The 72,089-nt window shown below is 36.8% G+C and overlaps 3 protein-coding genes across 7 annotated transcripts; all 3 read right to left on the bottom strand.

The window, feature by feature from the left end:
- Positions 1-695: 695 nt before the first annotated feature.
- Positions 696-1,182, bottom strand: LOC145029494 (uncharacterized). The gene is made up of 2 exons (XM_078978010.1): positions 853-1,182; positions 696-725 (listed from the first exon to the last, which is right to left on the bottom strand). Exons 1-2 carry the CDS (start codon positions 1,180-1,182, stop codon positions 696-698), a joined length of 360 nt encoding a protein of 119 aa, XP_078834136.1.
- A 4,206-nt stretch (positions 1,183-5,388) lies between these two features.
- On the bottom strand, positions 5,389-21,182 carry LOC145030637 (uncharacterized). Of its 5 annotated transcripts, XM_078979018.1 has the most exons (8): positions 21,073-21,182; positions 19,878-19,949; positions 14,398-17,057; positions 12,257-12,925; positions 7,402-8,079; positions 6,517-6,754; positions 5,844-6,239; positions 5,389-5,769 (listed from the first exon to the last, which is right to left on the bottom strand). In XM_078979018.1, the coding sequence occupies exons 3-5, from the start codon at positions 15,433-15,435 to the stop codon at positions 7,948-7,950; spliced, it is 1,839 nt and encodes a 612-aa protein (XP_078835144.1). In that variant the 5' UTR covers positions 15,436-17,057; positions 19,878-19,949; positions 21,073-21,182; the 3' UTR covers positions 5,389-5,769; positions 5,844-6,239; positions 6,517-6,754; positions 7,402-7,947. The 5 variants fall into 5 exon arrangements, with proteins under 5 accessions (XP_078835144.1, XP_078835143.1, XP_078835142.1 ...); XM_078979017.1 differs by having other exon boundaries at positions 5,844-6,694; XM_078979016.1 differs by having other exon boundaries at positions 5,844-6,754.
- Positions 15,995-16,621, bottom strand: LOC145029496 (putative disease resistance protein At4g14610). Its single transcript, XM_078978011.1, has one exon. The coding sequence runs from the start codon at positions 16,619-16,621 to the stop codon at positions 15,995-15,997; it is 627 nt and encodes a 208-aa protein (XP_078834137.1).
- Positions 21,183-72,089: the final 50,907 nt, after the last annotated feature.

Below are 72,089 nucleotides of genomic sequence, written 5' to 3' on the forward strand. Positions count from 1 at the left end.
TTAATAATCTCATTAAAATTCTCAACCCTACCAATTAAGTTTCTAGTATTTTTCCATACTTGAGTCCAACATTTACTAACATAATCTAGGTTAAGTCACTCTTATCCCATTAACACTGTGATAAACCTACATAATGATACCAATGAATCTGAAACATTAAAATCAACATCTTCAACCAACATACTTAGATCAGTCATCAGTGAGTAGCTTCCTATTTGATTCATATGTTAACATCTTCAGAGAAATCATGTTCTTCTTTTGCATCTTCTTCATATATATGATGAACAATTATATTCTTGAATACTACCTGACAGATAGTCAATTGGTTTAGATGGTCATCACCATTCAACCTAACAGATAATGGGGGTATTAGAACTTTCACATCATCATGGAGAATACATCAAGGAATAGTGAATTAAAAGGCCATTAATAGGCAATTAGGAAACATGAAAATATAATTTACCTTTAATATTTACTTCACATTATGGGGTGTTTGGCTTAGTTTTTTAGAGGCCAAAAGTCATTTTCCAAAAAGTTACAAAAAGTCAGGTTTTCCTGACTTTTCCAAAAAGTTGATTTTTCTTCTATCCAAAATCCAAAAGTTGCTTTTAAAAGTCTTTTGGCAAACATCTTTTGGCTTTGATCTTTTACTAAAAAGTTCTTTTGGTTTATGAAAAGCTAAGCCAAACACCCCCTTAATCAGCATTTTGGTCTTTTTTGAATTCCTGCATAAAGTACATAAATATAAAGTTAAAAATATAGGTTGTGGCGTATGACAATAACAAAAAAAACTTACATGAAAATTTCCAAATGTTGTTTAAGAATTATTGAAGAAAGAAAGATCTAGTTTACCTCTTGTTTGATATTTATGAAGGATTTGATGTCTTCACCTGCATAAAATGTGCCAAAATTTGTTTCTATATCTTTTAGCTTCGGAGTAGCTGAATTTCCCTTGGTGAAAGTCCTTATTGCTAGGCATTCCACAATTCTTAAAGTATCCAATAATGGGAATGAAAAATCCTCCTTTGCCAAGCTAAACCCTTTAAGACATGGAAGGTATTTTAATATCAAGGACTTTAGACGAGGTAACACAAGTATCTCCTTATTCATCTTGCCATCAGATTCTTTCTCTTTGTCTTCTTCTACAAAAACATCTGCATCCTTAACAATCGCCTCCTCCATATGGTTGCACCAACTAATATCTAGCTCTTGGAGTTGCAATAGACTACCAACCATGGAACTATTAAATACATGTTCTAACCTAAAGCAATAACTAATTTGAACTCTTGTTAGGTTTGGAAACTCAAATGCTGTCCACCTGTTGCTCTTCCATATATACCTCAGACAATCCAATTCGTGCAACTCCACTTGTGTCAGGTTTGGAAGTTTGACAAGAGTAGTGGTTTGACGATTCATCAAAACCACTACTACTATTTATATTTGTCCCTGCGTCCAATTCTTCAAATACCTCCTCTACCCGATACAATAAGCTTACATTAATCTTTTCCAGCTTTTTCAGTTGTAGCAACTCACTAGATGGGATAATCATTCTATAACCATATCTATGTGTCACATTTAATTCGAGCAAATTATGAAAAGACCATGGTATCCCTTCTGAAGTAGCAGGGTATGAACTCAAGAATGGGGTCTGCAACTCCAGTAAAGAAAACGTAAAGGCATCTGTTAAACAAAAAGCCCATGAAATGTGATATGTTAGAGAAAAACGAAAAAAAGGGTTATTGGAAATCTGGATTACAAACAGGAATCGTGTAAACACTTTCCTTGTTTAATATTTCGACCCTATATGCCTTGGGTATCACGAAATCCAAACTTAGGATAATTCCTGATGCAACAATTCTGATTATAGGCACAAAATCAGAGTCAATTGAAGAAGATGAATTAAGAAGCGTTTCCCAGTTTTCTGTGTTTCAATGAAGTCGTTTTCCCGGAATTTATCCACTCAACGGATAAAGAGATCAGTTGACATCTTTCAAGAATAACATATTAGTCCTTGAGTTTGAATCTTTCAATATTGACAGATTAGTCCTTGTACTATAGATTAAGGTTCAGTACTAACAATGTTTAGTAAATACAAGTGTGCACTCCTACACCTCCTAACTTATATTATAACTAAAACATTGTTCTTGAAACACTAGTTAAATCCATTACACTAAAATATATTTGGTGATAAAATCACCAACAATACTCCCCTATTTTAGTGTAATCCTTGAATTAACAAACTTAAAACAAAAAGAAACGAAACTAATGCATAGATGAAAATATCGATACGATTGAATTTTCATGTTAGTATATTACACATTTCAAACATTCAAGAAATCAAGGTATCTTAAAGATTGAACCCATCAACTCGTTTGAATATCTGAAGATAATATACACATTAGTTTAACGATCATCTAAAACAAAATAACTTGACACTAACTATAAAGTTGTGTGTCCCAATCCATTCTTGATCGTATAAAAGCCAAGTCCCAAGATCTTTGAAGTACGGCTATACTTCACGATCATATAGGTGATTCTTTCATTAATGTACCTGTATACATTTTATCAAAAGAATCATTAAGAAATCAAATTCATCCTGGTCTCTATAGGTTCAAACACACGTACCTTGGGATGTTTTAATGTGTGTTTCAATTCATATAAATAACCTTTCCTCATTGAATTCAACCTCTAACATTGTATTAGAGGGGAATTGGGTGTCTTATTCATAAGAATTTATTAGGACTTTAAGACCATCCCTATAACAGACTTGTGCACTAAGTCTCGCGCCAAACTCTTAGTGAGATGGTCCGCCAAATTTTGTTGTGATTTTACAAACTCAATCGAAATCACACCATCCATGATTAGATTTCTAATCACCCCATGTCTAACATCAATGTGTCTCGATTTACCATTATAAACCTGACTATAAGCTTTACTCAAAGTAGAAACACTATCACATCGGATAGATAATGGCGAAATCGGTTTCCTCCACAATGGAATCTCATAAATCAAATTCTTTAACCATTATGCTTCCTTTCTTGCAGCAGCCAATGCAATAAACTCAGATTCCATTGTTAAAATTGTTATACAAGATTGCTTTTTAGATGCCCATGATACAGCACCTCCACCAAGTAAGAATACCCAACCAGTTGTAGAAGAGTGATCTTCTCTATTGGATATCCAACTTGCATCAGAATATCCTTCCAAGACCGAAGGAAATCCTGAATAACACAAACAATAATCCTTGGTTCCTTTCAAATACTTGAAAACACGATGAACCGCTTGCCAATGTTGAGTACTAGGATTATGAGTAAATCTACTCAATCTTCCCACTGCGAAAGCTATATCTGGATGAGTGCTAGTCATAACATACATCAAAGAACCAATAGCTTGCGAGTACTCAAGTTGAGAAACTGCTCTGCCTCTATTAGGCATCAACTTCATGCTTGAATCCATAGGGGTACTAACAGGTGTACAATCACTATAATTGAACCGTTTGAGAATTTTCTCAATGTAATGTGACTGTGTAATAGCAAGTCCCTTTTTCACCCGTTTTATCCTTATTCCAAGGATTACATCCGCCTCCCCCATATCCTTCATGGAAAACTTTGAAGATAACAAATTCTTAGTTGCATTAACTTGATTTTGATCAGTGCCAAAAATCAGCATATCATCTACATACAAGCAAATGATCACACCAGATCCAGATGAATCAAAACGGCTGTACACACAGTTGTCATATTGGTTTAAAGAAAAACCATTAGACAAAATAACTTCGTCAAACTTCAAATGCCATTGTTTTGGAGCTTGTTTAAGTCCATACAATGATTTCACAAGTCTACACACTTTTTGCTCATTTCCAGGCAAAACAAAACCTTCTGGTTGCTTCATATAAACTTCCTCATGAAGATCACCATTCAAAAAAGCTGTTTTAACATCCATTTGATGAATTACTAGATTGTGAATAGCTGCCAAAGCTAGCAACAATCTAATGGTAGAAATTCGTGCTATCGGTGCATACGTATCAAAATAATCGTTATCGGCCTTTTGTCTAAAACCTTGTATGACCAGACGAGCCTTGAATTTATCAATGGTTCCATCTACCTTTATTTTCTTCTTGAAAATCCATTTACATCCCAAAGGTTTAGAACCAGGAGGTAAATCAGATAACACCCAAACATTGTTCTCCATAATGGATGACATTTCTTCATCAACCGCTTCTTTCCAAAATGCAACATCTCGAGACTCCATAGCTTCCTTAAAAGTCTTTGGATCGGTCTCAAGATGAGAGGAATATGAGTACTGGTTCTCCACTTTATCCCTCGATCCTTCAACCAGAAATAGTTGAAAATCCTCGCCAAAATTTTACTCGACCTCGTTTGCTTTTACGAAGTTGTTGTGTTTCTGGAATTGAAACAACTTCCTTAACATCTTATTTAGGCACCTCACTTGTGCTTGGAATCAGATCCTTTGGTCTTTGAACTGAAGAATATCGCAGCTCATCAAAGATCGCATCTCGCGATTCTATGATGGTATGAACATAATATGCCTCATTAGGTTCTATAACATAAAACCTATAAGCTTTGGAATGTTCTGCATATCCAATAAATATGCAGTCAATTCCTCTTTCACCCAAAATTTTCTTTTTAGGTTCGGGTAATTTCACAACTGCTCGACATCCCCAAATTCGAAAATAACTCAAATTTGGTGCTTTCTTGTGCCAAAGTTCATAAGGAGTAACTTTGTTCCGTTTATTAGGAACCCAGTTTAGCACATAATTAGCTGTGAGGATAGCTTCACCCCAAAAGCCTTCACCTAAACCCGAAAAAGAAAGCATCGAATTTACCATTTCTTTTAAAACTTGATTTTTCGTTCAGCAATACCATTTTGTTGTGGATTGTAAGGATATGTGGTTTCATGAATGATTCCAACCGATTGAACGTATTAAGAATCCATGTACTCTCCTCCCATATCCGTCCTAAGACATTTTATCGAAAAACCCAACTGTAATTCGACTTCGGTTTTATATACTTTAAACTTTTCCAAAGCCTCATTTTTAGAATGTAACAAGTACACACAACAAAACCGACTTGAATCATCAATAAAATTAACAATGTACTCTTTATTTCCCAAGGAAGGTGTAACATGGAAATCACATAGATCACTATGAATTAATTCCAACACTTCTGTTTTTCTATTAACATTTGAAAACGGTTGTTTCGTGATTTTAGTTAACATACAAGTTTTGTATTTTTCAGAATTAATATCAAAAGCTGGAATCAATCCGGATTTTAACATTTCAATCATTCTCTTAACATGAACATGTCCTAATCTATTATGCCATAACATAGTATTATCAAGATTAGATGCAGAAGTCATACAAGTAGATTTGACATGTGATGCATAACTTATAATATTTAACTTAAAAACATGATCACAATAATAACCAAATCCCACAAATATTCCACACTTAGACAACACATACTTGTTTGACTCGATAACTTGTTTATAACCCATACAATTCAACAAACCACTAGACACAAGGTTCTTTCGAACCTTTGGTACATACAATACATCAAACAAACTAATTGTTTTTCCAGAAGTAAACAAAATACTAACACCAGTTCCTAAAATTGGCTTTGATCCTTCATCCGCCATGTGTAAGACATAACGTTTATTTACTAGGTTCAACTTCGTGAACCACCGTTCATCATTACACACGTGATGTGTAGAACATGTATCAAGCCACCATGAATCTGTATCAACCCCCTGTACAAAAGAAGCTTCTGGAGTTAGTAGCATAACATTAAATACCGAACTTACAAGATCAATAGTAATTTGACCTTTGGTTGCAGATTGATCATGAGATCCACTGCCACCACCAGCATCTTTTCCACTACCACTTGCACCTTTGTTTCCAAGTTTCACCCGACAGTCACGTTTCATATGCCCTTTCAGATGGCATCTCCAACACACAAGTTCCTTGGAATCCTTGTGTTTTTTGTTGGAATTTTTGTTGTCACCCTCATACTTACGTTTTTTACCCTTGCCCTTGTGATTAGAATTGTCTTCTTTATCACAATCAACCATATGAACTTGGGGCTGTCCAAATTCAGATTTACCCTTTCCAGTTCCTTTATCATTCTCTTGATCACGAAGTCCTTCTTCGATTTTCAAATGACTCCCAAGTTGAATCAAACTTATCTCTTCCTTTCTATTTTTCAGATGGTGCTTGAAATCTTTCCATGAGGGTGGAATTTTATCAATCACACTTGAAACAGCAAAGGATTCATCCATGGACATGTTGTGTTTTTTTGAATTGACCATAAATTCGTAGGATTTCATTATATTGTTCCATTATAGATCGAGAATTAACCATTTTATAATTGTTGAAATCAGAAATAATGAACTTTTTACTTGAAGCATCTTCTACAATATAATTTGCTTCAAGTGTGTTCCATAATTCACTTGCAGTTTCAATATTTTGATGAGTGTCAAAAAGGGAATCACACATACCATTAAGAATGTGATCGAGGCAGATGTAGTTATCATTCTCCCATTTGATTCTCCTTCTGATCTGTTCCAGACTTGCATCTTCAACCTTTTCTGGTTTTGGAGTAGAAAGAACATACACAACCTTCAAAGTGGTCAACCAGAAGTGCATCTTCTTTTGCCAACGTCTGAAATCTTGGCACTGAAATTTCTCCAATTCACCAAACGAAGTATTCATGTCTTTCAGTGAATTGCCAACCATCTTTTCCAGAAAACAAAAATATCAAACAAGATTGCTAGAGAAAAACGAAAAAAAAGGGTTATTGGAAATCTGGATTACAAACAGGAATCGTGTAAACACTTTCCTTGTTTGATATTTCGAACCTATATGCCTTGGGTATCACGAAATCCAAACTTAGGATAATTCCTGTTGCAGCAATTCTGGTTATAGGCACAAAATCAGAATCAATTGAAGAAGATGAATTAAGAAGTGTTTCCCGGTTTTTTGTGTTTCAATGAAGTCGTTTTCCCGGAATTTATCCGTTGAGTGGATAAATTCCGGGAAAACGACTTCATTGAAACACAGAAAACTGGGAAACGATTCTTAATTCATCTTCTTCAATTGATTCTGATTTTCTGCCTATAATCAGAATTGTTGCATCAGGAATTATCCTAAGTTTGGATTTCATGATACCCAAGGCATATAGGGTCGAAATATCAAACAAGGAAAGTGTTTACACGATTCCTGTTTGTAATCCAGATTTCCAATAACCCTTTTTTTCGTTTTTCTCTAACATGATATGTTGATGATTTAATGAAATTAGAGAGGTCATAGTTACTAATGATTATGATACCTAACTCCAACTAAAAGTTATCCAATTAATGGGTTTGGTAAGTATTTATATATACCTGATGATGTGCAGTGGTTGGCACATGCAAGTTAAGGCCACATTCTCCAAGACTATGTTTACCTAAGGTTGTGTGTATATACTTGAGCTTGGGATATGTGGACCAACCAGGTGTGAAAACCATCATTTGGGGGGCAATACTTGATTGTAACATCATCCAATAATGGCCATTGGAACTCATTCATCCCCAAGAAGAAACCCACAAGTTTTGGTAGATCAACTAGTGTAATGGACTTTAGACGAAGGAAGACCACAACCTCCTTCAATGATGATGATGATGCATCTTCTTCCTTCTTTACAATCACTTGCATTCTGTAGCAGCAATTTATGGTTAACTCTTTGAGCTGTGTCAGGCTTTCAAGTGCATTGAATGTGAATATATGTTCCAAATGGTCACAATATTCAATTTTCAATATCTTCAGATTGGGAAGCATAATAACATTATTTAGTCTTGGAATTCCACCACTTCCTTCCTCACAACAACTGTTGCTGTTATTGATCCCATGAGTTTCAAATAATTCCTTCATCCCAACACACTTATATAAATTCAGCTCTTGAAGCTGTGTACTTGTCCTGCTGCATACCATGGAATCACACTTGACAATGCATGACACCTTGAGATACTTATCTTTCTAGAATATTCACATAAGCTCCAAGGAACACCACCTGCTTCAGAAAACTGCAACAGATAGAAAATTAATGTAAAATTAAACTATATACTTAACATCTTATTTGTTTCTTACATATATACATACATACATACATACACACACTCCTCTGCTATAAAAAAATTAATTCACAATCTAGTTTTTTATACTAACAGTCTAACACTACAAAATAAGGGCGATAGGGGTGACGTCTTTAACTGTGACATGAGCGTCGACACCAATTTGGACATGCTTGATGTCGCCACTAAAGACTTCAATACTCCCAAAAAAATGACCCATGAGAATTTTCCACCACATCTATTCGTGTCGCCACTAAACCCACTTAATATGTCTACACAATTACCTATGCCACCATAATTGCCTCTGAATAGAAAAAATTGGTTTGCTTCTCCTCTTTTCTGCCTGTACGCCCTAAAAATCCTAAAAGTTGGTTGCTTTTAATTTCCGGGGACATGCACTTTAGTTCATAAGCACTGGCAGAGGGTAAGTTTCTGACTCTTCAAAATTTAATGACTAACATTTAATCGTGGGAGTTGTAACCATCACAATGATCAGAATGTGATAATGACTAACCTTTGTGTTTTCAGGCTTGGTTCTATTCTTGTCACTGTTGGTGGCAAAATTGTCATAAGAAGTTGATTTTAGTACATATATTCAGCACTCGGTATGCGTAAGTTACTTGCGTATGGAACTGATTGTGTAAGTTATTTTAGTTTAAACACATCTACACTACAGGAGTATAGGGATTTGAGGGTTTAGTCAACTGGTCATCCATGTTGACTGTATATATCCAAAGAGAAATCCACTTGTATCTACAATGCAGGTATGGGATTAACCCAAAAATTACAGTTTTATGCTGGAGATAATTGATAGTTTGATGTAATGATTATTAATCTTTGTGGTTTGTAATGGTAATTTATTTACTCTGTTATCGATTTTTTCATAATTTAGAAATCAGGTTCATGGTATGAGAACCAGTTCTGGGATTTAAAGAAACGGTTTGTGGACCTGGCCCAATATTTGGGGAACCAATCTTGGGCAATTTGGTAGGTTGCCTAAGGCTGGAGGGTGTGGTGCCACCGAAACCGCACTCTCTCCCCCGCCACATAAGCGTCATGTCATTTTTACCACTCAAGTGTGGTTTCTTGCCACACCAAGGGAGTGGTGCCACACATTCTTTTTTTTTTTTTTTTTTTTTTGTGTTTTTTAACTATTTTAATTTAATAAAACTTCTATTTTAATAAAAAAATAGAATTTTTCATTACTTGAAAATTAAAACAAAAAATTACGTTGCATTACCAAAAAAAACACAAAAACCACACACATGACATTTAAATAATCCTAGAAACTTAAAAAACACAAATAAAATAACTAAAGCAAACTACATAAAGTCGTTCTCCGAGAACTCGTCTTCGGGGTCATCCGGTGGATCCAAATTAAGGTTAATGTTTTGAACCCCGTAAATGTGTTCCACCAAGTCATTGCGAAGATTGTGAAATGTTTCAGTGCAACGTATCTCTGCTCTCCTGTTTATATACTCTTCGCTAACAATTTCTATTGGTTGTGTCTCTGGTATGGTTTCTTCCTCGTCAAACGCACATATCGCTCTTCCTTCGTCTTCAATAATCATGTTATGCAATATAAGACATGTATACATGATTTCTTGAAGTTTTTCCTCGCCTAAATAAGTTGCTGGTTTTGTCAATATGAACCACCGTTTCTTCAGTGCTCCAAAAGCACGCTCAACATCCTTCCTAGCTCTTTCTTGAGCTCTCTTGAATTTCTTTCGTCTAGAACCATGTGGAGATGTAAACGATTTAACAAACACAACATACTCATAATAGATTCCATCGACCAGATAATAACCATACTTATATGGCGTTCCACGCACTTGAAAAGAAAAATCTGGTGCGGATCCATCGTATATGTTGTTAAATATTGGTGAACGATTAAGAATGTTGATGTCGTTAATCGAACCAGGAGAACCAAAAAAGCATGTCAAATTCACATATCTTGTGATGCAACTGCCTCAAGTATGACCGTTGGGTGACCATGATCACCTCGGGTAAATTGCCCATGATATGATGTAGGGCAATTTTCCCATGCCCAATGGAGACAATCTAAGCTTCCTAGCATTCCAGGAAACCCATGCACACTAGCATGATGAGCTTGCAATTGCAGGATGTCATTACGTGTAGGCTTACGTAAATATTTTGGACCATAAAACTGAATCACAGTTTTGCAGAAAAAATGAAGACTGTCTCGTGTTATCTTAGCAGACATCCTAAAACTTTCGTCTAACGCATCAGGCGGAATGCCATATGCTAACTGACGAAGTGCGGCCGTGCATTTTTGTAAGGGAGTGAAACCGGGTGTACCTCTAGCATCGTAGTATTGTTGGAAAAAACTGCACTCCCTCGTTACATCTTCAACTATACGTTCGAATAAACCTTTGAGCATTCTGAAGCGCCTACGAAAATAATACCATTGATAAGTGGCATTCTCTACAAAATAGTCTTGCACCAAACGTTGGTTGGCTTCTTCACGATTTCTGCAAATATATCTTCGTGTTCTCCGTTGAGAACTTGCAGCGGCGTTGTTACATACAACATTGTATGTTTGTTCTACAATTTGAACACACGTAATAGCGGTATCAAAAATAGTATGAAATTCTTTAGAAGATGAAGAAGATGACATTTTTTAGAGAGTGTTGATTTTTTTAAAAAAAAATTTTGAGAGAGACAAGAGATTGTGTTGTGAAAAAAAAATGATGTTAGATATGTATATATAAGAAAGAAAAAGAAAATATATATATATATATATATATATATATATATATATATATATATATATATATATATATATATATATATATATATATATATGGAAAGGATCAAATGAGAACACCTAAAAGGTTGAGAACGCGAGAACAAGTATATTCATTTGTGATTCCATGTATTCATTTATGGAGAAATGAAGTATTTTTTACGCGCAATCAACAGGAATATGCTTTTTCTCTTCAATTAAAATTAAAGGCGTAAAAATTTATCATTTCTCCATAAATGAATACATGGAATCACAAATAAATATACTTTGTTCTCGCGTTCTCAACCTTTTTGGTGTTCTCATTTGATCCTACTCCTATATATATATATATATATATATATATATATATATATATATATATATATATATATATATATATATATATATATATATATATATTAAATACCCAACAACCGACGATCCTCCCTTTTTCCCCTCAACCAATCAGAAAGCGCGGCACTTAAGGACCGCAGTGCGGTCACCAGACCGCGGTCTGGAGGTGGTGTTCATGGTCTACGTGGCACAAAGTGCGGTCTGGGACCGCACCCACACCCTTCAGCCTAATTAACTTTGCTCCATCCTCACCTTTTTTTTTTTTGAAAAATATACTTGATTGTTTAAAGGTTAAATATGTTACGTCTCATAGCATTTATGCTTTAGAATGCTATAGGTAACTAATATTTTTGTACATTGTGTATAACAAGTATTTGTGCATTAAGACATAATATAGTTGGTTGGAATCATAGCTATAATTAGAAATACAACAAAGGATTCACAAAGAATTGCAAACCTAAGACGGTTGGATGGGTGCGTGTTTTCTAATTAGAAAAAAAATCCTATCAGTAAATGATACTCCCTTCGTCCCAAAATTATTGTCCACAGACAAAAAACATAGATATTAAGGAAACATTAATTACCACAAACTTTATACAATAAAATGGCGGTTTTGTCATTACTTTGCATTTAATGTTCCATTAAATGTTTTGTTGGTTAAGAAATAATGAGGGGTATTTTGATAAAAAAAAATGTCATTTATTTTTAGAAATGGACTATTATTTTGGAACAAACCAAAAAGGAAAGATGTACTATAATTTTAGGACGGAAGGAGTATAATTTATGATAAATAACAACAATGAATGGAAACTTTTTTTCCTTTGAGTCCGATTATTGAGTTTGGGTAGTAGTGAGAGAATGATTTTGTATGTACAACACACCTCAACATGTATATATGGTTGTGATCATCCAAAATGGGTATTTAGAGTACATACTCTTGTATATGATTTTGTGATTTTTGTAATGTATTGCAAAGATAAAATGGATATCACCAAATAAATGAAATAAATAATTATGTGTAAATAATACCTTAAATTGATCATGAAAAGTTGTAGTTGTGATTGTATTGTTGAGAGATATTTCATTGTTCCCATTATTGGCGTCACCACCTCCGATGCACTTTAGCCTTTTCAGGCGAGCTACCGTTAGAGAATCAAGATGAGGGAACAAAGTGATGCTTGTGTGGGTAGATGTAGATGTGAATATAGTCCTTTCTTCATCTTCATCATTTCTATTTGAAACAACTTCTTCAATGTCATCACAATCTCTTATCATGACTTCCTTTAGATTAAAAAGAAGTTTTGCCATGAGAGGTGAAAACAAGTACTTAACACTTTCGCAGCAATCCATGCATATGGTGGCTAGGTTGTGGAATGTGGATTCTATTTGTTGTTCTTGAAGAATGAAAAATCTATTCCAGTTACACTTCCATACGTGGCTCATCCTCTTCATATGACGTATATCCAAATCCTCAAGATACGGAAATAGTCGTTGATTATCCTTAGTTGTTATCACTTCTCTACTTCTTGGACTCTCTATCTCAAATACAACCTCCACTCCTTCATATCTTGACAATTCAAGTGTATAGAGGTTATGAAAAGAGTGTATGAGAAAGGATGGGAATACAACATCAGAGATGCTATCATTGATTCTTGACATGTCTTCCTTCGACAGTATTTGAGTTTGCACACATATCTCCTGACAAGTTGAAATTAATAACTTGAGTACTAAATTGTGTTAATGAATTATAATTCACATCCATTTACAATTATATACTATAAATTTGGATTTAAAAAAGAATATTTTTATTTTAGGTAATTTTCAACGAAAATATGTATATGATGGAAATCATCAACAAATTAAAAATAGTTGGATTTTTCACATTCAAAGGAGTATTCTCATTTATAAATTATTAAAAGATGCAAGCAAAATTTGAAGATAAAAGAAAATATAAATTAATTAAGATGTGAAAACTTTTTTGTTTTTGAAAGAGAGATGTGAAATTTTTTATACTAAGAGATGAATTTTATTATAGTAATTTAGTTAATGAACAATGATAGTTAAGTAAAGTATTATGGTCTAGTGACCATAATAATAGATAGCAAATTATTTGTTTGATTTGTTTCATCTAGGTCGTCGTTTTATTTTGTATACAACCTAAGAGTATCTATAATGCATAGTTTAATAGAAATGAGGTGGAATTACTTTATGATATCCAATGTATTAAACTTAACCATAAGAATGTAACATTTGAGTTCAATCAACGAAGAGTTCAATGATCATTAAATTTTTCGATGAAAAAAATAAAAACTTTTAATCTTTAATAAATGTCATAAACTAGGTTTTGTAAATAGAATTTTTTTTATATGTTTCATTGAATTTTATAGAGTTCAATATATTATAGAAAAAAATAATAATGTACTATGAAAAATAGAATGTTATGTGTTAATTTAATAAATTTTATATAATTGAATGCATTATAATTAAATGCATTATGCATACCCTAAGTACATGTGCTTTCATGTACACCACCCTTTTTGATCGGTTAAGAAGCTCACATAATATCCACTTGTATATCTAATTATTTAAAAAACATGAATGGAGGGGTCGATGTCACGCTTACAAATAACATTATTAATACTAAAAAAAGTATTTCCTTTATTGTCATACATGCCAACAAATCATTTACAAATATAAAAAATCTATGAACTTATATCTTAGGATCAGTTTTTCAACTTTAATTTTTGAACAAATCTTCTATCAAAAAAAATATCTAAAACATATAAATTCATTATTTTCAACCTCTTTTTATATTAATATTAAAAAAAACTATGAAAAATATGCATCATATGTACATTTCACTTGAAAAAAAGACATTTTTGATTTTTTTTTTTCAACAAATCGCTTTATATAGCAACGCCAATGTTTTTCCAAATGATGTGCATATGATGCATATGAATGTATGATACATATTTTTTTTGAATATCAGTATGGAAAGAGGTTAAAAATGATATATATATATATATATATATATATATATATATATATATATATATATATATATATATATATATATATATATATATATATATATATATATATATATATATATTGTGAAACTTTTAGTTGAAAATATGTTGATCAATTCTATTATTATAAAACATATTTACCTCTTCGGTCAACAAACTAGATTTGAAACGAGGAATGCGTGCAAGTTTCAACTCCATTAGTAGTGGTAGATCAATTATGTTAACGTTACGACACAAACCCAACAGCTTCGGTAGCCCACAAAAAGATAGAGACTTCAACTTTGGGAGTGTAATTGTCACTTCTCCACGACCCTCGATATGTATTACTTCTTCCATATTAGTGCAGTCATAAACTTGAAGAAGCTCAAGCTTTGACAAAGTGTTTGCAATACTAATTGTGAAAAGGTATCTCAATTCTGTACATTTGGAAACAACAAGGACTCTTAAATTGTACAACGAATAGGATTTAGAAAGATTTGAGGACTTCACCTCAAGATAATCTGAAAAATCATAAATATCTCCCACACTTAAAGAAAGCACCTCTGTTTTTTCAAACAACTTATTTACTCTAGATTCCAGTAGTTCAGTTTTGCTGGTGACCAATTGCAATGTGTTTTCATATGCATGCATGCTTTTACTGTAATCTTCATTTAAATAACATCCCACTGAGATCTTGAATCGTTTAAGATTATCAAACAAGATATTCTTCGGTTGAGCATTGTTTTCAAAGAACTCGAATTCTAACGTAGAAAGGGTTTTTGAACGCTCTGCCATCTCATCACAATTATCACTTGTGAAGATTATTGCCTTTCTATGTTTATCAGCCACTCTCATATAAAGCTCTTCAAGTTTAGCCAAATATTTTAGGACACCATTATCTATACAAAGACCACGACACTCTGACAAATCCAGAAGCCTTAGCTTCTTTAATTTTCCGATCATGGAAGGTAACAATTCAATGCCAGAATTAGCAAAGCTGAATACTTCCAGATTCAACAGATTTCCAATATAAGAGAAATCAAACGAGCATTGATGAAGATTAAGGACTCGGAGGTTGGTGGTGCATTGAGGTGATGAGGAAAGCAGTGGATACTCCATGTGATCATATGATATGACTTGAAGTTTTTCCATTCCTGTATAAAAGTCTATAGGAAACCTTAGCGATTTATCTCCATGCATAAGTTTTAAATGGAGAGGTTTGGAAACTTGAGGTCTTTAGGAAACTCAGACATACCCTTGCATGTTAATGAGATTGTTTTGCAAGAGCCTCCCATATCATTTTCAGACCAACCATGCATATTACCATGGATGACAATTGAAACATGCTCAACTTTAGAAAACATATCCAAAACAAAAGCACGCACCAGATCGTGCATCTTGACGCGTACACCATCATCACAAATTAACAAGTTTATGTGCACCAACCGCTCAATGCAAGTATTTAGCCTGTTTCTTGCATCTTGTATAGTATACACTCTATCAAATAACTTCAAGCCCCATCCATACCTCTCACCAACTCCTCGGTAGGAATATCGAAGTCATCTGGATACAAACCACACATAAAAAAAAAACAGATTTAGTCTCCTCGTCTTGGAGATTTTTGTAGTTGGTTTTGAAAACTTCAACCGCAACATTAGAAATGTTATTATGCTCTAAACGCGAAAGTGCATCGTCCCATGCATGTTTAGCTTTACTTCTAAGAGTACATGTCATGGTTTTGATGGCAATGGGTAAACCGTTACATTTTTCTGACGATATCTTTTCCTATCTTATGGAGCTCGGGATCAGAAGTCTCTACAAATTGGTGGAACAAACTTTGTGCTTCTGCTCCAGTTAGAAGCCCGATGTTATGAATCGAATTATCGTCAACCCCCATCATAGTGCAAACATTTGTGTCTCGTGATGTCAGTAAGACCTTGAAATCAACACCTTGATTTGGAAAAAGACTTAAACCAATATCTTCAAGATCAACGAATTGCCAGACATCATCGAGTATTACAAAGAACTTATTCTTACCACCATCTGACTTGGCCTTGAACTCTTGACGAAGCTTCTCAGCTCTTGCTGACTTAGTTTTCTGATTGAGCTCTACACTGAGGTAATCGGCTATAGCTTCCTGAATGGCAATAGGGTCCGTCCTTTCCCCTATAACTGCCTCAACAATGAATATAAAGATTTTCCTTTCCTGCACAACCATTTTGAGCCTTTTCGTCATGGTGGTCTTCCCTACTCCACCCATCCCACATAAGGCTATCATGTGGGTTTTGTGGTTTGGTTCAAGTGCTTTGAGTACTTTGGTAAAAGTCACCTCTCTTGATAGGAAGTCCTTATGTTCGGTTGATGGTGTAGAGGTGGATGCCGTCATGGAATTAACTCTTCCTAGAGGTTCAAGATTATCATTTCATGTAACCTGGGAGTGTTGTCTTGTGACACTGTCAATCTCCTCAATTATCTCGAAGGCCATCTGTCCAATTGTATGCCTAATCTTTAGACTGCAACAATTGTACACATTTCTATGGATGCATTTTACTTTCTCCTCGATCTTTTCTACTTCTTCCAACCAACCCTTGACTTGCAATGAAGTCTCACGACGAAATCTTGTGTTTGTGTTCAAGTGGTCTTCCTCGGCACGTCTTGTAGCGTTCAACTCCCTCATTTTGGTATCCATATCCTTCACATATTTTTCATAGGAAATGAGGTATCCTAAGTGTTTTTTCACGGGAACCATGAGAGTCTCAACAACTGGTTTAAGAATGACACTTATAACATCCATTGTTATAAATTATTTCTTGTGGTAACACCTGGATAGTAACCAACAATTCATTAGACAAAATTCAACGGAAATTATTAATGGATGGAATAATATTTACATGCATTCTAGATATATTGCATCGACTAAATTGGTATTAGCTATGGCTATATATTGCATCGATTAAACTGGTATAAGCTTTGGCTCATAGACTGATGACGCAAATCGTAAAAATTGTTAATTTCATATTCCAAATGAACTTTAAAGATAAAGTTTTAAAATATTTAAAGATGATCTGTAGTAATAGAAATCAAGAAAATAGTTTTTTATTCGGTAGTTGTAGAGAGCTAATAATATGATCATATTTTAAAGAATAATGATGATGATATATAGCGGTTACGTACATATCGTACATTCTAGGGAGCAGCGTGACCGTTCGTGATTTTCAAAAAGGGTGATACTATTAATACCCCTTTATTTTTTTGCCTAACCCCTTTAATAATTAATTTTTTGGTAAATTGACTTTTATGTAACTTTTTGTTTTGCAGCTTTTTCCTTTTTACAATTTTTTATTCAACTTTTTTCCTGTGTATTGATAATATTTATGTTTTGAAGACTGTGTTTTGTTTCTAAAAACACTAAATAATCAGATTTTGAACAATTTACAAAATATAGTTATATTGAACTATGATCACCATTAATTCATTTAAACAACCAATAAACAACCGATAGTTTATATAAACATTAAAAAACCATTCAAGCACTATATGAACAATAATCATAAAAAATGTTCAACAGTGGAACCAGATTTAACCAACGACTGTCAACTAACCGGTGGTGGCCAAACCAAGCCGGAGACAAAACGAGAGAAATAGAGATCATAAAAAGACCATCGGAACCACCAATTACCATCATAAAACACCTTTTACCATTGCAAATCATCGTTAACCACCGTTGACAATCATCGCCAGAAAGATAGAAAGAGAGAAAGAGAAAACGCGGGAAACTCTGTATTGGCCTCGTTTTGAATTATACAATCAACTTTACAATCAACTTAGGCCTCGTAGTTCTGTAGCACCTTGGATACATATCGATTAAGTGGGAATGTATTTGAACTTTTTTATTATCCGTTGGGTTGAAATATTATTTTATTATTGCCATGTGTTAAATATAATTCTTTTATATAAAATAATTTTATTAGATGCATGTAAATAATATATAACAAACGCTTTTTGTTTTATAAATTTAAAATATAAAAATATTTTATTGATTTAAGTTGTTATTGACAAAGAATTGGTATTATTTTTCATAAACCAGAAAATAATATAGTGATATTTAATTTTCATTAACATTCAATATTATCTTATATAAGTTATCTAAAACTATAATAAAATAAATTCACTGGATATTAAAAACTTAATAAGTAAAATCTGTCAAGTGAAACTTCATTGGAAATTAAAGGGGCGTAATTGAAAATACTATTAATCTTATAGCTTTTAATCGAAAATGGATATTATTTAATATTAAAATAAACAATAACGAGTAAAAATAATTAATCAATCAATATCTCACGCTTATTTGTGTATTTAAAATTACCCTTAAGAAAAACTATTTATTAGTATTAAAAGTCAAATAATCACTTAATCATTATAGTGAAAAAAAAATTATTACATAATCATTTTAATCGATTAAAGAAAAAGTTCACATAATGATTAAGGGGTATTACTAGAAGTTAAAAAGGGTATGATTAGCCTATGTCTTTCAAAAAAACTGATTTTGGTTAAAAAACAATCCCAAATACCTAACCGATTTAGAGGTAGCATGGTAAAAGGTACCGTTACTCGTTACTAATACCAAGGGGCAAAATGTTCAAGTTGATTGTTAAGGGCAAATATGTCTAATAAATGGAGAATTAAAATAGTAGAAGCGTTAAAATAAATGAAAATAGGAACTTTATTATGAGGGGAAAAACGATACAGTGACATGAACACCAAGTCCCGATTTTAGGCGAAGTCAAATCCCGAATACCCTCTGGTATTGTAGAAAATTGGTCCAGTTCAGTAGCTGTCCCGAATACCTACTACGTGGTATATAATTATATTCATTTGATTCAGTAAATTGTAACGCATGCACGATCATGTGTAAAAAGTTCCGTCTAGATGAATTTATGAATAGGTATATTTATAAAATATACTTAATCTCATATTGACAAGTGTCATACAATTAGAACTCCTCATTAATGTTATATATCACTTATCATGCCACTTGTCAACCTATTAATTATCTATTTCAAATTTCAAATTTTAAATTTCCACTCTAATTACATTAAATTAAAATTGATTATGCATTTCAAATTTCAAATTTCAAATTTTCCCATTCTAATTATATTAAATTAATAATTGATTCTTCATTTTAAATTTCAAATTTTAATTTTCTCACTCTAATTATATTATATTAATAACATTAGATTGAAAAATAAAATAAAATTAATACATATTATAAGATGATATAACTTCACGTATTTATTTAAATCAATTATTATAATTTTATATAACTAAAAAAATATTTCTTAAGTAATAATTTATTTAAAATATTAATTAATCATTTTGATTTGTTAATATGAAAATTTAATTAATTTTATAACTGTGGTTCTCACGGGTTATAAACTAGTATATATATATATATATATATATATATATATATATATATATATATATATATATATATATATATATTTTGTAATCATTTTATCACAAATCCTTGATCTGCAAATTGCAACTACATCTAAGCTTTTGTTGAGAGAGAGAGAGAGAGAGAGCCATTTGAATCGGTTCGAACATAAGCATGTGAATCATAAAATAAAGGAGAATACCTCTGTGTAGGCTTCTCTTTTCTTCTTCTTTGTATGCAGAAGAAACGATTTTTCTGATGATAACGTTAGGAACTGCAAAAGATAAAAGAATGACATATATCTCTATATTAATAAAAGAGTAGTTCTTTTGTCATGTGTCATCATATTAGACATTTTAATTAATGTGTTGCCACTTCTCAATCTATTGGTTTTCCATTTTAAATTTATTAGACCTCCTCATTAATGTGATTCTATTTTAAATTTTAAATTTTAAATTATTGTTTTCATTAACTCACAAATAAAAAAATATTTAATATATATTAAAAATTAATTTTATATATTTATTTGAATCAATGATTATAATTTCACATAACTAATAAAAAATATCTCTTAAATTAATAATTTATTTAAATTAACTTATTAATAATTTTGAGATTTTACTATAAAAGTTTGATTAATTTTATAACCGTGGTTCCCACGGGTTATAAACTAGTAAAAGGATATATTTAATCTCATATTGACAAGTGTCATACAATTAGAACTCCTCATTAATGTTATATATCACTTATCATGCCACTTGTCAACCTATTAATTATCTATTTCAAATTTCAAATTTTAAATTTCCACTCTAATTACATTAAATTAAAATTGATTATGCATTTCAAATTTCAAATTTTAAATTTTCCCATTCTAATTATATTAAATTAATAATTGATTCTTCATTTTAAATTTCAAATTTTAATTTTCTCACTCTAATTATATTATATTACTAACATTAGATTGAAAAATAAAATAAAATTAATACATATTATAAGATGATATAACTTCACGTATTTATTTAAATCAATTATTATAATTTTATATAACTAAAAAAATATTTCTTAAGTAATAATTTATTTAAAATATTAATTAATAATTTTGATTTGTTAATATGAAAATTTAATTAATTTTAAAACTGTGGTTCTCACGCGTTATATATATATATATATATATATATATATATATATATATATATATATATATATATATATTTGTAATCATTTTATCACAAATCCTTTGATGTGCAAATTGCAACTACATCTAAGCTTTTGTTGAGAGAGAGAGAGAGAGAGAGAGAGAGAGAGAGAGAGAGAGAGAGAGAGAGAGAGAGAGAGAGAGAGAGCCATTTGAATCGGTTCGAACATAAGCATGTGAATCATAAAATAAAGGAGAATACCTCTGTGTATGCTTCTCTTTTCTTCTTCTTTGTATGCAGAAGAAACGATTTTTCTGATGATAATGTTAGGAACCGCAAAAGATAAAAAAATGAGATATAGCTAATTATATAAGACTCTTTTGTGAGGGCAAGGTGTATGATTATAATTTGGAGATGTCCACACATTCCGCACCAAATTGTAATATGTCTACACGTGGTGTGTTTTTCTTATCCAATATCTTTTAAGATGCACTACAATAATTCTTTTAAATATTATACTTATAGCATAATTGGCTTTACAAGAAAGAGAACACATTGATACCAATGTTGTCAAGATCGGGATTCTAAATAGGATCTTTTTTGGGTTTGTAAGATCGGGATCGGGATCCTAAGATCCCACAAAATAAAACATAATTTTAATTTATAAATTTTAAACAAGAAAAGCATTTCAAATATTAAATTTTTCGTTCAAAAGTTATAAAATTTTCATAAGTCACAATACAAAATGAAAACGTTAAATTGGCAAAGGGTAAAAGACAAAAAATAATTAAAAAAAATAAATCAAAGGAAGGTAGGATCGGATCGGATCTCGATCCTACGATCCTACCTCAAATACGATCCGTTGACGATCCGGATTGTTTATCATATCTAGGATCATAGGATCGTACGATCCTATGATCAGGATCGCGATTTTAACAACCATGGTACACACTGGCCTTTTGTATATGAACGAATGTGGAGCATGAGTTCGTTTTAAAGTTTTTACCCGTTTTGGATGCAAAATGCATTTAATTTAATAAAAAGTTTCTATAGAAGTTTCTCACTATAAAAACTGTAAAAAAACCCATAATAATATGTATCTTAATTGTAAAATGATAACTTAATTTAGCCATTCAGAAAATTCATCTCCGAATTCAAGAAAATATTTTATTCGGATTACTTAATTTTGATAATTGACGTATTTGCTTTTAAATACTATCCCGTCGCATATGGAGATTAAAATGTCAGTTGGGACTATAGGGAAGTTTCAAAAGAGGAATATTTGTGTTTGCTCTCATGTTTGTTGTTAGCCGAGTATAACCAGTGTTATCTATTACCTCGAACAACTATTCAAAACATGACATTTTTGTTGTTAGCTAAGGTTGGAGGGAGAAATTTGGAGGGAGTCCATTTCTCCAACCATTCAATCCATTCAATTTATTTGTCACATGAGTTTCACATCAACTTTTTCTCTTTTATTTTCTTCCATTCTTCTCAATTTTCACATGAAAACCCTACTTTTTGTACCTCACTAAATCCACTCAACTAAAAACATACATAACAACATATGGTACAAGTCGATAAGCATTAAGAGAGAGGGCTGAAGAACCCACAGGAGACGTCTTATGGCGGTACCCACCGAGGCACTGATCCATTACCCTGGCGGTATCGTGTATACACCAGAACCCGAGCATGATTCCATGCACGCTAAGTATAACTTGGGTTTTCTATTTCCTCCCAAAAACATTTAGCATTGCAAAACATTTGTGAAATCTAACTTCTAAAATCATTCATTATTTATTTCCAAGTAACAGATATTTCCAGACCACTAGTTATCTCCAAAAATTAATGATTTTGCAAACTATTTTGCGGAGCCTAAAGTTTAGCTAAGTTGTCATAATTATTGGAATTGTCAGCATGCACTATCACAATTAAAGTGATTTTATAAAGTTGTGATAAATTGTAAACGAATCTTGTGCCCCAACAACAAAATTTAGTGACATAAATGAGATGATGTGAAAAAGTTCAAATATTGATATAGACTTCTCTTTGTCTTGGAGATAATAAGGTGACGATGGGAGGCGGAGCGTGGGGGTTCGTGTTTGGTTAATAGTTATCAATGTTCTAAATAACGTAAGGCATGACTTGGCGGCAATGTCAAGCCTCAAGCTTTTCCGAGTCTTGTTGGGTCATGGTGTTTGTAAGACGTGACTTAAGGTGTCAATTTTCTATATAATTAATATTTTTATATGTGTTTTCAAATATTATTCATTTTTATACACATATATGAGTTAAGGCGGCGTTTTGGCAAAACTTGGTGGCAGGTGCAAGCCTTGAAGTCGTGGCGTGCCATGGCGGAGCTTTTTAGAACCTTGATAGTTATCCTACTCAATAATTGTCTTGTAGTGAAAACACTTTTGGTCCCTGTGGTATATCAATTTCACTGCAAGGTCCAAAAAAAATCTTTTTGCATTTTCCGTCCCTATTTACTGTTTCTTAAAATTTTAGTCCCTGTTTTACAAGTCATTCGAAGATGGGTTATAATGACCGCTCAAAGTTATCAAGAAATGTATGTATGGATTGGATACATACGGTTATTTGCAGTTTTACTTGCATTTTATGTTTGAAGGATTTGCATATCATTTATTGTTGTTGAATACGAACTTCATCATTAATGGCTATTGGTAGACTCAATTGTTAAACATCTACACTAAAAGAAACATATGAAAATTAATCATTTAAATTCCCAATATACTCTTTGTAAAACTACTATGTTTTTACCAAGTGTTAGATATGGTGGTTTGTTGTTAAATCAGATAAATACACATAAACTTTTATTTGAATTCTACACAACGAATTTTCGGTAATCTTTGTCAAATCTGTTATATCACAATACCAAATAATAAAAAAAGACCTATGGCGAAGCTCGGGTTTTTTTTATTAGTTGTTATTATATGCGTTTATTTTAGAATCTTAACGTTTAGTTTACTAAAGTATATATAGCTTTATAAATCTACCTTTTAACTTTAATTATTTATGATTAATGTTTATAAACGCGAAAGTACATGATTTTTTTTCATTTGTTGAAGACCTTCTCACATAATAAATGATTTTTTTTGTTGGATTCATTGGTATAATCATAGGATCATTTCAACATAAACTTGATAAAACTTAAATATAATAAAGAACACTTACTTGGAGATTTTTTTTGAACCAGTAAATAAAAATATATAATCTACTCCTAAAGTAACACCTAATTCAACATATGTCTACCACGATACTTGAACCCTCGTCCTCAAACAAAGAGAGCACCACCTGATACTGCTAGGCTAGAAGCACTTTGGTTATTTGGAGAAGATTATATCCCTTTGATCTTGAAGATAATGATCCACGATTCTTTCTCACTTCCGGTAAAGGTGTCTTATTGATCAATCTGATGAATGCAAGGTTGTAGAACTCGCTACTCGGTACATGCTCAGCCAACTGAGTAGCGAGTACTCAGGAGTACTCGGGGAGTATTCGCTTTCGTAATTCATGTAGAAATATTTTTAGAAAAATTATATATATCAAAATCATAAGTTAAAATCATGATTTGATTGAAATATATAACAAAATTAGATACATGTGAGCACATAAAAACTGAAATACATACAATTGTTTCACTTCGTGAATAATTACTGAAAATTTAAGATATATATGTAGTAATAATCACATATGTGTGTTAAATAATAAATCATGAAGTGTATTATACGTATTAATCTTGAAATTCTTGATTTTTTTTCTCTTTTTATGACAATTTTGACCCTTTGACCGAGTTTGACCGAGTTGGCCGAGTTTGACCAAGTAGGAAGTAAGACCGAGTAATACTGAGTAGGCCCGAGTTAGAGAGATGTTGACCGATTTTTTACCAAGTTTGACCGATTTTTTTACTGAGTTTGACTTAATCCGAGTTTTTTTGCCAAGTTCACATTACTCGCCTCGGTAGAGGGCCGATTCCGAGTAATCGGCCGAATAGGCCGAGTTTTGCAACAATGGATGAACGGATAACACATATATGATTGTGGTGTTTTCATAGAGAGAAAGAATGTATGCCAGAGGAGATGAATCCATTGATATTCTCCTCATAAGTTTCTCTCATAATTGTTGGTTTAATTTATCATCAATTACACATTATGGGTAAATTATAGTTACATAGATTAAGTCCCTTGATTTATAGAAAAATGTCATATCCATTATACTACATATATTTAAGTCTAGATGAAATGAAGCAATTGATATTTCTTTATGTTGTTTGCCTTCCTGTCAAGATCTAAGGTATAGTATGGCATATATTTCTACAATCCTTCTACCTACGGTAAGTGCTTTTATCTTTGTCTCGTTTTTAATTTCATTTTCTATTATTTTCTGCTATAATCTCCACCACCATGCACATTCATCTACCACGACACCCATTGACCAACAACTAGTTTATGCGGTTACAAATGTTTATAATCAATTCAACTTCAAGTTAACGGTAAATGTATCCAAATATAAGCTATGCTGATAATTTTTCAAGATATTTACAAGGGTGCTTGAAACATCCCAAAAATTTTGTTTAAGTTATTATAGAAATCCATAACCAACCAATATAAAATAGAAAATCATGTGTCATGTATCTCAAAACATCATATCAAATCAACTGAAACAAAACATGTGATAAAAACATCAGAGTGAAACTCCCAGGCTAAGAACTGTGGTGTGTGCCTTGCGATCATCCCGAGCTCTTCCTTTTTTCTACCGGAAGTACTTGAAACCAAAATTGAAACTGTAAGCACGAAGCTTAGTGAGCTCCCCCAATCTACCACATACCATACAAATACATATGCATATACTGGGCCCCACCCACTGCACCGGACCCTGCCCGACATCGAATCGAAGTCTGGAATATCTTGGGCCCCACCCACTACATCGGGCCCCGCCCGGCGTCGGACCGAAGTCCGGAATAAACTGAACATAGCATAAACGTATAACATAATCACATATATTGCATCGGGCTTGCCCGATATACTACACATAACACAAACATGCATGAATCACAAAGAAATCAAGCACACATAGCTACTTCTCAGGACTGTCCCGACATCGGACCAAAGTTCGAAAACATATAAACTGCATCAAGCTAACCCCGATATACTACACTGCTAAAATGGGCCGGCATTGGTGCCTTAGACCCATTCCTACTAAAGGGAAACTCACCTCGTATGACTGACTGCTGATACTCAAGTGAGGAACTCCATGTTTGCTGCTCCAGCGACTTCCTGGCTATCAATTCATAACAACACTTAATCAAAATCTGGTACTCCTTCTTAGGGTAGAATGACCATTTTACCCCTATTCAAAGTCAAAGTCCTGCTCAGAGTCAAATTTCCAGGGTGACTCTACTCGCCGAGTCAGCCTATTGACTCGAAGAGTTCTTGAACTCGCAAACCCTACTACTTGCGACTTGACTCGCCGAGTCACCCATGACTCGTCGAGTCCCTCAACCTCCGAGTCCTAGTCCTGTCGAACTCACCGTGTTACCTCCTCTACTCACTGATTCAACTCACTACCAGGAGAAACAGGATTCACAACCTGACTTGCCGAGTCCATGAATGACTTGGCGAGTCCTCCTTGTGACATATCCATTCAGATGATTATAATCCATTCCAATGCCTCCAACTCATGGATATGGACTCCTAAGGATGGTATTACATGTAAAGTTGCTAACTTTACGTGCATGCATGGTGTCATGAAGCTAAAACGCCAAAACTTAGCTAATAATGAAGGCTAATTGCATAGAATGGGATCATGACTGAATAAATGTGGCCATCTTGAGCTTCTGCAACTCATGGGTGCCTAGATCTGAGATATGAACCTCTTAGAAAGAACGTTACAATACCAAGGACCAAGGTTTTTGAGCCAAAACCTTCATAATATGGGGACAAATAGATCTAAGAGAAAGAAGATCAAGTTAGAAGCTTGATTACCAAAAAATATGGCAAATGAGGTGTAGATTCTAGATATAGTCCTTCTCCTTTGAGTCTTCTACCTTCTACTTCTTCCTCTAGCTTCAAGTTGCACCAAGTAATACCCAAAATGTTAAAGAAAGCTCAATACCACTTATGGATGATTAGGGTTTTGGGGTTTATGCTCTGGAGGTGATGGAGGCTGATATGGTGGTGCATAAAGTTGCTTAAATAGGGTGTAAACCCTAAAGATTAGGGTTTCATCCAGCATGGCCTACTCGCCGAGTCGGGGATTTGATTCGTCCAGTTGCCTCATTAAAATTTGCACGTTAACTGGCATCTACTCGATGAGTTAGGGCTACCGAATCGTCGAGTAGCCTTCATAAAAGGAAAATATAGTAGCTTAGAGTACATACCAGGAACGAGGCGTTACAGTGCTAAAGTCCTTGGTCACATAAATAGCAAATCCCAAACCGCTAGTGAAAAAGATGAAGCTTGGGAGTGCATTGATTCATTAATCAAATCTTGGTTTTACTCTACAAGTGATTCGAATCTCTTTCTAATTATCTCCAATGATATTTTCAATGCCTATGTAATATGGGAAAATCTACATGAGTTTTTTTTTTCTCTACAATAAGTTTTCTATAATGCTTCAACTATAAGATTAGTTTCGAAATACAAAGAAAGATGTTCTATCAATTACTGAATATTGCCATAATATCAAAAATCTTGCCCATGCTCTAACCGATGTTGACATGGAAACTACATAGGTGGAACTTGTAATGAAAATTCTCTAGAAATTACCACTATCCTATCATAGCATAGTGGATGTTATTACTAATATAAAGTCATTCTCGTATTTTTTGCAAGCTAAGAAGATGTATTCTTCTACACGAGTCTCGTGAAGAAAGTGTCGAGTCATTGCTTGATGCTCAAAACAACACTATTGTAGCTGTATATTCAGTTTCCACTCAACCAGGAAAATCAAAAAACAAATGGACTAAAACTAGAAATAATAATCAGGGTACTTCCAAGGGGGGAGGGTAATTATAGCATGACTAGTACCACTAACCATTTTGCAGGTCCACACCCCAATTAATAGTCACAGTTCGCAGGGATTATTGGAGTAAACCTGGGCCAAAACAACCTCATTTTTTATTGCAACAACAACTGAGGCCATTTAGATTTACTTCGCATGTTGGACTGTTTTATTAGCATCTTTCTACATAATACAACCCATCAACGCTCAACACACTTCCCAGAGCGTATGGCCCAACAACTTCTATTCTGACCCAATTCAATTTCCAGCTCGCTACCACCTTGTTGCCAACGAATCAAGTCCAAATGCATTTCAGATAACACTCTCCTTCGCAAAACATGTTGTATCCGACCAATTTTTTCATAGAATCATTCAAGATTCTTTTTTTGGAAATCGAACTTCAATTCCACAACTATAACACCTGCGTTAACGTTACGATGTCATATATAGGGTCGATAATTGTAACCAATTTTGAAGTAATGAAGATGAATTATTTGAGTATTTTGTGATTTTTGTGATTTATACTTACTTATAACGATGTAATAAAATAATCATAAAAATATGCGTCAAAAATAAAATAATAGATAGACCCAATATCTATGAAGAAAGTTGAATGGTCGTGACAAGGATTTCGAGGATATAAGGAACACTGAAATCCGACCTATAACGAAGAAGTTATAACCTGTAGAAGTTTTGCGACAAAACCGGCACGACGCTGTGTATCATAAAAATTGAGTTTGCGATAAAATACTTTTTAGCCTTAGCGATCTAAACGAAAGTCCTAGTATACATTAAACCAAGAGCATGCATATAGAGAACGTCCAAATTTGACTTCGTGTGAGGAAGTTATGATTTTTCTTGTAACATACCAAGATCCGATATATCTCATTAACCCTTGTTCTTTTGGTGATTGTCAAGTCTAATCCTTAATTGAGAAATTTGTGACAATTGAGTATGCAGGGCGTACGCATGTGTACTTTCAGCGTACTCATGTGTGTGATAGGAACGAGGAGGCCACCTAGTACGTTGGGTGTACTAGGCTCAGAGTGCAAAATCCTAATTGAGGGGTGTCCCTATTTAAGGAACATGATGGCCTTATTTCTGGCTATCATTTCCAGTCCTTAAACCTCTCCAAAACCCTAATTCTCGTTCCTTTGACTTGAGTGTCCGTTTGTGAGCTCCTAAGTGTTCTTGTCGTATCCTTGGAATGAAGAAGAAGCATTGAAGAGAATTGAGATGGAGTCCAAGCCTTGGATCAGAGCTTTTCTATGGATGGAGCTTCATTTGAAGGTATAAAGCTCAAAGTTTTTCCTTCCTTTTTGATTTGTGCATATTATGGTCCATTTTAGGGTTTTTGGTCCCAAAGCCTGAAGCTTTATGAGTTGTTGAACTCCAGAGCCATATATTCGTATCTTTTAGTGTTTCTAGTGGAATGGATTCATAAAAATGAGATCTTGGGCGTCAAAACCATCCCGTGCATGAGCTATGAGCATCTTTGGGAGTAAGGAGTGAGTGTATTTGGGTTTGGGACTTTATCAGCCATGCAAAAGGCTTAAAGTCACGAACTTTATGGAGTATGAGCATTTAGGGCGTCCAGATCTGAGAGTATAGCTAAGATCTTAATGGGTTAAGACCAAGAGCATGAGAATGAGCAAGTCTAGATGTACGCTGGGCGTAAGTCTAGTACGCCCCGCGTACTGATCAAATGTCCCTGATCTGGATTCGTGTGTACGCTGAGCGTACCACGGGAGGTACGCCCTGTGTAATCACATTGTGGGCATTTTGGGCTAAATATCTTATCGAACCTTAAGTGTTGGGCCTGGGTTTTTGGTCTTGTTGTGCTGGAGATTTTGATTAGAGAAATATTGTATATGATTTGGGCCTTTGTGTTGGGTTTTCCATTTGGACTTAAGTTGTAACATCCGAAAAATCATAACAAAAAATTTCATTTTTAATATACCAGTTATAGAAATATTTGTACGAAAACATAGAAGTGTCAACCACGATAAAAACCCTTGTACCAAATAACAACCATATCGTAAGAAAATAATGTCAGAGTACAATCCCAAGGAACATAAATGCGGAAATCCTGGTGTGATGCGCTGTAGTCAAGCCGGCTCCTTTCCCCTTGAAGAGGAAGTACCTGAAACCAAAACTAAAAACCGTAGGCACGAAGCTTAGTGAGTCCCCCCATCATACCATATATCATACCAATACATAATGTCAGGAATACTGGGATGCCCGACCTACCCCTGCCAGGCATATATGGGTGCCCGACCTACCCTGCTGAGCATACCAGGGTGCTCAACATACCCCCTTGTCAGACATACTGGGGTGTCCGACCTACCCCTTCTGGTTTATCTCAGCCAGTTCCGGGGACTATTTCACCCCTAATACTACTAGCACATATAACATAGCATCCTAACACATAAGCATATTCGATAATGACCAAACTAGAAAATTATCACAAAGACAATCATCTCATAGAGCATCTCCTAACAGTGGGCTGACATTGTTGCCTTATACCCACTTCTACTGGGAGGCAACTCACCACGATGTCGTGCAGCAACTAAACTTTCCTCGGTGCCGGGATCGGCTCTCCTTAAACTCCTACACATAGCAGTCTCCTTCAGTTATTCATTCATATTCATAACCCCTTATAAGGGTCCATTCATGTCAAAGTCACAGTCAAGGTCAACGCTCTGGTCAAAGTCAATATCCTGGTTGGCCCAACACGCCGATTTGATTCATCAACTCGTCGAGTTCCCATTCTTACATGCTGAGACATTTTACTCGCAACTCGCCGAGTCCGTCCTTGAACTCATTGAGTCCAATGATCTTCGAGTCCAAAATCCAAATCCAACTCACTGAGTCATCTTCTAAACTCAACGGGTTTACTTGGAGCCAGAAAGGTTGGGGGCCACGACCCGACTCGCCGACTTGTATGAACAACTCGTCAAGTTCCCTATATACCAAATCCATACAGTCGATTATACAAGAGCTCACTGCATCCAGAACCTAGATCTAGCCTTTTAGGGTCAATATTACATGTAAAGTTACAAACTTTACGTGCATGTAAGGTGTTGTGAGCCAGAAAAACCATTTCCAATGCTAACATGGAGTCTAGACCGAAAGGAAGGGCTAAAGCATGATAGATTCGTGAACTTTATGGCTATAAGGGAAAAAAGGGGTCTGGATCTTAAGTTACAACTTCAGATCACCCTCCATACTAAAAAGGTTCACAAAATGGCTACAAAAGGTCCTAAACTCAAACACAGAGAGATCTATCAATAGGAAGGTCAAGGAAGCAACTTTATACCTTAATTGGGCTGGGATTGTAGCTTGAACCTTGGATCTACTGTTTCCTTAGACCTTCTAGATCCTTCTTCCTCTTCCTCTAGATTCAAAATCACACAAACACTCTCACGAAAGACTCACACACTCAACAAAGATCAAGGAACACGAGTTATGGCGTTTTGGACTAAGGGAGGCAATGAGGGCTGTATTGGAGGCGAGTTAGTGCGTTTAAATAGGGTGTGAACCCTAAAATTTAGGGTTTCCTCCAGGCGGGTCTACTCATCGAGTCGGGCTCTCGACTCGTCGAGTAGGTGAATTAAGTCCCGCGTCCAAACTCACATCTACTCGACCAGTTGGGCCTCCAACTCGTCGAGTCCTAAAGAATAGTGCAAAAAATTTAAGTTAAAATACATACTAGGAACTCGACGTTACGTAAGTTTAAGAGTTGGGCGTTGGGAGAGCCCATTTAGTGTTGGGCCTTGGTGGGCCCAATGCGTTGAGATTAGTTATGGACCGAGTAGTAGACTATCTGTAGGTTCCCATTTTATCGATTGGATCAGTGCGGAAGATATTACCAAGAAGATAATTGTTTATGAACATGATGAACAAGATATGTGAGAAAAAACTGTAGTAGATAGACTGAGAGAAACAAATATTACAATACCATCACCTGCACTTTATATACTAGTGGTGGGAATATGCTTTTCGTACAAGGGAATATTCTACCCTAATAAACACTCAACATTGTAGAGCATTTTCATGCTCCAACAATCTCCCTCTAAGTGCTCGAAAATGGTGAGGTTAAAGTAGTCTTAAAAGGCAGAACATCCGATAGGCAGGTTAGGTAGGTTTGGTGCTGAAGTGTCTAAGAAAAGCCGATGCAGTCGTGATCTCGGAATCTAACAATGGAATCTCTAGCATCAAAGAACAAACAGAGAAACCCCCATCTTTGAATAAAAGTATGAAATACCAATCTTCAAATGTAATCAGTCCCAAAAACTAATCATGTTCACAGTCTCCCCCTCGACTGTAGAACCGAAGAGCATAATGTCGAATCACACAACTTCTTCGAAATCGAATGATAATGCACCAAATAATCTCTAAAGAATAACCTACTAAAAATGTGAAGCATCCAAAAGTGAAGTCCAAATAATAAATAATATGAATCCGAAGACATGGTCTAGCGATGCCAAAAATTTGATCGGAAGATCAAAAATAAGTGCCACACCGCATGGCTAAACTAATCACCGTCTTCAAAATATCACAAATCCAAACTCGAGCAATCATAAGATCTGAACCGGATACTAACACAAATGAGACATCCCAAAATGTAGAGTCTAAAAAATAAATAATTGTAATCCGAAGAAAATCTAGTAATGCCAAAAATTCGATCTGTGAAGACCAAAAATTAGTGCCACATCACACTACTAAATGAATCTTCATCTTCAAATGTCTCTAACGTCAAAACTCCAATAATAAACTAGAAAGGATGCTCATGATTCTCCCCCTATTTTTGATCGACAATGCAATAAAGATCAAAAATAATCATGAAACCGAGTAAGTGAATATGTCGGATATGATAGAGCATCGCACGCTCCCCCTTGATGTGAGCATCTACCCGTTAAAACAAGGATATTAATTTTGGTCATAGGTAGACTTGGTGATATATTGCCGAACTGAATAATGCTGAACCAAAGTAATTTCGATAACTGAAATACAAACCCGAACTCCCAAATGATGGTTCGAGACCATATATAAATAGTCTGAAGGGAGTAAAAATGCGAGTAGCTCGGTAGAAGTGAGACAAAATAGTAATAATTTATGAATCAACTGTGTCTTCACTTATAATCAGCAAGAAGGATGAAGCCTTGAACCATGAGGCTAAAATTAGTGTTAGGTCCCGAATTCTAAGATCCAAATCAGTGATCAAATGATATTACAATCAATCAGAGTGTAGATGGAGTAGAAGAAGAATTATGCCAGGCATGCACACATTTATATCACATAAACGTCAAATACACCTTGGAAAACACACACTTGCGTCACCCTAAGACTGACACAAACACCTACTATTTATAGCCCTCCTAGCAGTACACGAGTATACAACCGTACACAGGGTGTGTGTACGACCGTACACACATGTCTGGCCTTACACAACCACACAAAGGTTACAACCACCATAACAAACCCCAAGACCCTACCAAGACCTATACAAGATGGATGCCTAGCCCAAACCACTATATTATGACCTGTCAATCACCCCTTGGTTTGAGGATATCATAGACTTGGCCTTCAATCTTTTGGTTTCTCGAACAGCCTTAGGTTAGATTTTCCCATAGATCCATCTAAAGTCTTTCATTTATAATCGTGGCAACCATTCCTGTGAATTCTTTTGCAGCAACCTCCATGACCTCCCTCCTACATACAATTTGATGACGGGCCAAAGTGTGAATGTCTCTCTCTCTAAATCTCAGAAGATCCTTAGTGCTAACGAGCCTAAGAACTCCTTCTCTATTTTTGAATTTTATGGTTGCAATTGTTGTTTCATCATCAAAGGCCCAAAATTCCATCTCATTAAAATATCCATCATGAAAATGTTGTGGGATTGGAATCTCCTTCAATTGGTTAGTAGTTGGCCACAACATTATCTTCATCAGTTGGTTAGATCAAGAATATCTTTGTCTTTTCTAACCGAAGCTTTTGTTGTCTTTATCATGGGGAAATAATCCCTGAACTGTCTATCTAAAAACTATTTGAAGTTGAAAGCACTAGGATCTTGTGAAGGATTGTGGAATGGAGCCCTTGAGAGTTCAGAGAGATCAACTTTTGTCCAGGAGTTGAAGTTATGAATGCTTTTGCAGTATTCTGGATTTCCAGAATTTCTCTTAACCACCCATAGTTTAAGTTCATGATCATAGCCCCACATTTTGATCCCTGTACGATCACAAAATTCTCTCTTTTTAAGATCTGTCACAGTGAGTTGAGGTTCATTTGTTTTACGATTCTCATTTGAGCTCTTCATGAAGAGAAAACCATCTTTCTTCTCAGTTGTGACTATTCTTTTGCCATGTTTAATTTTGATCCTGGGATTGGCATTCACATGCTCTTTCTCAAATCGATTGACAACTCTTGTTGTTCTTGGGGGTGGTTGGACAACAGGAATTTCGCTTTTGGAAGGCTGGACGGGAGCAGTGGGAGGATCTTCAATACCATAAGGCTGTTGAAACAAGGACTGGAATTTATCACCAGAAGCTTCAAATAGTTTGTTCATCAAGCTAAAATAGAAAGCAGTTAAAGATCCAAGATTATTCTGTAGCTCAGAGATTTGTTTTAACTTCAATGCATTGTCTCCCTGAAGCTCATCCATCCTAACATCATGCTTTCCAATTAAAATGTCCTTCTCAATATTTTTCTGTTTTAGAATGCCAAATTCTTCTTTGAGAGCGGACATAACAAAATCATCATCCCCTGAACGATCTTCCTCGATAGATATTCCTTTTCCATGTGAGAAAGGTCCTGGAATCTGTTGAGCCAAGTGCCTTGCTAGCCTGATGGAGGCTTCATCTAGTGAAGGCCTTCTGGGGGAGTATTCTGGGACAGCAGATGAGCCGCCTGTTTCAAACATGGTGCTTGGGCCTTCTTCGGTAAGTACAGGTGGTGCAGTAACTGTTGTGATGGTGATTGTGGATGAAGTTGGTGGTGCTTGATCTTGAATGAACATTCCCTGCCTTGGATCTAGACGCCTTCTTTTCACAGGAGGCAGAGAGGTCTGTGTATGTGTCAGATCACTAGAAGATGGCACAGATGTAGGAATAGTTGTATCAAGGGGAGGAATCCCTAAAACTGCATCCCTATGGCTTGAAGTTTCTTCCATCGATCTAGATGTAGGAGGCATAGTTTCGAGAGTCTCCTCAGCAGCCCTAGTCTTAGTTGCTGATTGAGCAACTTCATTGACCTTTGTAAAGAACCTGTTAATGAACTCCGAACTTGGACTCAATTCATCATCTTCAAGACTAATGTTAAGAGGGATTTCCTCATTGTTAAATCTAGAGAAATCCATGTCTTTGAGAAAATCATCATCACCATCATTCTCTTCATCATCACCCTCTACGTCAAAATTACTCTGAACCTCCACATTTTGCAGTTGGTCATGCTCTTGTGCCACGATTGCGACAGGGGAAACACAACCTTCTTTGTTTTCATTTTCTGAAACCGAGATAACGACATCCCCGGTTTCTGTGGGGCTAGAGAGATCATCAGATTCAGATTGGTCACTCTCTTGAGTAAAAATTCCAAACTTGGTCAGTGGATATTTCCCGTCAAAATTAAACTTTTCTGGTCGATTTTGCTTCATCAATCCAAAGGCACTTGAGCCAACAGACTTAAGATCCAGTGTCTATCCTCCTCTTTCGATTTCAGGGTGCTTGGCATTGAAGATTAGTTAAAGAAATCTTAGGTACATGAATAACTTATCCCTTTTGTTTCCTTCAATGTTCAAAATCATCTCATGCAAAATAAACATTGAGAAATTGAACTCTATTCCAGAAGCTAAAGCAGCAATTGCACCGGTGTTGACCAGAGATATTTCATTAGCTCCTGATTTCCGACAAGAGATACAGCTCACAAATACATGAGCTAAATATTTCCAGCACGGAGGCAATAGCTTCTTGAGAGTGGGAGGGAAAGTTCCTTCATAACCCATTTGATCTAGAATCTCTTGAGTCCGGGCTAGACCAATCTCCTTCGGTAACTCAGGCTTATCACCGATCTGCAAAGTTTCTCGAATAATTTGCTCAGTAACCAAGACTTTCTTTCCACGCACAGAAGCCTCAATATATTTTGTACCCTTATTACCCTTCACCACAACTGCGTTGCTCTAGAATTCCTTAACCAATTTTTGATAAATGACCGGACTGGTGGAGAGAGCAGTGAAAAAGCAGCATCTTCTTAAGCCATCGACTATGAATTGAAACTTGGAGTGAGCCTCTGGATGATCAGCAAGGTAAATGGCCAAGTTGTGAACTTTAGCGCATTCAAGTCCTGCCATATTGAGCTGAGAAAGATACAAAAATTCATCAATAAACATCAAGTGTTTTCCTAATAATCAGTTAAATTAAGATTTCACTGGTTAAATTTCAAATTTTTTTAAGGGCAAATTGGGGTGTACAGCCGTACACAGAAGTCCAGCCGTACACGGGGTGTGCGGTTGTACACGGGTGTGTGGCTGTACATGCTCCAACGTTGCCGAAGCCCATTTTTCCTTCAATAAACCATGGATTCACAGTCGTTTTAGGTCATGAACACCATCACGAGGATCAATTAGATGATACCTACACAGATTAGCAGTTAATTTCAAGAAAAATCGAGTTTTTTGAAGTTTTTAGGAGAGAGAGTGTTCTTTCGGGTGTGCGGCCGTATTCAGAAAGTGAAGAAGAAGAGTGAGTCCGACCACACCCACCTTATATACTCCCCCTTACACTTGGTTATGGGCTGCAACCCAACAAACATTGAACTCAAGCCTAACAACCCTATAGACTTTAAAAATAATATATTTCAAGGACTTAAAAATTAAAATAAAATAAAATTAAATGAATTTGAAATTAAATGACACTAAAAAAATTGAAAATTTCTCCAATGCTGATAATATTCTTGTGAGATTGGGATCAAAGTTATTGGACAGCCTTCATCCATTTGTCGATACCTACCCTTTCATGAATAGATCTGGTCGATTGCCGGTATTGTGGTCCACTTAAGCACGAAAATTTGTGACAAGATTTTGGTCATGTTATGGGTGACACGACAAATTGTTACCCTATTTTCCTAGATAAACTTTCTAAAGGACCATTCATCTGACAATTACCAAGGATATTGTTGTCCACCTAAATTGAGCAGCAAGATCTACAGACAACTTATAAATGTTCAATTTTAGTTGTGCTGGAGCATGTTTCATGCTTCTTGATATACCCCAATAATCAGGGACTTCCAAAATACTCCTTACTTTAGATGAGCATACAATTATTATGTGAGAAGACAGATTTAGAATGCATATGTTGTACACCCAGGTCGGATCTCTTCCAATCATGCAGAGGGTGAAACATATGACTGAATAGATTTAGAAGGATTTAGAAGTAGAATGGTGCATATGTTGTGTACCAACTCGAATCTTTCGATCACACAAAGGAGACAACATATGGCTAACAGATACAAAGAATTGCATAGATAGAAGATGCAGAGATATAGAATTGCATATTTTGCAGTCCTGGTCAGATGTATTTCAATCACGCATAGGAGGCAACATATGACTAACAGTAAGAAAGAAGGAAAATAACCTTCTACAGACCTAATTTATCGGAATTCCCCGGTCGCCCCATCAATACCGAAATTAAGGACAAAGTCTGTACATCAAGGAAAAGTTAAACCACAGTTCTAGATACGGATTCTTTTAATGTGATCGGTATATTCTCATTTATATCTCCCTGCTTAACCTATCTGAGCGTCATATTGTCAGGCTAAAAGGATCTATCTAGGTCAAGATTTGTCAAGTATCTAGATTCCTTAAGTTCATCTTTACCTAGTCAAGTCCATACAAATCTTTCGTGCCTACTAGCGCATCGAACACAGAGCCTAGACAATTCAGCTTTGGTACCTTACACAGATTCAGATTTGACCGTCTTCACTTGTTGATATCACTTCTCAGTCACAACATCTGCAGAACATACTATATTTTTGGATTTTTGATTTTCAATTTTTTTTTTGGTTTTCGGTTTTCTAATTTTTGTTTGATTTTTTTTAATTCTCCCTCTAAATTTGTGCATGGGCGAGAATGAAATTAAAATGCGCAAATTTAAACTAGCCTAAAACAAAAGTTTAGTCCTCAAAACGTATTATCTTCAAGAATCCCACAAGCACGTCAAATCGAGCTTTGTTAAATGGTTTTGTGAACAGATCAGCCACATTATTAGCAGTGGGAACCTGTTCCAACCGAATGAGCGAACGCTCATAACAATCTCTGATGAAATGGACTTTGATATCGATGTGCTTGGTTTCCGAGTGTTGGACTGGATTTTTGGCAATATGAATTGTAGCCTCATTATTACAAAAGATATGGGTTTCTAGATAATTCAATCCGTAATCCAACAGCTGATGTTGGATCCAAATAGCTTGAGAACAACAAGTAGAGGCGGCGACATATTCCACTTCTGATGTTGAGGTTGATACAATGTGTTGTTTCTTGCACTGCCATGACACCAACCGGTCTGCGAGAAATTGACACCCACCAGATGTTGATTTCCTGTCAAGCTCATAGCCTCCATAATTACTATCAGCAAAAGCATATATATCAAATTCAGAATTTTTCAGATACTAATGACCTAGTTTTGGGATGCCTTTGAGATACCGAAAAATTCTTTTGACAACAATAAGATATGAAAGTTTAGGATTAGCCTGATATCGTGCGCATTGACAAATGGAAAACATGATGTCTGGCCTGCTTGTAGTAAGATACATTAACGATCTGATCATCGATCTGTAATCAGTCTGATCTATGGATTCACCATTAGTATCAAGAGTCAACAGGGGTCTCTTGGCCATTAGTGTCAATGCAGGTTTTATGTCTCGAAACCCAAACTTCTCCAGCATATCGTCAACATACTTTGCTTGATGTATTAGGATTCCGGTTGAATCTTGTTTGACCTGAAGCCCCAAAAACATGGTCATTTCTCCTAGTGAACTCATCTCAAACCTTTTCTTCATCACACCTTCAAACTCTTTGAATAGTTGTGGACTTGTGGACCCTAAAATAATGTCATCTATGAAGATCTGAACCAAGATTTGATCTGCACCAACATGCTTAATGAACAAGGTTTGATCGATTGTGCCTCGCGAGTAGCCATGCTCGAGCAAGTGCTTCGTAAGAGTCGCATACGATGCTCGAGGAGCCTGATGTAGCCCATACAAAGCCTTGTCCAACTTGTAGACGTGATTGGGAAACTTTGAGTTAACGAACCCAAGGGGTTGATCAACATAGATTTCTTCCTTCACATCGCCATACAGGAAGGCAGTCTTGATGTTCATTTGGTAAACTGTGAAGTTCATGAAGGAGGCATACGCAAGGAAAATACGAATAGCCTCCAGGAAGACCCTCGATTTGTCTAAATCCACATACAACCAACTGAGCCATACTCTATACAATGACCCCGAAATTATCTTGATTGTTATGATAGACCCATCGTGTGTCAAGAGACTTCTTGCCCTTAGGTAACTCAACCAATTTCCAAACCCCTAGTTTTTCAAATTGATTTAGTTCTACATGCATAGCATCCACCCAGCTAGGCTCATTCAGAGACATTTCAATGTTCTTAGGCTCAATTTGAGATATGAAGCAAGAGTAGAGATATGTATTTACATCTCCACTCTGACTCCCCGTTTTAACACCATCGCCCAGCTGGCCAATGACATTTTCGATCGAATGATCACGTTAAACTCTAGAAGGTATCTCCTGGCTGATGTCATTGATCGAAACGGGAAGATTGTGAGTATTAACAAATCCATCATCTGCTGAATGATCCGCTTCATACGGTCCTGACTCGTGAGAAGGGCTTGCCACGAACTCATTAGCAATCGGTCCAGGAAAGAGTAGTTCCATGAATGTTTGAGTAGCAGCGGAAGCATCTCTGGACATAAACTCTCTTTCATCGGGTGTAAGAGGAGTGACGTCAGCATTTGGATTGTTTTTTTGACTTGGCGATTCTAGACAAGCAATTGGAACAAATGTATTCACTGTAGTATTCGTAGAAGATACCATCGGTGGTTTGTAAACAACTTCTTCGTCTTCATCTTCAACCACATTCTTCAAACCAGAAGTGGAACTAGATAAGTTATCAGAAGACACATTAAAGGATTTGAATAGAGATGTGTAATCAAACAACCAATCTGGACCAAGTCTAGCATCTGTCTCATTCTCCTCCAACCAGCGCACGTCAAAGGACTCCGCGATTTGCTTAGTTTTCTTGTTGTAGACCCTATACGTGGTGCGAGCAGCATACCCCACAAAGTAACAGTCATCGACTTTGGCATTGAATTTAGGGTTCGATTCCAAGTGAATAAGGGTGTAAGGGTAGCAAAAAATACGGAAGTGACTGACAGATGGCTTGTGACCATAGAGAATTTCGTATGGAGTTTTCATCTGGGCTTTGTTGATCAAAACACGATTCTGAACATAACAGGCTGTGTTGATTGCCTCAGCCCAAAAAGAAAACAGGTAGCTTGAAGTCACAAAGCATTGTCCTCGCAGCGTCTTGTAATGTTCGATTTCTCCGCTCAACGACACCATTTTGTTGAGGCGTGCAAACGGAGCTATATTGACGCACGATCCCTTTTTCTGCGCAAAATTGATCAAGAATAGCATTCTTGAATTCTGTTCCATTTTCAGTTTGGAGCGCCTTCACCTGGTGATTGGTTTGGTTCTCTATCATCACAATGAACTTCTTTATCAGACCAGCAATCCCAGCTTTGTTGGATAAGAAGAAGACCCACGTAAAACGCGAGAAGTCATTGATCACAACCAGACAATACGAATTGATGTTGATGATAAGGACATTGACCGTACCAAACAAGTCCATATGCAATAATTGGAGCACCTGGTTGATTGAATTAACCTGTTTTGGCAGATGTGATTTTTGTAACACCATATTTTTCAAAACAAAATTTTCAAATTTTTGCAATTCATAATAAAATCAAAATGTATCTCAAATCATAAACATCCATATCAGAATATAATATCCAAAAACATCTCCCCAAAATCTCATCAAAATACTCCAATAATGTGTACAATCAAGCTGACGCCTTCCCGCGATCCTCGCTGGTACCTGAAACACATTTCACACAACACGGTAAGCATAAATGCTTAGTGAGTTCCCCAAAATACCACCTACAGCACATACGCCACTCAAGGCTACAATATGACTCTCCGGTCGATGTGTCTCAGCGGAACCCTCTAGTTCCGTATCGTTGGGCCCTCCGACCTGGTCTGTCTCGTTGGACCCTCCGACCCAGTCTATATCATTGGACCCTCCAGTATGGTCTATATCACATAGCATACATATATCACAAACACATATACACAAATAGCACATAACATATAAGACTCTCCAATCTGCTCATGGTTACCACACTAGGTAATGTATAGTGAGAAGACTCACCTCAGATGTCTCGGTAAATCCCTGACTCGGTAGCAGTATAGTCTAGCCTCCGCCTAATCACATAAAGTAAGGTATGCTCATAAATATAACTCTTGAGACTAGACCCAACCCTCTCTTAGCATCCTTAGATGGGTAAAAGACCATTTTACCCCTCTCTTGACTCAAAGACCCTATTTTAGACCAATCCCTAAAAGTCAACAAAGTCAACGGTCAAACTTTGACTTGACTCGTCGAGTGCACTTGGGCGACTTGGCGAGTCTACACATGGACTCTACTCCTCTGATTCTCTTTTGACTCACCGAGTCACTCACTTAACTCGGCAGGTCACTCTCTAGATTCACAGTCTCGAGACAACTCGACTCGACTCGTCGAGTTTGTTCATGGACTCAGCGAGTCCAATCCATGTACTCTTCCAATGGCTTCCTGGGGTCAGATCTGATGCTCTACTCAATAGATCTATCCTTTCTAGTGCCAATAATCACGTAAAGTTCGAAGCTTGATGCCCATGCAAAGGCTCCAAGGTTCTATTTGAAGAAATGACCTCTAATATGGCATCCTAAGTTCATATTCACCATCAATCCACATAAAGCTCAAAGGAGTAAGGTCTCTGGACCTCTACGGATCCAGATACAAGACCATAATACGAAAAGGAACCATTTACTCAATCAAAACCATCTACCAAAGGGTCTAGAAAACCCTAACTCTATAAACAATCACCAAAACAGAAGATGGATCGAGATTATACCTCAAATAAGCACTCCTGAGCTCAGAATTCCTCCAAACAGCACCTCCTTCAGCCTCCTCTTGATCTTGATCACCTTCTTCTTGCTATACCAATGGTAAAAGATCAAATATGGCCTCTCCTCCGCACAAAAGATTTAGCTCACTTAGGGTTTCTCTCAAGGGACTGGTAGCCACAATGGGAGGCTATGAGTGCCCTTAAATAGGCTCCAAAACTCGGGATTTAGGGTTTCAATTGCCAGCACAGACTCGGCGAGTCATATGCCCGACTCGTCGAGTCTGGTCGCGAAGATTCGCAGAAACTTCCTCACCTACTCGACGAGTCGTGGCACCAACTCGTCGAGTCCCTCCTTTTTCCTGAATAAATAATTAAAAATAATTCATACCCGAAACTCTAGATGTTACAATTCTCCCCCACTAGAATCAGACTACGCCCTCGAAGTCTTGTGCTGTAAACAGCTCGGGGTACTGCTTAATCATCTCCGACTCCACTTCCCACGTCAGCTCGAATCCTTTTCTGTGCTGCCACTGGACCTGAACCAGAGGCACTTCCTTGTTCCTCAGAACCTTTACCCTCTGATCTCGAATCGCAATCAGCTTCTCAATATAATTCAGACCCGTATCCACCTGGATATCCTCTAATGGAACCACTACCGACTCATCAGCGATACACTTCCTCAACTGGGACACGTGGAAGGTATCGTGAATCTGACTCAACTCTGCAGGCAGCTCTAAGCGGTATGCTACCATGCCCACCCTGGTGGTCACCCTGAAAGGGCCAATATACCGAGGTCCCAACTTGCCTCTCTTCCTGAATCGGATCACTCCTTTCCAAGGAGATACCTTCAGGAGTACGAAGTCACCGACCTGGAACTCAAGCTCTGACCGTCGTCTATCCGCATAACTCTTCTGACGGCTCTGGGCCGTCAGTAACCACTATCTGACCTGCTGAATTTGCTCGGTTGTCTGAAGCACAATCTCGGTACTACCCATCACACGTTTCCCTACCTCTCCCCAGCAAATGGGGGTCCGACACTTCCTCCCATACAACATCTCAAAGGGTGGCATACCGATGCTCGAATGATGGCTGTTGTTATAGAAAAACCCAGCCAAGGGTAAGTACATGTCCCAACTTCCTCCGAAGTCCAATACACATTACCGAAGCATGTCCTCGAGCGTCTGAATCGTCTGCTTGCTCTGCCCATCAGTCTGTGGGTGGTATGCGGTACTAAAATGTAGCCTCGTACCCAATTCCTCATGAAACTTCTTCCAGAACCTAGAAGTGAAACACACATCTCGATCTGAAACAATCGAGATCGGTACTCCATGCCGCGATACCACCTCTCTCATGTACAACTCTGTCAGCCTCTCCTCAGAAGAGCTCTCGCTAATAGCAAGGAAGTGAGCGCTCTTCGTCAACATGTCCACAATCACCCAAATTGTATCGACACCCCTCGCAGTCCTCGACAATTTGGTGATGAAATCCATGGTAATCTATTCCCATTTCCACTCGGGAATCTCTAACGGCTGCAGCTTACCATGTGTACACTGGTGCTCAGCCTTAACCCTGCGACAGGTCAAGCACCTCTCAACAAACCATGAAACATCCCTCTTCATACAGGGCCACCAATACTCTTTCTTCAGGTCCAAATACATCTTAGTGGCCCCGGGATGAATCGAAAACTTTGATTTATGGGCCTCCTACATCAAGATGGTGCGCGTCTCGCCCACAAACGGCACCCAAATCCGCCCCTGGAAGGTCATAAGTCCTCGGCTATCGGTGACGAACTCTGATACCTTCCTGATAATCCACTCCCTCTTATTGTTGTCTGGTCTCACGGCCTCAGCGTCATCACTGTCAGCCTCATACAATCATCTTGTGTCGGGGCGCCCTCCGTCCTACGACTCAGGGCATCGGCTACAACGTTAGTCTTGCTCGGATGGTACAGGATCTCATAATCATAATCCTTCACCACATCCAACCATCTCCTCTGTCGCATGTTTAGATTGGGCTGATCCATTAAATACTTTAGGCTCTTGTGGTCCGTGTATATGGTACACCGAACCCCATATAGATAGTGATGCCAGATCTTGAGGGCGAACACCACTGCCCCCAATTCTAGATCGTGGGTGGGATACCTCATCTCATGAGGCTTCAGCTGCCTCGAAGCGTATGCTATCACATGCCCCCTCTGCATAAGCACCGCTCCTAACCCTGATATCGACGCATCACAATACACCACGAAGTCCTCCATCCCCTCCGGAAGGGCTAACACCGGGGCTTCGCATAGTCTTTGGTGAAGTGTCTCGAAGGAAGCCTGCTGATCTGGGCCCCATGAAAAAGCAACACCCTTCCGGGTCAACTTGGTGAGTGGTACAACGATCTTGGAGAAATCCCTGATAAATCTCCGATAGTAACCAGCCAACCCTAGGAAACTCCTGATCTCGGTAGGTGACCTCGGCACCTCCCAACTAATCACTTCCTCAATCTTGGCCGGATCGACCAATATCCTTTTCTGATTAACGAGGTGCCCTAGGAACTGGACCTCTCGTAACCAGAAATCACACTTGGAGAATTTGGCATAAAGCCTCTCTGATCTCAAAACTCCGAGGAGCTCTCTGAAATGTTCCTCATGCTGCTCTCTAGATCTCGAATACACCAAAATGTCGTCAATGAATACGATTACCGAGCAATCCAACATCGGCCTGCACACTCTGTTCATGAGATCCATGAACACCACCGGTGCATTGGTGAGCCCGAAAGGCATCACCACGAACTCGTAATGCCCGTAACGAGTCCTGAATGTTGTCTTCTGGATGTCCTCATCAACTGACCTCATCACTCTGAATCAACCCTCGTATCCATCACATACGCTACAAACCCCTTACATCCCTGCTGTAGACTCTGTCTCGCTCTAGCAGCTGAACAAAATGCCGACCCAGAACGCGTACCCTTGCCGTACGTCGTAAGAACTCCCCCACTAGGGTCTCGTATGGTCACCAGCTGTCTCTCGCAGTCGATAACCGCCCTAAATTTGCTCAACCAGTAGTCCATGCCCACGATGACACAGACATCTCCCATCGCAATAGGAACTAAATCAATCGGAAACTCAACGCCAAAAATCTCGAGCACCAACCCTCGGATCACCTTGGTGGCATACACCGCTTTCTCGTCAGCTATGGAAACTCTCAGGGGCCAACTCAACGCCTCTCGACTAATACTGATGTGCTGACTAAAAGCCAAAGATACAAAAGACTGACTCGCACCCGAGTCAAACAATACCAAGGCAGGTACAGAACTCACAAGAAAAGTACCTACGCATATCATATAATAAGCACAATAACATAATCTCAGCATAAAAAAATGGAAGAATACATACCAACCACGACGCCAGGCGCTGTACGGACCTCCTCCGCCGTCAACTGGAAGGCTCTCCCCCTAGCCTTCGATGCTTCGGCCTTTTCTGGCCGGGTCTCAGTAACTCTAGCAGCAGGAGCAGATCCCTGCGCTGATCTCTGAAGCTGGGGGCACTCAGCCCTCCGATGGTCGGTCTGGTTGCAATGAAAGCAAACCGAGAACCCTTTAGGGAAATCCCTCGCATAGTGACCTTCATTCCCACACTTGTAACACACCCCGTCCTGCACACCCCATCATGGATCTTGCCACACTTCCCACAAGTACGACCCTTTGGACCACCAGACCTCGAACCAGCAGGCTTCGCCCGCTTGGCGGTCGGCTGCGACTGCGCCGGTCGCCGATCACCGCTCTGAGACTCGGTCTCCTCCCTCGCCCAAGTCTCTAGCTCGATCTCCCTCTTCCGAGCATTTGCCTGGAACTCAGCAAATGTCTGGTAAGTCGAGTTCGCCATGAACTCACGGATATCCCTCCTCAGTATGCTCAGATAACGGCTCATACGAGCCTGCTCGGTAGACACCTACTCAGGGAAAAACAATGCCCGCTCATGGAACATCCTCATAATCAGTGTCACCGACTCGGTCCCCTGCTTGAGGGTCAGAAACTCCTGGGCTAGACGTTCCCTCTCAACTGGGGGAACATACACATCATGGAACATCGGAGTAAACCTCTCCCAGGTCACTGCAGTCAGCTCTGCCATCGAAAAATCAGCCGTCACAAACATCCACCAGTCCTTCACCCCCAAGCGAAGCTGGTTCAGCGCGAACAGAACCCTCAAGTGCTCTGGGCATGAATACATATAGAAACATCCCTCGATGTCTGAAATCCACCTCATCGCAGCGATCGGATCCTGCATACCATCGAACTCTGGCGGTTTCGTGTTGCTGAACTCTCGGTACAGCAACGAATCACTACCCTGGGGTCTCGCAGCAGCAACAACTGCAGTGGCTGCGGCAACAGCAACATCAGTCAAAGCCGCATAACGCTCGTCAAACATCTCAATCAATGTGGTCTTAATAGACCCAAACATCACGGGAATCTCGAACCGAATAGCCGCAGCTACCTCCTCCTGAACGATCCTCCGAATCTCCTCATCACTGGTACCACTGGTACCACTACCCCCATCATGTCGTCTCGTAACCACCATGCTGTCTCTCAAATAAAATCACAAAACAATCAGAGACTCAATCGAGATCGCTCACACTCGATCACTCACCCTACTTAATTCTTTTGTTTCCTAAGTAATCTTTCTCGGACTGATTACCAATCCGATGTTTCCAATAGTACGGTCCCAATACTACCTTCCACATCGTATCAGAGCTCACTCCCAGTCTTCTTCCCATAATTCCAAATCACAAGCATACCACTTACAGGCTATACACTAATCCGCCTCTCATAAGCTCCTCAATGCTACCTACTCACTCACAAGTACTCTCTTAGCAACAGAAATCTCCTAGGCTAAGGAATCACAAATCAGGCCACTCTAGTCCTATCATGATTACCTAGCCTACTCAAGCGTGTATAACTCATCACATAATATCTCATAATATAAAATGTAAGGGTATTTTGGGAAATCACCGTTCGGGCGCTTGCTGATTGTACACACTGCTTCTTTCCATCTCTTTCATATTCCTTTACTTTTAGAAAAATTGTTTGTTTTTATAAAAAAATTTCTCAAATCCTTAGTTTGAGTTCAAATACACCGGAAGGTGAATCCGAATCCCTCAAACCAAGGCTCTGATACCAACTTCTAACACCATATTTTTCAAAACAAATTTTTAAAATTTTTGCAATTCATAATAAAATCAAAATGTATCTCAAATCATAAACATCCATATCATAATATAATATCCAAAAACATCTCCCTAGAATCTCATCAAAATACTCCAACAATATGTACAATCAAGCTGGCGCCTTCCCGCGATCCTCGCTGGTACCTGAAACACATTTCACATAACACGGTCAGCATAAATGCTTAGTGAGTTCCAAAAAATACCACATACAACACATACGCCACTCAAGGCTACAATATGACCCTCCGGTCGATGTGTCTCAGCGGAACCCTCCAGTTCCGTATCGTTGGGCCCTCCGACCCGGTCTGTCTTGTTGGACCCTCCGGCCCGGTCTATATCATTGGACCCTACGGTCTGGTCTATATCACATAGCATACATATATCACAAACACATATACACAAATAGCACATAACATATAAGACTCTCCGGTCTGCTCATGGTTACCACACTAGGTAATGTATAGTGAGAAGACTCACCTTAGATGTCTCGGTAAATCCCTGACTCGGTAGCAGTATAGTCTAGCCTCTGCCTAATCACATAAAGTAAGGTATGCTCATAAATATTGTTGGATTAGTGGCTAAGCCCGTAACTAAATTTGGTATGTACTTGACCCGGTTGTGCATGGTCCTTTTGGGTTGCCTTCACCAAAGCAACTTGACAAGGTAATTTGATATGAGAGAGAGGATATTATGGTTTATTAATATATTAGAAGAATAATATATTAAAGGATAAATCGTATTTATTTAATTGGTATTAGTCATAAATTAATTAGGAATTAATTTGGTGACTAAAAGAGATTAATTAAATAAAGGGGTATAAACTATAAAATGTGTGATAGTTGGATTTTGGACTAGGAAACCTAATGGACAAGAGGGTGAACGAAAATATGATGAAAGGATCATCATATTTCGTCCAAGGCCCTATTCCAGAAGGTTCCTTGGGCTGCTTGGTGGCTAAGTTATCAATTAGGGTTTAGGATGAAACCCTAGGAGCTTACACTATAAATAGAGACCCCTACATTTGATTTTCGGCTAGCACTTCTTCCAAGAGAAACCCTAGGCTGATTTCTAGCATCCTCCCTCCTCTCTCCTATTGCCTTCTTGTTTCTTGGTGTTTGTGATCCATTAGAGGAATTACAATTGTGATTCTAAGCTCAAGCAAAGATGATTCAAGCTATTTGAAGAGGTAAACATCTAGATCTGATGTTATTTATTATTTTGATCTTATGTATGCTAGATTAGGGTTTTGAAAGACTTGGATTCAAAGCATGTACAATAGAGAAACCTAGATCCAAGCATTAGGGTTTGTATGAGCATATAGGATTGTTTCTTATGCATAAAACCCATCAGTGGTATCAGAGCCATGATTAGTTTCAATTGTATATGATGCTTTAACTGTTTGATTGCTAAAAATTGTTTTTTTTGCTAACAGTGTCATAAACTCGACGAGTTATTTGGAAAAACTCGACGAGTTGGATGAACTCGACGAGTTCCAAAGTGAACTCGACGAGTATAATCATCTGACAGAGGATATATCGGGATTTTTTGCTGTTTTTGCTGTGGAATAGTTTCCCAATCTGCTTTTACTGATAGAATTCGAATCTTAATGATTTGTGAAGCTATCCTTGCCAAAAACAAAAGATATTTACCAATTGATTAGATAATACATTCCTTATTTGATTAAAATTGATTATTTGAATTAATTGGGTAACTTATGTTGCAAGAAAAGTAAATTAGGTCAAATATATATAATTATGAAATTAATTGTTTAATTTAAATTGTTTGTTATTTGATCCCTTATGTTTTGAAAAGTTCAAAACTTTCCCTCAAGTTTTGAAATTTGAATGTTGTGATTAAAAGTTTAATTTTGGATAATTTAAATTTCAAACCCTTAGAATTTTACAAATTTAAAATTCAATCCTATACTATTATATTATTACAAGATTAATATATATATATATATATATATATATATATATATATATATATATATGTATAAGAATAAGCTAGTCTTATCGCTAGTAGGCCTCATTCACGAAGCCAGTCTATAAGGTGGGTATAAGGTTGCTGCCTATAATATGGCGCTTAATGGGTTTACACTCACACCTACCGCTTGCTTGACTGGTGGAGGGTCGATAGCCGAACGGATAGGATAGGACATTTAATTCCTCACTATAAGTATAATGCATATATTAAAGTAACTACATTGTTTCAGAAATTCCCAATCTTAGTTACTTTAGAGTAAAATATGAAAATGATGCTATTCCATGGAATTACACTTTGTACCCCTGTGAAACGTTAGTGGAGCGTGCGTGGCTAACCGGCACACTAATTTGGGATTGACATTGGTGACAAAGGGTGGCTCGATGTTTTATCATATATCAATGGAGCGTGTGTGGCTAACCAGCACATTGATTAGGTGATGAAGACATTGAGTGCACCATGTTGATTCGCATGGTTATTCACAAACTTGTTTGCGATCCTCGGCATCCCAATCGCGAATTTGAAGTGCATATCAAGATTTAAAACATGCCATTGAAATGTTCAATGAATCTCAAAAGAAATCTAGGAATTTTCAATTGCATTTAAAACTTAATCTTTTCGTTTTTCGTGGTGAAAATTAGTGAATCGTCATTCACTTACCTTCAAATTATTTACTTTTAGATTACGACATCCCTTTTCTAAGTTGTAAATAATGTTGTTGGATCCTAGCCCTAATTTCTCATTTGGGTGTTTAATTGGGGATTCATTTCTAATCAAACTTTGTCCTTTCTATTTCAGATGTCTAACGCAAATGCTAACAACAACGCTTCTGGATCATTCTCGTTGATGAACCTGTGTCAAAAGGTGACATTTGATGGCTCGAACTTCAACAAGTGGATGAGATACATTCGCATGATAACTCGCTATGAGGACAAAGAATACGTCCTCGATGAGAAGCTCGAAAATATCAACCCAGAAGTTGCTACTCCTGAAGAGATGGCCGCCTTTGAGGCCCACGAGCATGATGCAACGAAATTTCATTGCATCATGTTGGCCACCATGAACCTCGAACTCCAAAAGTCCTATGAGGACATGTATCCATATGAAATGCACCAAGATTTGCTGGACAGGTACCACCAGAGCGTGAGGCAAGAGCGCTATGAGATCATCACCAACATGATCACCGCTAGGATGGGGAGTGGAGAATCCCTAACATCTCACTTGCAAAGAATGCAAAGGTATGTTGATCGTCTTCTCAAACTTAATGTTAAGTTTCATGAGGATTTGGCTATCGACATTATCCTCCGCTCCTTGCCTTCCTGCTACAACCAAGTGAGGATGACCTACCACATGAACAAGGAAGAGCTCACCCTAAGTAAACTCCAAGGGCTCTTGAGGACTGCTGAGAGCAACCTCAAGGACAAATCCGTTGCATCATCCACTACTGTAGCTGCTCCTGTGTTAGCAATTGGCCAAGGAAAGGGAAAGAAGAGGAAGGCTCCTTCCAAGAGCCACCATAAGGGTAAGACCCAAGATGGTTCCTCTTCTAGTGGGACCAAAGCAGGTTCTGTTAAGCCCTCTTCTGACCGCAAGGAGGCAGAGTGCTTCTATTGCCACCAGAAGGGCCACTGGAAACGATGCTGCCCTAAATATCTGTAGGATATAAAGGATGGGAAGATAAAGCCCACCTTTTCAGGTATGTATTTAATTAAATCTAATAACTCATCACTTAATACTTCATGGGTTCTTGATACAGGGTGTGATTACCACATTTGTTCTGATATGCAGGGCCTAAGAAGAAGTAGGGAAGTGGAGCATGGAAGGATAAACTTGATCATGGGAAACAAGAAATCTTCACCAGTAACCAAGATCGTAGTTTACTCCTTAGTGTTGAGTAATGGGTTAGGACTAGATTTAAATAATTGTTGCTATTCGCCAGATATGGCTAGAAACATCATTTTTTTTCATGGGTTGTTTAGACAAGGTTTCAGATATTCTTTTGATAATAGTAATGGTTCTATTAATGCTTATTTGAATGGTGTCTTTTATTTCAATGCATTACCTTGTAATGGGATTTATGAATTTGTGTTAGTTATTGATAATTTAGGAAATGATGTTTTGAATATTGATTCGTCCACAAGTTTGGACAAAGAATGCTTGTGGCATTGTCGCCTTGGCCATGTTAACAAGAAACGCATAGCCCAACTCCAAAAGGATGGAGTCTTGGAGTCATTCGACCTTAGGGACGATGACGTGTGCGAGTCTTGTTTACTTGGGAAGATGACCAAGTCACCCTTTACTGGCTCATGTGAAAGGGGTGAGGGTGTATTGGATCTCATACATACAGACGTATGTGGACCCTTTATATCCACCACAAGGGACGCTTGTCGCTTCTACGTGACTTTTACAGACGATTATAGCAAGTATGGATATATCTACTTAATCAAGCAAAAGTCAGAAAACTTTGAAAAGTTCAAAGAGTTTAAGAATGAAGTAAAGAATCAACTGGGCAGGAAAATCAAGATGCTTCGATCTGGTCGAAGGGGAGAGTACCTAAGGCTTGAGTTTCATGACTATCTAAAAGAGTGTGGAATAGTTTCACAATTGACGCCTCCTAGAACGCCACAATTGAATGGTGTGGCTGAGAGACGTAATTGAACATTGTTGGACATGGTTCGCTCTATGATGAGTCGTGCTTCGTTATCAATCTCATTCTGGGGGTACGCCTTAGAGACTGTCGCCTATATCCTTAACTTAGTTCCCACCAAGAAGGTTACCAAGACACTCATGAGATGTGGACAGGGAAAGCTCCCTCTTTGGCTCATATCAAGGTTTGGGGTTGTGAAGCTTTCGTAATACGAGAGACTCATGAAAGGCTAGAACCTCGTAGTGAGAAGCGTTATTTCATCGGCTATCCACAGAAGTCTGTTGGCTATCTTTTCTATAGACCAAGTGACAATGTTGTTTTTGTTGCTAGGAGAGGGGTTTTTAGAGAAAGAGAACTCATAAGCCAAGGAGACAGTGGGAGTCAGATTGACCTTGAAGAGCTTCAAGAGTCAGGAGACGAAGGAACCTCTGACATTGGCGTTCAACCTGAGGAGGAAATTCCTGTTGAACCAATTGACCGGTCCTTACCTCTTAGACGTTCAAGTAGAGTTATTGTTCCACCCCAGTTTTATGGTTTCCATATTACTACTGACGGGGATACGTTTATTAGTGATAGTACACTAGTAAATCTGGACGAACGTAACAGCTACAAGGAAGCCATGGCAGACCCAGAGTCTGCTAAATGGAAAGAGGCAATGGAGAACGAGATTCAGTCCATGTATGACAACCAAGTTTGGAATTTGATTGATAATGTACCAGGTCGTAAGACAGTCGGGTGCAAGTGGATCTTTAAGAAGAAGACAGACATAGATGGGAAAGTGCACACTTATAAAGCGCGATTGGTCGCGAAGGGCTTTACGTAAACTCCTGGAGTTGACTATGATGAGACCTTCTCACCAGTTGCCAAGATAAAGTCTATTAGTGTAATGCTCGCAATAACTGCATTTCATGCTTATGAAATCTTGCAGATGGACGTAAAAACCGCTTTCCTGAATGGGAAGTTGGCTGAGGATGTTTACATGAATCAGCCAGAGGGTTTTGTCGATGCGAAGCATCTAAATAGAGTGTGCAAGCTTGAGATATCCATTTATGGATTAAAGCAAGCATCTCGTAGATGGAATATTTGTTTTGACGAGAAGGTCAAAGAGTTTGGCTTTGTATGAAACGAAGATGAGTCATGTGTGTATGTCAAGGCCAGTGGAAGTATAGTGAGCTTCCTCGTATTGTATGTCGATGACATACTACTCATAGGAAACGACATCCCAACCTTGCAGGAGGTCAAGTCCTAGCTTGGGAAGTGTTTCGCTATGAAGGACCTCGGAGAGGCTGCATATATTTTGGGAATAAGGATAGTGAGAGTCAGAAGTTAGAGACTGATAGGACTCAGTCAGGATACATACTTGGAAAAGGTACTAAAACGTTTTAGTATGGAAAATTCCAAGAAAGGGGAGTTACCAATCCAATGCAATACCAAACTGAGTAAGACTCAAAGCTCAAGTACAAAGGCAGAGATAGCTGATATGAGCCGAGTACCTTACGCTTCCGCAGTTGGCTCGATTATGTACGCTATGACTTGTACTCGCATTGCATTGTTGTTAAGAACATTCTTAAGTACCTAAGAAGGACCAAGGAATGGTTTCTAGTCCTTGGTGGGAGTGATGACTTAAGGGTGCGAGGGTACAGTGACGCTAGTTTTCAGACGGATCGAGATAATTACCGATCGCAGTCAGGCTGGGTCTTTACCCTGAATGGAGGAGCAGTAACTTCGAAAAGTTCTAAGCAAGAAACCGTACCTGATTCAACGTGTGAACCAGAGTACATTACGGCAAGTGAGGCGTCAAAGGAGGCTATATGGTTGAAGAACTTCATAGGAGACCTTGGAGTTGTGTCAACCATAAAGGAGCCCATGGAAATTTTCTCTGATAATGAAGGAGCGGTTGCCTTGACCAAGGAACCAAGGGATCATGGCAGATCTCGACACATTGACAGAAAATATCATTTTATTAGACATCGGGTAGAAGAGGGACTCCTTGTTGTGAAGAGGGTATCGTCAGAAGATAACCCAGCAGATCCCCTTACGAAGGGACTGAGTAGGGTCAAGCATTTGAAGCACGCTAGGAGCATTGGACTAAAGGATGATATTAGTTTGGATTAGATAGGTAGGAAACTTGTAATGGATAATTTTGTTTTCAACATTTGATGATTAAATAAAGGTGTGTTATTTATAAGAAAGTTACTATCTTGTGTTGATTATTTATCTGTAGTTTAGATTTTGCATGTTTTCACTTCCTGAATAATAAGATTATTCGAACAGTCCACAATGGTTCATATGTTGGAAGTAGATATGAAGGAAGATTGTCATAAATTTGTTTGTAGATTGTCTAAAAGGTTTTAGACATTGCAAAGGTTTGCTGCAAAGTTTATGAGTGGTTATGAAATTTGTTTTTGAGCATTGGAATAAACCCGCACTTGCTAAGTATCACTTCATGAAAGTGATCGCAAGATGATAATATCATATAATCTTAAGAACTAGAGATATGGTTGTTGTTTGCTAGTTGATTATACATTGATAATACGAAAACGCATCAGTAACTTGATGTTATAAAACGTATTATTGTGTATAACTTAGCTAGTAGATAATAAAAGCATATAAGTCAAACTTTATCTGTTCCTTTTATTCCAAGAGTGTAAAAGCGATATTTTGGCCACTCGATGATTTGGTTTGACTTATGTGACGGGCCCGATCAGAATGAGGTTGATGTGTTCAACTGAATTCTATGTCAAACAAATCAGAGATCGAGAAACAAAATGTTAGACAATAAGTATTGACTGCATGGTATCTAGAACAAAGGATTATACGATCCCTTATCTAAAGGACAGGATTTTGATCAGAGTTGATAAAAGCGTATAAGAGCTACAATTGCTAATCAGATTCTGAAGTCATATGTGAGATATAGTTACTAGACTTATCCAAGTGGGAGACTGTTGGATTGGTGTCTAAGCCCGTAACTAAATTTGGTATGTACTTGACCCGATTGTTCATGGTCCTTTTGGGTTGCCTTCACCAAAGCAACTTGACAAGGTAATTTGATATGAGAGAGAGGATATTATGGTTTATTAATATATTATAAGAATAATATATTAAAGGATAAATCATATTTATTTAATTGGTATTAGTCATAAATTAATTATATACATATATTAAAAGTACTAGCGTTCGTGAATAGTATATTTCATCCATTTCATATTTCAACCCCATTAATATCTACAAATTTACTGTCCCATCCTTGTAAATTCCAACCGCCGTCCTTGTAAATACCAAATTACTTCTTGCATTGTCGTTTTCTGTATGTTCTAAAAATCCTAGAACTTTCCATCATTTCCAATCTCTGCAACCCTTTCTTCGCTTCCAATTCTCTGCAACTCCTCTGACTCAGAAGGTACATCAATTGCAATCTCCTTCTCTATCACATTGGACCACAGTTAGGAAACAGTGAAAATTCTCTGCAATTCTCTTTCTTCGTTTCCAATCGCTGCAATTCAGAAATTGTGAAATAAGTTCATAAATCTAATCAGGGAATTTCTCCAACGTTTCCGAATTTGTTCAAAACATCGACAGAGAAGGTTTCTTCATATGTAAAATATTAGTAATTTCTCCTCCAAGAATTTACGGTATCGTACACTTCTCTTTCTTTGTTTCCAATCGCTGCAATTAAGAAAGTGTGAAATAAGTTCATAAATCTGATCAGGGAACTTCTCCAACGTTTTTGAATTTGTTCAAAACATCGACATAAAAAGGTTTATTCATATGTAAAATATTGGTGATTTCTCCTCCAAGAATTTATGGTATCACACCCAATTCTTCCGATTCATAAGGTATTTCAATTCAATTTCTTTCTCTTTTCCACTTCTAATCATCGGCTTTTCCCAATCTATCTGAAATTGTTCAAAAATTTCGCCAAAACTGTCTTCTTCATATGTTAATTTTGTTGATTTCTGAGTCATATTGTTTATCAAATTATCTTGCTCCCATCCCTTCTACCCTGTATATTAGTTTGTAAAATGCTGAAATTTCATACTTCTTTGTGTGATCCAACTTTGACTAAATTTTCAAACCCAAATAGACATGAACGAAGTCAGAAGCGTAAATAAGAAAAAAAAAATTCCTTTGATATTGAAAAGTAAGAAAGAAGGAACTGTAATCTTCATTCTCCTTTAAACTGGTAAACACATAAGTAATAAAAAAATCAAATTGTTCCAAATAATGTCTTTGAATGATAGCTAAGATATCCTTCATGCTGAAGAACATGGATTAATACAAGAATTTGGACTACAACATATGAAAATATTACAACATTAAGGGTGGATAGACAGGTGAAATGGAAGGTGGAGAAAGACTCAAGGATATAATTGGTATTTGTTTTTTTAAAGTAATATGTTATTCAGATGCTTTTTTAGTTAAATAGATAAACTATTTTGTGGTTCTTCTTGTTATCTCACTGGAATGAAGAGTTATTTGTCATATGTTAAAAACAATGTCATATCAAGTCATCAATATTTTTTGACCATTTTGCCCTTAAAGAAAGCTCAAAGTTGTTATCAGTTTTTACTAAGACTGAAATGTTAATAATAAAGAAAAATGATTGCCGGATAAACATTAAAACTAATGTGTCAATATTTTTTGACCATTTTGCCCTTAAAGAAAACTCAAAGTTGTTATCAGTTTTTACTAAGACTGAAATGTTAATAATAAAGAAAAATGATTGTCGGATAATTTTATGTTGTTATTTGTACATATAGACACCTTTTATATGAACTACTGTTCCAAATTGATTGATTACGACATCAACTTCTTTAAAAGAAGGGAGACCTGAAATGATGTTGTTTTGTGGTTAAGATTCAGTTTTCAGATGTTGATGTTATTTTCCTTAATTCTTTTGCTCTCATTCCATTGGTTTTGGTCCAGGTAATGCAATCAGATAACGTTAAGTATTGTAGTCACTCCTTCAAGTTATGAGTTTCAGATACATTTTTGCATAAAGCTATGGGGTAATTGTTTATAGGCCAAATTGAGCATTTGTTCTTCAAAAAATTAGGACATTTGATGATAATGAATCAGCTTTACTGTAGTGGACATATTGGTTGCATGAATGAGCTTACTGAAAAAGCTTTGATATGTGATGATCTAAAGCCTTTTGCTTTTATTGTATATGGGTGAAAGTTGTCTGTATATCTTGATTGCTTCTAAACTCACTTTTTGCTCTATATGAAATACTACACTGTAGCGTGTGTTTGTATTTGTTATATGTGCTTTTATTAGTTTTGGTCTTTCTTGTTTTGTTGTATTTCATACTTGGCATTAACAAAATGTTTTTCTGTTCTAGAATTTTAGTTTACTGACGAATTATTTTTCTTTGTTTAGTTGATTAGTTCTATTGCTACTCATCCACTTCAGCTTAGTATGTTTGTTATGGGTAGATTTGAAAAAAAAAGTTAATTAAATTAAGCTAAATATAGCTTGGGGACCTTTGGTAGTGGAAATCATTTTGGATAATTTAGGTTTTATATTTGCTACAGGTTTAGCCACAATCATATCGCTATAGGCAAAATTGCAGCAGTCCGTGAATTTGGTGGGAGGATACATGTGATATGCCTGTTGTTACTAAAGCCGTCAATAATGACCAAGTTGCCCTTACATGTTGGCAGCAAAGAGGATAAATACAAACACTTGTAGATGCTTCTTTTCAATTACCAATACTTGAAAAAGAAAGGAGGTCAAGGGAAAATAATGTTGCCAAGATTAAAGTCAAGGTATGTAGCTTACATCTTCATCGAACATATTATCTATTATGCTTAAAGTAACTGATTTTTAGAAGAATATAACTGTCATGTCATGTATATTTCTATTCATGCATATTAAAATGGTTTTTGGGAGTCCAAAGAAGTTTATTCAGTCTATGTTTATTTCAGGTGCACAGACAACCAGTGAATAAGAAGGAATTTGTCGTATGGAGGATGATGGTTTGAGTGTATGTGACAACAGTCAAACTGTCCATCAAACCAAGTTTAAGGTTCAGATATATGAGTGTTAAAATGCAATATTTTTGAAAAGCATGAGTTATATTTTGATGTTCTTTTTTCAGTATTGTTTTTTTACCTTTGGAATGCCATGTTTAATAGGATTTGAATAAGGTTGAGGCTATGCCCACCAAGTGCTCGATTTAATGCCAAGGTGAGTTTCGCTTTATCTTTTATTTTGACTTTTTATTCAATAACTTCAAATTTATATTCATATAACTTAGGTTTGGGCTTTTTGCAGAGGTGGAGAAAGGGAAAGGGAAAACGTAGTCACATGTATCATCATTGATTATCAATGTAATGTTTGTTTATGTTTTTAAGGTTTTTTTGGACAATGTGAAGAAGCAACTACTCATTCATTGGACAATGTCAGATTTGATTGTATTTAATTTGTAAACACTTATTGAATCCTTTTGTATTTTGATTCATACTCTTTTTCCTTATTTGTTTATTTAGTCTTGTTAATCACCAAAGGTGTTAAAATGGGTGGATTGTTTTGGGTTTGTTAGTACATTTGTATCGTAGTTTGGAAAAATATTTACCAAAAGATTGTGTTTTAAATTGTATTTAGTAAAGCATAGTAAAAACATTTTAATAAAAGTAAAATAATAATAAAACAACTCTACGTTTTTCTAATTCCTAACACTTTTCAGAATTTTGAATCCTTACAGGGAAGCGCCATTACATCTATAATGGTAATCTCAATATTTTAGGTGTAATCAATTTCTATATAGGAACCACCTCCATCCCATGCAAAGCATGGGATCACCTCCTAGTTAGGAATTAATTTGGTGACTAAAAGAGATTAATTAAATAAAGGGGTATAAACTGTCAAATGTGTGATAGTTGGATTTTGGACTAGGAAACCTAATGGACAAGGGGGGAACGAAAATATGATGAAAGCATCATCATATTTCGTCCAAGGCCCTATTCCAGAAGGTTCCTTGGGCTGCTTGGTGGCTAAGCTATCAATTAGGGTTTAGGATGAAACCCTAGGAGCTTACACTATAAATAGAGAACCCTACATGTGATTTTCGGCTAGCACTTCTTCCAAGAGAAACCCTAGGCCGATTTCTAGCATCCTCCCTCCTCTCTCCTATTGCCTTCTTGCTTCTTGGTGTTTGTGATCCATTAGAGGAATTACAATTGTGATTCTAAGCTCAAGCAAAGAAGATTCAAGCTATTTGAAGAGGTAAACATCTAGATCTGATGTTATTTATTATTTTGATCTTATGTATGCTAGATTAGGGTTTTGCAAGAATTGGATTCAAAGCATGTACAATAGAGAAACCTAGATCCAAGCATTAGGGTTTGTATGAGCACATAGGATTGTTTCTTATGCATAAAACCCATCAGTCTGATGGGTTTTAAGCAAAACATCATTCCTATGGTGTACATGCGAACCCTAATACCTTTGGATCTAGTTTGTCAAATGAACATGCAATTGAAAATCCAAAGCCATAAACCCTAGATCTAACATATAATAAAATGAATTAGGGTTTAGAGAATTACCTTTGATTGTTATATAGCAATAACAATCAATTCCTTGCTTTGATTGGCTTCAGAAAGCTTAGTGCCTCAAGTGTTGCACCTCTAATGGAGTCACAAACACCACTAAGCAACTTGGATGAAGAGGAGAAGAGAAGATGCTGCCCAAAACGTCCAGAAACCCTAGAGGAAGACTTGTCCACGTTTTTGGGGCTTAAGGGTCCTTTATATACATGTAGGCTCCTAGGGTTTTCAGCTAGGAAACCCTAATTTGACTGCTTAGGCCCTAAGCAGCCCATGGATCCCTTTATTTAGAGTCATGGACGAAATCTTATGGGCTTCCCCATAAATTTCGTCCACTCCACTCTATGGAGTCCATTAGCCCACTCTTGCAATTATCTTATAATTACAATTCCATTCCCTTAAGTTTAATTAATCTCTTTTAGACACAAAATTAATTATTAATTAATTCTTGACTAATATTAATTGAACAATATGATTTCTCCTTTAATATATTATTCTCATATTATATTAATAAATCATAATTAAACCTTTCTATCCTTAATTCATCCTACATATTGCTATGGTGAAGGCAACCCAAAAGGACCATGCTCATAATCGGGTCAAGTACATACCAAAATAGTTATGGACTTAGACACTAATCCAACAGTCTCCCACTTGGATAAGTCTAATAACTATTTTCCGTATAACTTCAGAATCTGATCAGCAATCGTAGCTTTCAAAAGCCGATGTCAACTCTGATCTTATCAGATAGCGTGTCCTTTAGATAAGGGATTATATATTCCTCCATTCTCAAGATATCGTATAGACACAAGACATGAATTTCAATCATTCTCTCTATATTGTTTTCCGACTTCCGATGCATGACGACTGACAAAAGACTACAATTGAACACAACAACTTAATCACGACTTGGCCAAGCACTTAGGTGCCATCACTAAATCATCGAGAGGCCCACATATATCGCTTTTATCCCACTTTGGGTAAAAGAAATGGATAAACTTCGACTCAAATGCTCGCTTGCATTTACTGATCGAATCACACACAACAATAAGCTTTATAACACCAAGTTACTGATGCGTTTTCTGATTATCAATGCGTAACTGCCCAACAAATAACAACTCACACGTCTCGGTTTCAAGAATATACAATGTTATCGTCTCACTAATCACCCGTGATAAATCCATGAAGTGATCCAAGTGAGCGTGGGTTTAATCCAATACTCTAATCTTATCAAAGCACTCATGAACTCTGCAGCAAACTTGTGCTATGTCTAAACTCTTCATACAATCTACAGACTCTTCATGACAGTCTTCCTTCATACTTACTTCTAACGTATGACCGACTGTGGAGGTTCGAATAACCCAGTTATTATTAAAGTCAAAACATACAAATTGAAACACAACAATAATACTTAATCCTATATGGCCCCTAACTTATGAGAGTAAATAAAACACTTGTATTTAAACACCATATTGATTAGTCATTATTCATCATTTACTGTTTCAGAAAATCAACTTATTACTTGAATTACAACAACAATTGTCCCATGCTCCATGCATGCACACTTTGTTTCCTATGGTCCTTACTTTGTGAAATAGATCAATTGAAAAAACTTTTCCAATGATGCTCATTTCACAACTCCTAATCCTTATCATTAGTGTTAGAACACAAGGTTCTTGCCACTACTAGAATATGCTAGATTCTAACATTTTATGCAACGATCCTTTCGCAAAGTCATAGCAAAAAAATCACCAAGACCTGGCCAATGAAATTACAAAGTACTCTATCAGAAATTGTTACAAGACAATTCCATAGACGTGAAGTCTCACATTCAAAGTACATTGCTTTGAACATCCTTCTTACATAAAAGTTTCTAATCTAGACATATTTCTTAATATCCAACTTCCATTAATGGAAACATCTCCATATTTTCCATATGACAACTCATTCTTAATAGAATCTTATCTATTCATAATAATGTCGATATGGTCCATCCAATACCATACTTCCAACTACTCGCAAGCGACCAATCCTCAGCAAACTTTGGATCGTCCTTTGATAGTTGTTTAATTATTTTAGTCAAAACCGATTCTAGTCCTTTTTCCCTCTTAATGCGCTAGACATTTGGAAAATTTTAGAATGGTCAAATATTATAGCAATTTCAATCAATCTTTTGCCATAATGTTTTATGTGTCACGTTATCACAATTCGAACTATGATGAGGGATGCCGTAATCATAATCGAAATTTGAGAACACACTATGTATCCTTTGACTAAATTTATTAAAATTTCTCAATCTAAGCTTTAGATTTTGAAACGAAGTATAATATTCTCTCCCTTAATTATATCAAAACAACTTTTCAAACCTTGCAACTTTGCAAATTGACTCTTTGCTTTTCTATAATTAATATTTCTAACTTGCAATACTTGCCATAATAATCATACAAGCATAACACTTATGCTCCCACTATCATGATGATTATTATCATATAAGCATAACACTTATGCTCCCACTAGCTTTGACATGTATTCAGAAAACAGCTGAACTTCTAGAAAACAATGCTAATTGAATTCCACAAAATTCATATTTCTAATACCAGATGCTTCGATAATCCTTTATCTAAGCTTCTCAAACTTATACACCTTTGCCTTAGATAGATCATATGTGTGTCTAAACAATTCAGAACTTATGTTAATAAGTTCCAAATGTTCAAACTAATTACCAAATCTCACAATTCGAACTATGGATAGGGATGTCGTAACCATAATCGAATTTGAGAATACAATTTTTCACAATTGCTATCTTCTTAAAATCTCTCTTAGTGAAAGCATTTCCTCACAGTCATTTTCATGAAGGAGGGAATCTTATGACACTTAGATTTAATGGTGTATGAGTTCCTATCCATGTGAATTTGCCAAAACCAATGTTTGCGACAAATCTAAACTCATATGGATTAAACTATCTTGACTTCTAGCCTTATGGTAACACGAGTGCCCACCATGTCTTCTAAGTAGTTTAGCAACTTGTCCTTACATATCAATGTACTTTCCATCGATCAAGGCGCTTTGTCTTTATGCATTCAAATGAGAACTCATAGAACTCACATGCATAATTAACTTAATTGGAATGGCATAAAAACAAAATAATGTCAACACAATAGGTTGTAAACCTCAAGTCGTGTGCTAGTGATGATCGATAAGGTTTATTCTTGATTTGTTCCTGAAACTTTTTCAAAAACATTAAAACTCCCATTGACTCCTTGACGTATAAGGTTCTCTTATCAAGAAACATTTCTTGACAAACAAATATTCAATAGTTAGTGTAGCTCTTATCAAGACAAAACACTTCACAAATTGGTCCTAGTTGGTCTTTGTCTTATATAAGACATCACAACTTATCAATTTCAAATGTGCAAGAATAAGAAAACCATTTCCAAATTCCACATTTGATGAGTGTTATAAACCTTCTTAAGACTTGTCACTCAATTCGCAATCTTGGAGTATGACTCTAAGATTTGATATTGGAACGAAGTATGATTGACTTCTTGATTCAACCAATTCCACAATTCCCGAATCCTCTTCTTAGACATACAAATGTACTAAGACTCAATTAGAGAATCAATTGAGATATGGTTCTTAATCATTAAGACTTATCGTAAAACATAATAAAAGGTACTCTCCTTTCTTCTTAGAATGGAGAAACTTTTATCTTTCTGCCTACTTTATTCTTCTTTATTCGTTCTGCTATTCATTGAAACTCTTTCAATTAACTCATAATTACTCTTATTCTTATAAGTATAATCATATTTACTAAACTTTAGTAAATCATGACGAATATCTTTATAACTCTTGTGGTGAACTAAATCAACGCACAATCTAGTGTACTTGATCTCCTAGTCCTTCACTTGACACTTTGTCAAATAATTAGTCTAATTTCCAAATATGAAGTTTCTCATTCATCACACAACCAAGTTGTATGACTCTAAGTTTCTCTCCAATTAAAACTTGGGCGATGAGAAACTCTCCCTATTTGGCAAATTCTCGACATTTCCACAAACAACATAATTAAGAATCAAATACATTATTGCTAATAATAGAAACCTTCAAATATCAATTTTTCATACATGCCATTGCAAGGATAAATAAATAAGATAAAATCAAAATTCATTTTATTGCGGAAACATTTGTCCTTACAATGGAAATCAATTGAAAAAACTATGTTATTACATATTTCTTAGCAATATATTCTAACTCCAAGGAGTAGTTCAAGAATCCAATCTTCAAGCAATGCGACCGAAATCCATTTCTTTGCGATTAGATTCAGCTCACTTCTTCCCTTAAGCTTCCTCTTTTTTCTTCGATCCTACAAAACATCAAAATGTAATCTTATCACATCATGTATTAAGAATCTAGAATAGGAACTTAAAAGAGTTAGTTAATGGATTTTACCTGAAGCAGATCCATCCGTCTTGACTCTCCCATCTCTTAGATTTCTCAGGTAGTTTGGGCAGCTTCGCTCCAATGCCCCTTCTCTTGGAAATAAAAGCCAATGGACTCATTTGGCACAACACATCAGACAATAACAGACTTAGTTCTTTCTGGACTTCCAATGTTGCCAGTTTCCATTGAAGTTTTGGAGTTTGAGTCACCAGACAAATTTGCTTGACCAGCATGCCAAATCATTGCTGATTCAGCAGCTATAAGCAAATAGGTGAGATCAATGAGGGTCACGTCGTGATCCATCATATAGTACTTTCTAACGAACTCACTATATGATTCAGGAAATGACTGAAGAACCCAGTCAACAGCCAACTCACTTGAAATCTCTATACCCAACATGCTTAACCTATCAATGTGTGACTTCATCTCTAAGATGTGTGCACACACAGGTTTCCCATCTTTGTGTTTACTTGCCAAAAGGGACTGAGTGAGCTTGAACTTTTCAAGCCTTTGGACTTGTAGGTTAGGGAGAATAATTGGAGGAGGTGGAGGAAGTGAAGCATGACTCTCATTTCCTTGATCGTATCGTGGAACGTCATCTTCATTTGGAAAGCTTCTTCCAAGAGACTTGGGAACACCATTGTAAGATTTAGACATCTTCAAAACGGGACAAAATTCAAGTTAGTTGATAAGAATCCTTGATGTAACACCCAAATGAAACATCAAGGCTAGGATCCAACACAATACTCTACAACCCAGAAGAGGGATGCCATAATCTAGTTGCAGAATATTTGAAGGTCGGTAAATGACGATTTACCAATTTCCACCATGAAAACCGAAAAAGAAATTTAAGTTTTAAATGAATTGAAACTCCTAGATTCTTTGAGATTCATTGAACTTTTCAATGGCATGTTTAATCTCGATTATGCCCTTCAAATTTGTGACTGGGATGCCAAGGATCACAAACAAGGTGTGAATAACCATACGAATCACGTGGTGCACCCAAATGCTACTATCACCTAATCAATGTGTCGGTTAGCCACACACGCTCCATTGATCTATGATAAACATCGAGCCACCCTTCGCCACCAATGCCAAACCCAAATTAGTGTGTCGGTTAACCACACACGCTCCACTAATGTTTTGACAAGGGTACAAAGTGTAATTCCATGGATTAGCATACAATTTCCACATTTTTCCTAAAGTAACTATGAATTGGGAATTTGTAAAAGCATGTAGTTACTTGGTACTTCGTTATACTTATAATGGAAGGTTTTGTCCTATCCTACCCGTTCGGCTAACGACCCTCCACTAGTCAAGAGTGCGGTGGGTAAGAGTAGATACCCATTCAATCGCCATTTTATAGGCAATTTCCTTAAACACCCCTTATAGACCAGCTTCGTGAATGAGGCCTACTAACGGTAAGACTGACTGTTTACTCATATATATATATATATATATATATATATATATATATATATATATATATATATATATATATATATATATATATATATATATATATATAATATTAGAGTTTTAATGTAATATATAGTATAGGGTGTATTTTACACTTTTAAAATACTAGGTGGTTTAATTTAGAAAATTATACTTTTTAATTTATTTAAATGTAAACCAAAACTTTATGGGTTTATTAAATCTCATTGAATTACACACTTTAATTAATTAATAAAACCAAAAGGGTGTGATTTGAACTTTTTCAAATTACTAGGATTTTAGAATTTAAAATTTCAAATTAAGACTTTTAATTAATTTTAAAATCCAAAACTTGAGGGCAAGTTTTGAAACTTTTCAAAACAGTAGGGTTTAGAATTAAAATATTTCAAAATTAAACATTTAATCAAAAATTTAAATTCCAAAACTTGAGGGCAAGTTTTGAAACTTTTTCAAAACATAAGGGTTTAACTATTAAATTTCAAAAAAACAAAACTATTAAGCTCAAATTTAAACTATTAAACCTAAAGGATGTAAATTGAAACTTTTCAAACTTACTAGGTCAAATATTTATCTAATAATAATCTTATATTATCCATATTTAACCAAATCCATCAATTTTGATAAGGATAAACATTCCAAACATAAAAAATCAATTTTAGGCAATAAGAACGAGTTTTGGAAATCATCCCCATCAAAATATGGCCAGAAAATCGAAAATCCCGGCATCAGAACAGGAAACTCGTCGAGTCGTCTTTGGAACTCGTCGAGTTCATGAAAATCGTCGAGTTCTTAGAGAAAACTCGGCGAGTTCATCAAACAGTCAGCCAAAAATTCGATTTTTAGATCAAACAAGCATCAAATTCACTAACAAACAAACCTGGGCTCTGATACCACTCATGGGTTTTAAGCAAAACATCATTCCTATGGTGTACATGCAAACCCTAATAGCTTTGGATCTAGTTTGTCAAATGAACATGCAATTGAAAATCCAAAGCCATAAACCCAAGATCTCAAATATAATAAACTAAATTAGGGTTTAGAGAATTACCTTTGCTTGTTATATAGCAATAACAATCAATTACTTGCTTTGATTGGCTTTAGAAAGCTTAGTGCCTCAAGTGTTGCACCTCTAATGGAGTCACAAACACCACTAAGCAACTTGGATGAAGAGGAGACAAGAAGAGGCTGTCCAAAACGTCCAAAAACCCTAGAGGAAGACTTGTCCACGTTTTTGGGGCTTAAGGGTCCTTTTTATACATGTAGACTATTAGGGTTTTCAACTACGAAACCCTAATTTGACTGCTTAGGCCCTAAGCAGCCCATGGATCCCTTTCTTTAGAGTCACGGATGAAATCTTATGGGCTTCCCCATAAATTTCGTCCAATCCACTCTATGGAGTCCATTAACCCACTCTTGCAATTATCTTATAATTACAATTCCAGTCCCTTAATTTTAATTAATCTCTTTTAGCCACAAAATTAATTCTTGACTAATATTAATTGAACAATATGATTTCTCCTTTAATATATTATTCTCATAATATATTAATAAATCATAAGTAAACCTTTCTCTCCTTAATTCATCCTACATATTGCTATGGTGAAGACAACTACACCCGAAGGTGAATCCGAATCCCTCAAACCATGGCTCTGATACCAACTTGTAACACCATATTTTTCAAAACAAAATTTTCAAATTTTTGCAATTCATAATAAAATCAAAATGTGTCTCAAATCATAAACATCCATATCAGAATATAATATCCAAAAACATCTCCCCAGAATCTCATCAGAATACTCCAACAATGTGTACAATCAAGTTGGCGCCTTCCCGCGATCCTCGCTGGTACCTGAAACACATTTCACACAACACAGTAAGCATAAATGCTTAGTGAGTTCCCCAAAATACCACATACAACACATACGCCACTCAAGGCTACAATATGACCCTCCGGTCGATGTGTCTCAGCAGAACCCTCCAGTTCCGTATCATTGGGCCCTCCGACCCGGTCTGTCTCGTTGGACCCTTCGGCCCGGTCTATATCATTGGACCCTCCGGTCTGGTCTATGTCACATAACATACATATATTACAAACACATATACACAAATAGCACATAACATATAAGACTCTCCGGTTTGCTCATGGTTACCACACTAGGTAATGTTTAGTGAGAAGACTCACCTCAGATGTCTCGGTAAATCCCTAACTCGGTAGCAATATAGTCTAGCCTCCACTTAATAACATAAAGTAAGGTATGCTCATAAATATAACTCTCGAGACTAGACCCAACCCTCTCTTAGCATCCTCAGATGGGTAAAAGACCATTTTACACCTCTCTTGACTCAAAGACCGCATTGTTGACCAATCCCTAAAAGTCAACAAAGTCAACGGTCAAACTTTGACCTGACTCATCGACTGCACTTGGGCGACTCGACGAGTCTACACATGGACTCTACTCCTCTGATTCTCTTTTGACTCACCAAGTCACTCACTTAACTCGGCGGGTCACTCTCTAGATTCACAGCCTCGGGACAACTCGACTCGACTCGTCGAGTCTGTTCATGGACTCGGCGAGTCCAATCCATGCATTCTTCCAATGGCTTCCTGAGGTCAGATCTGATACTCTATTCAATAGATCTATCCTTTCTAGTCCCAATAATCACGTAAAGTTCGAAGCTTGATGCCCATGCAAAGGCTCCAAGGTTCTATTTGAAGAAATGACCTCTAATATGGCATCCTAAGTTCATATTCACCATCAATCCACATAAAGCTCAAAGGAGTAAGGTCTCTGGACCTCTATGGATCCAGATACAAGACCATAATACGAAAAGGAACCGTTTACTCAATCAAAACCATATACCAAAGGGTCTAGAAACCCTAACTCTATAAACAATCACCAAAACAGAAGATGGATCGAGATTATACCTCAAATAAGCACTCCTGAGCTCAGAATTCCTCCAAACAGCACCTCCTTCAGCCTCCTCTTGATCTTGATCACCTTCTTCTTGCTATGCCAATGGTAAAAGATCAAATATGGCCTCTCCTCCGCACAAAAGATTTAGCTCACTTAGGGTTTCTCTCAAGGGACTGGTAGCCACAATGGGAGGCTATGAGTGCCCTTAAATAGGCTCCAAAACTCGGGATTTAGGGTTTCAATTGCCAGCACAGACTCGGCGAGTCATATGCCTGACTCGTCGAGTCTGGTCGCAAAGATTCGCAGAAACTTCCTCACCTACTCGACGAGTCGTGGCACCAACTCGTCGAGTCCCTCCTTTTTCCTGAATAAATAATTAAAAATAATTCATACCTAAAACTCTGGATGTTACAATTTTCTATGATGCTTTCCTTGGACACATGACACACACTTTTCAAATGTGATGAAGTCTCTGATAGGAAGTCCACACACCATGTCATTCTTAGCAAGACGATTCAGGTTCTTTGCGTTAGCATGTCCGAGTCTTTGGTGCCACAACATAACATTTTGTTCGGAGACTTTAGAGAAAAGGAAAGTGACTTGTTCAGGAATATCATTGTTCATGTCAATGATGTATGCATTGCCATCCCGCTTTGATTTCACAAGAATCCACTCTTCCGAGATAACAATGCCTGGATTTAGAATCAGACACTCCTTATCGGTGAAATGAGTTGAATAACCCTTGTCACAAATTTGAGAAACGCTCAACAGGTTGTGCTTTAACTCGGGAGCATAGTTGACATTCTCGAAACTCAGCACTCCCTTAGACACTATTCCTCTTTGAGGGATCTTTCCTCCTTCACCTCCTGCAAAGGAAACGTATCCCCCATTTAAAGTTTGAATGTCATTCAGCTGAGAGATGTCCCATGTCATATGTCGGGAACAGCCGTTGTCGACATACCAAGGTCTGGCGACATTCCTCCGCAACTGTCCCTGCACAATGAGCGGGATCATTTAGATTTGGGGACCCAAGTCATTACAAACTTGGGTTGACCTTTAACATTCACAGATTTATCCATTTTATCTTTTGACTTTGTAACATTATTGGAAACACTTTCAGATGGTGATGATGGTTGGCCGGAAGCAGATTTGGGTACCCACTGGTATTTAGGTTTTTGAAAAATCACGAGTGATTTTGAAATATTTTTCTTTTCTCTTTGATTTGAGCAAGTGGATTTTCGACCAGAATTGGTTGAAGATCCAAATCCGCTCTTTGATGAAATTGACCTTGGCTTAGCCTTATTTGATTTTGGCAAATTATTCGTGACTTGTTTATAGAAAACCTGTTTGCTTGTTTGAAAACCAGTCCTTTTCTTGTTATGATTAACCTTCCAATCATCATCTCGAGGGTGAGATCTCAAGGACATTCTAGTTAAAGACCTTCCTCGAGACTCGTTCTCTCTCCTTGGTGAAGAAAAATGCACAAATGCCCTATTAGAACAATTTCGAGTGATATGACCAACAATACCACAATTGAAACAAATTTGCTTATTATTGATGGGTTTTGAGCATTATAACACTTCCTAAGTGTACATGCAACCCTAATAAACATTGGATCTATGTTTGTTCAAATACATGCAAAATATGGTTTCCAAGGTTCATAATCCTATCTAGCATACATCGGGAACTTTTATCCTAAAAGGATGGCTTGAATTACATACCTTATAGTTGATTTGAGTCCTTGAAAACCATGAGAGCCTAGCACCCCAAGTGTGATGCCTCAAATGCTTCACACAACACCAAATGCTTTTGGAATCACTTTTGAGAGAATACAAACACTTTAAAAATCGGCCTAGCCCTCTCTTGTACTTGTGTAACCGATTTTGGTGGAGAAGGTGTTACTTATATAGTGTTGACACATCTAGGATTACACCATGTAAACCCTAATGTGTCGTGGCTCTTCATTTCCATGACCCATGGGTTTGTGACTCCCATGGAGTGTCCATGGAGCATCCTATGGGTTTAACTCAACTTGATAATCCATGGAGCCTCTTAGCCCACTATATAAGTTATGGATGATTTACATAATCAACCCATATATTTAATTAGTTATCTTTTGATCACTTAATTAATTCCAAATTAATTCTTGATCAATACTAATTAAATAATACTATTAATATATTAGAACTTATAATATATTAATAAACCACAAGTGTTATTTCTCTCATTTAGTCTATCCAAATGCATGATGCCATGCAACCCAAATGGACCATGTCGGGTCGGGTCAAGTACATACCAGAAATAGTTATGGACTTAGACACCTTATCCAACAGTCTCCCACTTGGATAAGTCTAATAACTATAACTGCAAGTATGACTTCAGGAACCGATCAACAATAGTAGCTCTTTCAAGGTCTCTCTGAACTAAAAAGATGATGATACGCCATTTAAGATAAGTGATCATATAATCCTCTGTTCTAGATATCAGCCGGACAAATACATGGAATAATGTCTTACTTATTGTTCAGCAGTTTGTTTCCTGATTTCCGATTTGTTTGACAAAGAACTTAATTGAACACATCAACTTAGTTCTGACCGGGCCCTCATCGAGGGGCCCAGATATCAGCTTCTAATCCATGAAGGAACAGATAAACTTCGAGTCATATGTTTGCTCTACTACTTATTGAATTATACACAAAAGCACGTTTTATAACACCGAGTTACCAATGCGTTTTCGTACAATCAATGCATAACCAACTCATAGGCAACAAATCATATCTCTAGGTTTGAAGACTTATATGATATTACTGTCTCACAATCACTCGAGATAAATTCCATGAAGTGATTCCAGTGAGCGTGGGTTGAGTCCAATGCTCAGAACTTATGAGCACTCATGATTGTTGTAGCCATGTCCAACAACTTAGACCTCTGCAACCAATCATGACAATCTTGATTCATACCTACCTCCGACATATGACTGACTGTGGAGGTTCAAATAATATGATATACCAAACATAATTATTCTGGAAGTCAAAACATGCAAAAGAAATATAGTAAACGATTGACAAGAGATAGCAACACTTTACTCATAAATAAACACACCTTTTATTCATCATCTAATGTCAATTACACTTTACAAATTTCGAAAATTTTCTAACTACTAAAACTAATATCATCCTTCAGCCCTATGCTCCGAGCATGCTGGAGATGCTTAACCCGAGTCAGTCCCTTCATGAGGGGATCTGCTGGATTCTCATCCGATGATACCCTCTTTGCACGAGGAGTCCTTCTTCTATTCGATGTCTGATGAAACGGTATTTTCTGTCGATGTGTCTGGATCTCCCGTGATCCCTTGGTTCCTTGGCTAAGGCAACTGCACTTTCACTATCATAGAAAATTTCCATTGGCTTATTTATAGTTGGTACAACTTCAAGGTCTCCAATGAAGTTCTTCAGCCATATCGCCTCCTTTGCTGCGTTGCTAGCTGCTATATACTCTGATTTGCAAGTTGAATCAACCAATGTTTCTTGCTTGGAACTCTTCCAAGAAATTGCTCCCCCATTTAAGGTAAAGACCTAGCCTGACTGAGAGTGGAAATTATCTCTATCAGTCTGAAAGCTAGCATCACTATACCCTACAACTCTCAAGTCATCACTCCCACCAAGGGTAAGCACCCAGTCCTTAGTCCTCCGTAGGTACTTGAGGATATTCTTCACCGCAGTACAGTGTGCCTTGTCAGGGTTCCCCTGATACCTGCTAACCATGCTTAAAGAAAAGGCTACATCAGGTCGAGTACACGTCATAGCATCCATGATTGA

The sequence above is a fragment of the Lactuca saligna genome, chromosome 2 (assembly GCF_052625555.1).
Source record: "Lactuca saligna cultivar CGN05327 chromosome 2, ASM5262555v1, whole genome shotgun sequence".
Taxonomy (NCBI): domain Eukaryota; kingdom Viridiplantae; phylum Streptophyta; class Magnoliopsida; order Asterales; family Asteraceae; genus Lactuca; species Lactuca saligna.

Bases quoted from the DNA above. Each gene is read 5' to 3' on its own strand.
- LOC145029494 (XM_078978010.1), bottom strand. From the start codon at position 1,182: ATGGAGGAGGCGATTGTTAAGGATGCAGATGTTTTTGTAGAAGAAGAC. The intron at 726-852 runs GTAAACTAGATC...TACTTTATGCAG, and splicing joins TCATAAATATCAAACAAGAG to GAATTCAAAAAAGACCAAAA.
- LOC145030637 (XM_078979017.1), bottom strand. From the start codon at position 15,435: ATGCATGGAGATAAATCGCTAAGGTTTCCTATAGACTTTTATACAGGA. The intron at 12,926-14,397 runs GTAAATATGTTT...TCAACTTGTCAG, and splicing joins CTAGTTTGTTGACCGAAGAG to GAGATATGTGTGCAAACTCA. The intron at 8,080-12,256 runs GTATTATTTACA...TATCTGTTGCAG, and splicing joins CTTTTCATGATCAATTTAAG to TTTTCTGAAGCAGGTGGTGT.
- LOC145029496 (XM_078978011.1), bottom strand. From the start codon at position 16,621: ATGACGGCATCCACCTCTACACCATCAACCGAACATAAGGACTTCCTA.